Here is a 71,658-nt window from a genome sequence, read left to right on the forward strand (position 1 = left end):
TCCAAACCCATGGGCAGCTCCAAGATGCAGAGGGCCTCGTCAACTTCAAGAGCCAGCCTTGAGAGGAAACTGGCAGGACGTGAAATGTGAGTTTAGATGCCATATCGTCACTGATTTCGAACAGATGCGCGTATTGTGAATGATATAATCTCTTTAAGACCGCGGCTATTGCGTAAATAAAGAACTTGCCCGCTCGGTTTGTGTAGCATCGAGCTAGGCCAACCAGGACCTCATTCCCTACCAAGCCCGAGGATGCGGGGGTGCAAGTTATCTTTGATAGATGTATTTGACTCGGGGTTGCCCGTGACTAGCAGGAGCAATCTTTATTGTGCTTGCAAGTACCAGCCTTCAAGCCGCCTGTCATTCGGTAACGGTGTTGCAGAACCGGCCGGTAGCATTCCCGTACTGTAGAGCCAGCGATATCGCAGCCACTTCTTCCTCCAGTATAGTGCAGTTCTGTATGGAAGGGGTGACGATTTCCTGGTAGTTGGGTTTTTCTACGGTAGCTACAGCTGTGTTCTCTCGTAAAGAGGGATATAGGACTTCGTCTACGTAGACTGCCCGACAGCTCTTCCCTGTGATTCATGGTATGTAATGCATTATGGCTGTTGTTCGGTCTTCATGGGAGTAGGCGGGCATGTTCTTGGGTATTGTAGCTGCGTCTATGTGAGCTCTATTTGTGAGGGGAATGATGGTTGTAGATGACTCTATATAAGTCGGCCGGGTATCCGACTCTTCGTACGATTTGTCTGTCTGTTTCTTTTGTGACCAGGCATTCTCTTTTGGATAGGAGAACGGCTTCTTTAATTTCTTCAAAAGTATTGTGGACACCCAACGCTTCGAGTTTATTGGTGGCGGTGTACGGTGGGAGGCCTAGCACATTCTTGATTGCTGAACGGAATATGGCGTCGATTACCTTGCGTTCCCCTATGAGGTGCGGTAAGTTGGGGAGGTTGCACGAAACTCTGCTGATGGTCAGCGCTTGTACGGGTCGCATAGTGTCCTCTTTCCGCATTCCCTTCCATGTTTTTGCTACGCGGCCGATCATTCTCGATACTTCGGTGGTTGATTTAATCAGAACTTTAATGGCGTTTACTCCTCTGCGGTCGGACTGAAGCCAGATTCTGATGATTCTGATTACTGGGACTTCTCTGATTTCTGCCCCTGGAACTAAAATTTGGATTGGTTCTTGGGTGCGGTCATTGTATTCTTTCATGCGGATCCCTTCGAACTTCTGTGGAGAGCACTAGCGCAGTATTGCGTGGCGATATGCTCTACGCAGCCGGCGGCTTGTTCGAGGGATTGTTCTTGTCGACGCAGGGATGTCGTCGGCACATAGGGTGAATGCAATGTTTTGTATAGACTATAATGCCCTGGCGACCGCTTTCATGATGATGTTGAATAGGAGGGGTGACATCATCGAGCCTTGAGGAGTGCCTGTGTCTGGCATGGCACGTGGATCCGGTGTTTTCTCAAATGCTCGCTGTGATGGCAGATGTAAACAATTTTTTCTGTTCTGTGCCCTCCCTTCCTGGATGCGGCAAAGATGTCTGCAGCATCATGTGAAGAAGTAGTTCACAGCGACTCCTAATCACACAGTGTTGATGATGCGATAGCGTTAGATGATGCCTACCAGCAGTGGCGCAATTTCCAGTGTGGGGACGTCACTTCTGTCCAACCAATGCCAATATCTGGCCAGGTGACACCACTTTCACCCAGCCAACGAACTTCAATACTGAAGACGCATTTTTTTGGATTGGGCTTCTAATGTCATCGAATTAAAATTACCACAGGAAGGCACGCTTTGAAAACTAACGAATTCCACCCTAACGTCCGAGATATAGAAATGACAGATCAGGCTCCCCAAACTTGCAACTACCTCGACCGAACAGAGGGTGGTGCGCTTGACGCGTGCATAACACGAAGGACCGAAGTTTCTAATTAGAGCTCATAAATGCAAGGACGTGTTTTGTGCAAAGCAGCTTCGTGTATCCATCTCACATTTAGAATTGGCGTCTGTGGTTTTCGCCACACCTTATTGATGTCCTCATGCATTTCGTCCAAGGTGTTGCCAGCGGAGAAGATGAACCCATGGTTGTCGAGCTCAACCAGGTGAGGAAAACATTCCGTCTTCACTCTCTTTTACCTTGAAGTGCGTTGCATGGTCAAACCTGATGGTCTTCGCTGGTGTTTAAAGCTTAATAAATTTTCTTTTATATTAGTTTTATTGGGCTTTAACGTCTCAAGGAGACTGAGGAATTGAGAGACACCATATTGAAGCACTCCAGAAATTTCTACCACCTGGGATTCTTTACTTGCGCTGACATCGCACAGTACACGGGCATCTACAATTTCACCTTCCACTAAATTCGACCACCGCGGCCTGGATCGAACCCACGTGTTTCGGGCCGTCCGCCGATACGCTATATCTACTGAGCCACCGTGGCGCTCGCTTACAAAATTGTGTGGGTCAAACCCATTCCATCAGGTCTGAAGACGTCCAGTTTGAACTTCCTGATCAATGTCCAAGAGTCATGCTTCAATATGTTGCACCACAACTTCGGCGGATGGGCGTTTTGAGCTCCAACATCTTCTTTAGGGCGATAAGCTCGCCATGACAGGATCCCGGGGTCTTTCGTTAGCCTTCTGCTACCGTAGCGAATGTGTCGCAGCGACTTATCCAATGCCAAGTGTTTGCTGCTGCGCCTTCACATTCTGCTCGCGAATATTCAATGCCTTTAGCCTCTTTTGGGTCGTCTGTGTGACAGGTGAGGCAGCGACCATCTTCAGAGAAACCGGCGTTCCGGCCTGCGTATTTGTGTTGACGTAAACTCGTGAAAAAATTAAACGTGCCGGTCGACACTGCGGACGACAGAAGAGACGACGCAAACTACCAGATGTTCGTGGGTAAACTAACTGATGTAAAAAATGGCTTTGTTAGCTACAGAGATCACTTCTAAACGGTCATGCCGGCAATTTTGGCGGTCGGCATGAAACGAGCACGATAAATTATTAACTGGCGCTGTTATAGAAAATTTGCTCGTTATTTTTATGTTTTCCGTGTAATGGTTAACTGTAATTAGCATGGCTTAGTGCGGCCTCGGTGCATCTCTCTTCGGTAGAGACTCGCGGATATCCGAAGTATTCAGACAGCTGATGAGATTACCTTGTTTTTGAGTCCATGAGCGAGTCAAGTCGTACATCTTCAAAATGATTCTAGACAATTGGATATCGCTCTTAAGTTTTCGTGTAGTTTTCGAACATTTGGCACCAAGTTCGGACAGAGACGCCGCAGATTAATTTTTTTCCGATGACAGTTTATATATATATATATATATATATATATATATATATATATATATATATATATATATATATATATATATATATATATATATATATATATATCCAGCAAATCTAGACAAAAGCGCATTTGGGCAGAATATCGTTTATGATCGCATTTTTGTCTTTTATATAATGTAAGAGTTCATTATAACAATCAGTATATCCGCATGTCACCTGACCGCAGGAGGCTCAGAGCGAACGCCCGCCTGCGCCCGAATATATCCTTCTGGAACAATGGGAGGCTCATGGAAGCGGCGGTCCGTATTTGCCCGAACAGCCGGCATTATGGGAAGAGCAGGGAGGCGAAGAACGTAAGTTTACGATTCGCGATTCACACAAGACTGTAACACAGGCTTGCATGGATGAGCGCGCATAGTTATTGATGCCGCAGTAATGAAAACAAAAAATATGCAAAGGCCTCTATAGCAGATTGCCTCGCTAATATGTAATACGTAATAAGGAAGTCATGTTCATTCTTTCTACTTACGCTTCAGCTGTGGAAACTGATGAAGGATGCCGTCTGTGACGTAATCACGTCGGAAGGAATTCCCTCCCCATGTAGCGGCGACCGCGCATCACCTGACCGACGTTCCTAACCGTTGCCCCGATGAAAGACACACTTTAGTAGTGTGGTCGGGGTCGGGGGGGCGGGATACCCGCTTCTCTCTGCAAAGCGACGAAATGTTCCTTTCAGCATTGAGAACGATCTTCGTACGTGGCTAGAACGTTGTGATATCGACGGCAGGGGTTTACGGGGTGCACGTGTTTTAAAAAAATAATCACATTTTTGTAGAAACAATTGCCACTCATTCCGCTCGCATCAGCGGATGGAGCTTCTACCATCGGCCACAAAAAGTATCTGGTTACGGGTTATGGTTATGCGGCAAAAAATTATTTGGATCTAGCGACGTACGCTAATCGCGTGAAACGTCTGAATCTGCCTGGAAACGATCACGCGTCATTAGATAATACTGGGCAGCAGCGTCGTGCGGCGGCGCAACAGTAATCTTGTAGCGAGAGCTATACTACGCTACCAAGTCGAGCATTTCGCCATAATCAGGGGAGGCCGTCAGTGCGCATTAGCGAAACTGGAGAGGAGCAGGAAGAGCGTGGCGCATTAAGTCAGAGTTCGCCGCCGCCGCTGCGCGAGAAGCCGCGCCCGCCCCACTAGGACCGCTGGCGCCGCGCGTGAATGCGCATGCGCGGCAAGCGTAGCAGGGCAGCTGGTGTGAGGCGCATCACGTCAGAGCTCGGCCGCCACCAAGGTCGCACGTGGGGCCGTGTGGATGCGGCTTTGTGCATAAAAGCTGAGGTGATACGACTCGGTGTGGTGATTTCTAATCAGAACAAGATTCCCTTAGTCGATACATAAAATAGAAGTTTGCTTTTAAATAAGCTTGCGATCCTCGCATTCCGACTACACAGTGAGGAACTACCATCGACCTTGTGTACCTGAGAGAAACCAACCATTCTAAATATTGTGTTAGGCAGCATTGAGACAACTGCGTGTTACTTTACCGATCAAAGGCAGTGTTTATATTTGGCAAAACAATAAATAAATAAACACTGTGTTTTACCGAATACTTATTTATTCCTTAACATTACAATCACAACAACAAGCTAGACAACATGCGTACCCAGGGGGTAACTGCAGCTCTGGCTATGTATATCGTGGCATAGCTGTGATAAGTCACTGCTATATTTTTTTCTGGGCACATGCATGCCGAAAACTCTTGTGGCCGACGGTATACGTACACCTTTCTCAAAAGCATAATTTTCCTCACACACGCATCCTGCAGATTTTCACTGTATATAGTGAATTTTGGGATTTTCAAGCTGCATGTTTATTTTCCGCTGCTTCATTGATACAATATTGTGATTTTAACAGTATTTTTTAGAGAGATCTGGCACTTTTAACGCCACGATGAGTAATCAACAAAGCGGCGACCCTTGCGATCTTTAAGCATAAACAATATGCCTGAAATCTTTTTTTTCAGCTTACGACAGACGAGGAATATTTGCGCGTGCTGCCACAGCATTGGACGACGTGATGAGGAAGGTAAGTGAAGCAAATATGGACGTTTACGATACTCTTCTTGGAGCGCTTTGACAGGTGGTCTCCACTTCTAAAAGGCGCAATCGCGGCCCAGAATGAACTGACCAAGAAGTAGGGCACTGGCAACGCATGGCGGATGACAGCATTGGATAATTGAAGGAGTATATGCACCCTTATATCAATCCGAGGGCATTAGTGTTTAGGTAAGGAGCGGGATCCGCCATAGATGTCATTAAATTCGTTGTGTAGCCGAGATAGGTCACGTGACCTTGCGACGTTATCGCAACGGGCCCAACACGTTGATAGCACAGCTATCGGCACCTAGCAGTCCGAATATGCTGGTTGGTGCACCGACAATTTAAAAAAAACTGACGCAATTACGCACAGATGTTGCAGCAGAAACTGTGGCAAATGCGCAATTTAATCATATCGCATTCCACTTTAAAGGTGGCTTCAGCGCCCGCATACTTTTTTCTTACCCCTATTCTAAATGGCAAAAGTGTCTCTGCAATTACTGAATGTAGGTCTCCTCGCAGAATTCGATAATACTATATTGCGGATTCGTCGCTGCTATGCTTGACTGCAAGAAATTCACCACTGACAAGCGCAGCAAAATGTTTCCTATCGGAACCTTTAGCGCGGTGAGAATCGAATGATGGCTGCGAGATGGATGACATCTCAAAACCACGAAGAGAGACGGCACAAATGCATGTGCCTTGTTCTTTGAAGGATTTGCACTATGAAATCAAATGTGAATTACCCACTAACCTGAATCATAACCCTTCTCTGTAACACGTAGAACCTCTGCGCATCACGCTACACGTACGAAACGGTTTCTGAAGCAGGGCAAATCATTTTATATCCCAGATCTCGGTTCACCTTGAGGCAGAGGCTGCAACTTTGCCAGAAAAACTGTGCGAAGGCGGCGGGACGAAAAGCAGCACAAAGACGGACGCACCTCTCACTCCTTGTACCATCGTCTTCACGCAGTTTTTTAGAAATCACTATGAAACCAGCAGCCCAACATGATGTCTAACAGCAAATTTTAAACCACGCTGCCCCGTAAACCTACAGCTACCAGTTATCGCCTTCTCTGGTTTCTTGAAAGAAAACATTACTTCTCGCCACTCTCTGCATGCGCGTCTAACGTAGGCAAAAGACGCCTTTCGGGAGAATCACAGAGGAAGCCCTCCTTCGAGTTCCCCCGATGCGCTTCGGGACCACTGGGAGGCTCTTGTGAGCAGTGGTCAGGACCTGCCCGAAGAGCCATCCTCTCGGGAAGAGCAGCACGACGAAAACCGTAAGTGTGCGATTCGCGATTGACATGAGACTTGAACAGAGGCCTGCATGGAGGAGTAGATATAGTTATTCATTCCTCAGTAATTAGAAGAAAGATTGTGCAAATGCCGCTAGCTGCTTACTTCGCTCCTCTCTGATACGTAATGAGGAACCAGTATTCGTTCTTTTCACGCACGCCTTTGCTGATGAAGGGGTAAAGGATATCCCTTGTGACGTACTCACATTGGAGGGATTTCCGTCGCGCTGCAGCGGCGACCGCACATCACGTAACAGACGTTCCTCAACACACTTTAATGGTGTGGACGGGGACGGGGCGATGCTCGTATTTCTCTGCAAAGGGACAGAAGCCAGATTTCAGTATGAAGAATGTTCCTCGTGCGTAGCTTGAACATTTTGATATCGGTGGCAGACGTTTAAGGGATGCAGGCATCTCTTCGAAAAAAACTATTTTTTGCATGCCTTGTATCTTCTTCAGCTCGTATCAGCGGATGTACCAAGTACTATTGGCAACAAAAGGTTGCATGTTACGGGTTGCGGCTATACGGGAAAATTTATTTGTGTCTAGCGATGTACGCTAATCACATAAAATGTATGAATGTGTGTGGAAACGATCACGCGTTCTTAGGTGATACTGGACGGCTCAGTCGTGAGGTGGCGCAACATTAACTTTTTTTACCCGAGCACACACATGCTGAAAACGCTTGAAGCCGACAGTATTCCCACACTTTTCCCTACTATTTCACTCATGTCTTTTGGTCACGCGCCTTCACCAAAGTATTCTTTTCCTCGCAACCGCATCCTGTTAAATTTTGCTGTCTGAAGTGAATTTCGGGGTTTTAGAGCTGCATATTTATTCGGCGCCGCTTCAGTAATGCAATAGTGTGATTTTAACACAAATTTTTGGAGATATCTGGCCTTTCTAGTGCCACGATAAGCCATTCACCAACACAGCTGCTACGCTTGTGACCTTTATCCATCTAAAAATACGCCTGAAATCCTGTCTTCCAGCTATCGACGGAAGCGGAACGTTTGCGCGTGTTTACTCAGCATTGGGAGAAGCGGAGAGGGAGGTAAGTGAAGCATGCACCGATGTTTCCCATACCTTTCTCGGGGCACTTTAGCAGGTGTTCTCTAATTATAAAAGGCGCAGTCGGGGCCCAGGATGAACTAACCAAGCAGAAAAGCACTGGCACTGTATGGCCGATGATGGCATTCCTTAACTAAAAGAGTATATGCTGCCAAATATCAATGCGATTGTATTAGTATTCACGTAAGGAGCAGAATCCGCCATAGATGTCATAAAATTTGGTGTTTAGCCAAGAGAGACTTTGTGACGTCGTCGCAACTTGCCCACCACGTTGTCAGCACAGCTATCTGCACCTAGCAGTCCGAACATGGCAGTTGGTGCACCGTGAATTTCAACCAAACTGACCTAAACACGCGCCAAAATTGCAGCAAAAACTGTGGAAAATCTGAGATCTAATATTATCGCTATCAACTTTAAAGGTGGCTTAAGCGTCCCCTTAGTTTCATTGTTCCCCCTATTTTTGCTCGCAAAACTGTATTTGCAATTACTCAATATAGGTCTCCTCCCAGAATTGAATAATGCGATATTGCGGATTCGTCACTCATATGCCTGACTGCAAGGAATTCACCACTGACGAGCGCAGCGAAATGTTTCCTTTTGGGACCATTAGCGCGGTGAGAATTGAAAGACGGCTGGGAGATGCCTGACATCGCGAAACAACACAGGGAGAGGACACAAATGCTTGTATCTTGTTCCTTCATGGTTTTGCTCTATAGAACCTCATCTGAATAACCCACTAGCCCGAACCATAACCATTCTATGTTACCCGTACAAGCTCTGGGCAACACCCTACATGTACGAAGCGGTTTCTGAAGCAGGGCAAACAATTTAGCTTCTTGGAACTTGATTCACCTTGATGCAGAGGCTTCAACTTTGTTTGCCAAATAAAGTGTGCGAAGACGGTGGGAGGAAAATAGGCACAAATACGGACAAAGCCCTCTCTTTTTGTCCGATCTTCTTCGTACAGTTTTTTTGCCAATAACTATGAACTGACAAGCCCAACATCTTCTAACAGCAACTTTTAAACCTCGCTGCCCCGTAAGCGTACAGCTACCAGCGATCGCCTTCCCTGGTCACTTGAAAGCAAACATTACTTCTTGCCGCTTTCTGCATGCCCGCCTAACGTAGGCAATCGACGCCTTTCGGGAGACTCACAGAGAAAGCCCTCCTTCGAGTTCCCCCGATGCGCTTCCGGACCACTGGGAGGCTCTTGAGAGCGGCGGTCAGAACCTGCCCGAAGAGCCATCCTCTCGGGAAGAGCAGCACGACGAAAACCGTGAGTGTTCGATTGCCGACTTACATGAGACTTGAACTGGGGCCTGCATGGAGGAGTGGATATAGTTATTGATACCGCAGTAATTAGAAGGAATATGCAAAGGCCTCTAGCTGCTTACTTCGCTCATCTATGATACGTAATGAGGAACAGGAATTCGTTCTTTTCGCGCCCGCCTTTGCTAAGGAAGGGGTAAGGGATGTCCCTTGTGACATACTCACATTGAAGGGAATTCCTTTCCTCTGCAGCGGCGACCGCATATCAAGTCACCGACGTTCCTGACACACTTTATAGGTGTGGGCGGGGTTGGGGACGGGATGCTCGTTTTTATCTGCAAAACGACTAAAGGTTGCTTTCAGTATAAAGAATATTTTTGCTACGTGGCTAGAAGTTTTTGATATCGGCGGCAGACGCTTATGGGGTGCATGTATCTGTTCTAAAAAAACACTATTTTTGTAGCATGCCTTGTCGGTCATTCGGCTTGTATTAGCACGTCGAGCTTGCACTATCTGCCACAAAAGTTTGCAGGTTACGCGTTGCGGCTATGCGGGGAAACTTTATTTGGATCTAGTGACGTACGCTAAACGCGTGAATTGGCTGAAAGCGTGTGGAAACGCGTTATTAACTCATCACGCATTATTAACTGATACTGGACGGTTGTGTCACGAGGTGGTGCAACAGTATTTTTTTTCTGAGAACCCGCATGCAGGAAACTTTTGAGGCCGGCAGTATATACGTTTCCCCGCAACTTTAGTCATGTGTTTAGTCACGCGCCTTCACCAAAGTTTTTCTCCTCGGACCCGCTTCCAGTAAAATTAAGCTGTCAGTAGTGAAATTTCTGGATTTTCGAGCTCCATATTTATTTGCGGCTGCTTCAGTAATGCAATAGTGTGATTTTAACAGCGTTTCTTTAGAGCGATCCGCCCTTTTTACTGCCATGATAAGTCATTCACCAACACAACTGCTACACTTGCGATTTTTAACTATCTAAAATATGCCTGAAATCCTGTCTTCCAGCTTGCGACGGAAGCGGAACGGTTGCGAGTGCTGACACAGCACTGGCCGACGTGGAGAGGGAGGTAGGTGAAGCATACATGGACGTATAAAACACCTTTCTTGGCGTGCTTCGGCAGGTGCTCTCTATTATTAAAAGTTGCAATCGCGGCCCAGAAGAAACTAATCAAGCAGTAAACACTGGCACTGCACCGTGGATGATGGCATTCGTTAATTGAAGGAGTATATGCGGCCGTAACCTGAAATTCACTACCCCTGACGTGCGTAAACAAGCATACATTACTTTTATCAGACCGCAGATAGAGTACGCTTCATCCATTTGGTCACCTCCACAAAAATATCTAATGGAGAAGTAGGAATCTGTCCAGAATAGGGCTTGTCGTTTCATTTCGCAAAATTACAGCTATCAGTTCTGTGTATCCCAACTAAAGGTCGAAATATCCCTCCACCCGTTGCAAATTCGCCGTGACATCGCCCTTTTATCTATCTTTCACAAATACGTCCATGCCACCGATTCACCGCCAACACATCTACGACGTCCCTCCCACTTATCACATAGATTACATAATAACTACAGCTATGCCCGCATTTATGGCAACACACATGCTTTCAACTTCTCATCCCTCCCGCGTGCCATTCGTCTCTGAAACGGTCTTCCGGACTGCATTGCCCTGCAGGGTAATCATGACACCTTTCGCAAACATCTACACAAGCACTTCATTGATAACGCTTAGTGCGCCATTTACATAGTCATGATTCATGTAACTTCATTTTCAGCTGCTTGAGACTATTGCCTCTTTGGTTCTGTTGATGCGCAGCTTTCCTCATGTATTCCTGATATACTTTCTTTTGCCTTTGTATAACTTTTTGTGCATTTCCCATATTTTTGTTACATGGTGCATAGTTGTTTTTACTTGATTACTTTTTGTGAACTGCGATAACGTATCTCACCTGTTTTTTGGGGTTTTGCTGTACTTCACTACGTTTTTCTAAGCTGTTTTGTCCAAACATCTCTATTTGACCCCCTTACGCAATGCCTCTCTGGAGGCCTGTAAGGTATTTGTAAATAAAAAATATCAATGCGAGGGCATAGTACTTACGTAAGGAGTAGAATCTGTCACAGTCGTCATAAAATCGTTGATTGGCTGACATATGGCCACGTGACTTGACGTTGTGACGTTATCGCATTGTGCCCACCATGTTGTGAGCACGGCTGCAGCAGCCAGCACTCCGAATATGGCGCTTGATGAACTCATAATTTCAAAGAAACTGACGCAAACACTCGAATAAGTTGCAGTATAAGCTGTGGCTTTAAAGCTTTACAGGTGGCCTAAGCGTCCCCAGAGTTTCATTCGTTCTCTATCCTAACTGGCAATAATGTATTTGCATTTACCAAATATAGCTCGCGCAGAATTCGGAAAAACTCTAATCCGATGCCTCAATTTCTCACGGTAGTAAAACGTTTTCTTAAGGCATACAGTTAAACCTTGTTGTAAGAAGGTTAAAGGGGCCCAGCGGTTACTTCGTTATAGCCATAGTTACTTTATAGCAGCCCGTGTTGACCGAACTTCCAAAGGGAATGTTCATTACTTCGTTATATCCGTTATTTTGATATAAACAGTTTTGCTTTAAAGAAGTTCGAATGTATTTGATTGCCATTTCACAATATGCATAATGTAAATCAGATTAAAAAGTAAATCTTATGATGTAAGTCGGTGAAGTAAATGAGCCCAAAGAAATTAAAAAAAGTCGAGTATATTTCAAACACCTGGCGATACCTGCTTGAACGCGATACTCTTTCCACAATTGCATTATCTCACATGGGTGCCAAATCGTCCACCAAATCATAGTGCCCGCCATTTTATGTGTTACATATCACTTATTGACCACGCCATGTACACGGTTTCGTGCCTCTTTGGTGGGTACAAGCTACAGCCGGTTCTATACGCAGTGCACTTCACAAACGCCATATTCGCAATTCTGGCGTGCTGCTTGAGTCAACCCAATTTCTCGAGCACGTTTCTTAAAGGTTGGCTGCAGGTCACTTAATCTCAAACACGCGCCGGGATGAAGACCGTGATTACGGCGCGAAACACTGCAATCCTAGCATTAACAGCGCATGCTGCAAAATTTGATGTGTATGTGAGCCCACTGTTTACTGTACAGCGCCTGGTGAGCACGGCGGAATAATATACGTAGGTGATATCGGAAGACGCCAGTCTCATCAGTAAGAACATGCTAGAGTTGCGGGTCTCGGGCGAGTCCACAGTCAAGGGTGTCCCGGTGGGAGTGTTCACATTGAAGGCGCTGCCCAAGGGACTGCACTTCGGCCCGTATCACGGAGTCAAGGTGGACTGCATCGAAAATGGCGGCTGCACCTGGCCGGTAAGCTTGCCCGGCCAATGCGCAGAACACTGAGACTGAGGTTGTGAAGGCTCTTATAGACAACGTTCGAAACACCTGGGCTGTAATTGCACTACACATCTTGCATTGTCATTCTGTGAAATATTTGCAAGTGCATTCTACGTGAGTTATTTTCATGGGTACAGATTATGCTGAAATACGTGCCATTCTTTTGTGAGAGGGAAAAATTGCAGCGGATGATAACAGTTGCAAACCGCATATCGAGGATTCAAAGAACATGCGCTCTTTCCAACATCACTGTATAATACTGACAGGCCACATTATGAAAACGTTACATGAAACACAGAAAAAATATTACAAGAATGTTCAACAATGATTGTCAGTGCCTCACTATATTTCCAAACATTTTTGGCACGGAAAACATGAGACAAAACCATGGGACATTTGAGTCAGCAGATATATCATCAGGGGCCTTTTATTTTTCTTCAAAACTCGCACCGAGCAAGAGTTGCACTCAGAGGCCAAGCAGGTAGCTTCAGCGTAAGCTGAATGCTAAGATAAAAGGTGAAAAACGAAATATTTATTCGTTAGCGGAATATTATTTACTCTTTAAATGAACTACATTATCTTGGACAAGCTGAATGCAGTAGCATTTATGCAGTTTTAAGGAACCTGGTGTTGGTTTTTCTACATCGCTGACAAAGCCACTATGCGCACGGCAGTGTTCGGTTGCCTGGGCTGTCCTTTTTTACCCCAAAGTAAGTTGTCAGTAGACAAAAATACTTGTTCTATGGTAATCTTCGGCCTGAAAAGGCTTTGCGCCATTATATTTTACTATCATCATCATCAAAATAAGGCATAAATTTTTCAGTTTCATATTTTCAAAAATGATACTGCCCTGGTTTTATTCCTATACGCATTGCTGCATGCGATCGCGTCCGAGAGTGTACACGGCCACCGCTCCAGAGTTATCCAGAGTTATATGCTGCTCCGTTGACTTGTACTGGGAGCCCACGCGAAGCCAATGCACATCCGCAAATCACCCTGACGGCGCCAGATGGCGCAAGGTACCCGGCAGGCTGCGGCCGTGCCTGCAGCATCAAGACCAGTCAATGCGTGCTCGCTGGCGGTGGGCGGGCTTCTGGTACTTCAGTAACGGCAACAGTGTACACGGCACGCTTACCGTGTCTCGATGGCCATAGAAACCGTCCGTTTAACAGCGCTCAGTGGCCTTAACTGGGTTCAGTTGTCAGTTCGAGGGCCTTCGAAATACCCATTTGACAGAGGTATAAGATTAGAACACGAAATACTGGCGTTTTTCTTGACACTTAAAATTTACGCCATGTTTTTTTTGCGTCCGTTGTTTCACGTGAGCACGGTTGCGAAAGGATCTGTCTTCAGCGTTTAGAGAGTTGAACGGTATTATTGCGCAGGTGCGCCGATGTGGAGAGTTATTCGTGGTAGACGGGCGCCCGCATCGCCGCAACCACTGGATGAACGACGTGAACTACACGCCCAGCAAGAGTAGACAAAACCTCGTGGCCTTGCTCTTCAACGGAGACATATACTACCGCACGATAAGGAACATCGGCACCGACGAAGAACTTCTCGTTGGATATTCAACGTCGTTCGCCAAGAGTTTGCTCGGGAGCCCAAGAGGACCAGGGGCGTTGCAAGGAGGTGAGGAGAAACTTATCCTGCCCTCCTTACCTGGTCGATAATAAATGGTTGATAGCGCATGCGAGCGGCGAACATGCCTGATTCATCATCATCATCACCAGCCTGACTACACCAAGTGCAGGGCAAAGGCCTCTCTCATGTCTCTCCAATTAACCCTGTCATTTGCCAGCTGTGTCCAGCCTATACCTGCAAACTTCATGATCTCCTCTGCCCACCAAAATTTCTTCCGCCCCCTGCTGCGCTTGCATTCTTTTGAAATCTACTCCGTTACCCTTAAGGACCGGCAGTTATCTCGCCTTCACATTGCATGCCCTGCCCAAGCCCATTTCTGCCTCTTGATTTCGACTAGGATATCACTAACGCGCGTTAGTTCCCTCACCCACTCTGCCTGCGTCTGGTCTCGCAACGTTACACGTATCATTTTCCTTTCCGTGGCTCGCTGGGTTGTCCTTTATTAACCTGGAACTTTTTCATTAGCCTCCGTGTTTGTACCCCATAGGTGAGTACCGGTAAGATACAGCTGTACACTTTTCTCTTGAGGATTATTGGTAAACTGCCATTAATGAGCTGAGAGAACTTGCCATATGCACTCCACCCCATTCTTAAACTTCTAGTTATTTCCCTCTCATGATCCGGATCAGCTTTGACTACTTGTTCTAAGTGGACGTATACTTTTACCACTTCAAGCACCTCGCTGCCAATTGTGAACTGCTGTTCTGCTGCTAGGCCGTTATGCTGTGTTTACATGTTATATTTTTAGACCCATCATTCTGCTTTGCCTGTCTAACTCATTGATCTTGATTTGCAGTTCACCTCCTGAGTGACTCAGCAAGGCAATATCATCTGCGAATCCCAGATTATTTAGATATTCTCTATGAACTGTTATCCCAACTGTTCCCAATTCATGCCTCAAAATACCTCCTGCAGACAGGGGGGAATAGCATTGGCGAGATCGTGTCACACTGCCTGACGCGCTTCCATTTGGTATATTTTTGCTGACTTTATGGAGGACTACTGTAGCTATGGTGTTCCATATTTCAATGTGTCTCTCTACACTGGTGCGTCCAAACATTCACCCTGGACTAAAGATGGATTCATTCCAACGGTTCCAGAGGGATGCCATTTTGCTCTATATAGCTTTCAGTATTTTGATATAAGGCTCTTCTAAACCCTGAGTCCGCAATGCCTGTATGATTGCTGAGATTTCCACTGACTCAAACGATTTCTCATATTCAATGAAAGCTACATATAGGTCCTTTTTGTATTCTGCACATTTTTCTTTCACCTGATTGATAGTCTGAATCTGAAATATTGTGGTGTATCCTTTAGGAAACCCTGCCTGATGTTTTGGTTTATTGAAGTCTAAGGTAGACCTGACTATTAGCGATTAGCTTAGTAAATATCTTGCAGGAGACAGTAAGCTGATCGGCCTGTAATTTTCAAGTCCTTTGCCTTCCCTTCTTTTCTGATTTAAGATAAAGTTTGCTTCTGGTACGGTCGAGGCCATAAGACATTCTGTATTTAGGGTGGCTAGTTTTTCTAGCATGATCTCCTTTCCGCTCTTTAACAGATCTGATCTTACCTGATCCTTCCCAGCTGCTTTTTCTCTTCCCATTGCTCTTAAGGCTTTCTTTACTTCCTGTTTCCTTGCTGGCAGGACGACACATTAGTGTGGGCTACTGTCTCTCTCATTGGTGTTCGGATTACATTGGCTACTGTAAAAATTTATATAGAGCTCTTAGGCTACTTTAACTATCTTCTCCATGTTGCTAATGTCATTTTCCTCCTGTTCACTTTCATTCTTCATTCATTCATTTTTTCTTTTTCTCACTATACAGTAAAAAGGAGCCAACAGAAAAGCCGTTCAAGCACGGCTTGTGTTGTCTTTGGCCCCACTTATCATGCAGTGGCCGCAGCGAGAAAAGCAGAAGAAGCAATGTCCTAGGATGCAGCTATCTTAGTCAGTATAAACCCGAATAAACAGTAATAAATATAAAACCTTACTAGGTGGTACAAACATAAAACTTATTAAAATAAACACATCACACTGCACTTATAGAGCGCATATCACATGTTATACAGAATAATAAATATTCAGCGGAAGAACATGGTGATGAGATCAGAAATGTGCAGTTTTGAAATGTCGTTACCTTGCTTTATATATTCATTTAACTTACATGGTAACAGATTATGCAGTATTTGTAGACCATAATTAGTTCGGCAGCTAGATATTTTCCAAAATGAGGCAGACCTGGTGCTGTATACTGAATCGGCTAACCGCTGTCTGGCAAAGTCGGTAATGGTATTGCTTCCGTCATTTTGACTAATATAATATTCTCGTGATAACCAAAACCTGTATAGCTCAATAACTCTGAGTATATTGAACAGTTTAGAGAGCAGAGAGTTTGATTGCAGATATGGTACGTTAGCAGTAATGTGCTTCCTCTTCACCAATTTTAGGCTGCCTCCTTTCTTAAGAGCATGCGCAATTGTCTCCATATTAAAATTCGTTATGTGGGCTACTTTGAGCTTGTTTATTAACATTTATAGCTCTGCTAGTTCTATTCTGTTTGCACGGTTATGCCCCCTCATAGTTTGGTGCTTCTTAATGAGATCTCTTGTCTCCTGAGATAGTTTGCCGGTACCTTGTCGCACCGTCCTACCGCCTGCTTCTACTGCGCACTCCGTAATGACAGCGGTCAGATTATCGTTCCTTGTGTATTAATTAAGATCGCCTTCCTCCGTTAAACTGAATATTGGTTCAGCAGCGATACACTGAATTACTCTAATTTTCCTCTTAACGCTAACTCGGTAATGGACTTGCCCTGCACTAGCTTCCTCTGTTCCTTCTTCAATTCTAAGCTAATTCGATTATGCCTGATTACGAACACTTTGAATGTCAGCAGGGACGGCGGAGCTTTCTGTGCAAGGAGATCTGGTCGAAAGGTTAAGGAACAGTGAAACATTGCCTAATAAGCAGGGATATAAAATTGTGGATAAAAGAGAATGGATGACTGCTTTTTATGTATTTATTCTTAGTGCCTGTTAAGGACCTTAGCAATGTGAGATAACTCCTCATTTGATGTGTGTATACCGATGCAAAGCTGTTCGATAGCGCTTCGAGAAAAGGCACTGTCTCTTTATATTTAATGGCTTTATTACGTATTGACTGATCGCTGTGGGTTAGTACCATCGCGCTGCTTTTGAATCACGAATAGGCAAAATATTTAATGTGATATCTACTAATCTATTACTATCTTAAGGAAACTACCATGCACCTAATTGACACAAAGGAACTGATGTGAAAAGTACTACTGCCGGCCTTTTGCTCTCTGCCACGGTGCACATTAAGAACACTGAGTGCTTTAGGCAGTCCTTAAATCTACATGTGCTCATTCGCTTCTACCACTGCTCGGTTCTTTTTCAGAGGACGTCAATACCGTTCCTTTGCACAGCCTCCTTCACGCCTGTGAGAAGTGTGGCGAGCTCTTCACTACGCAGTACAACAAAGAAATGCATAACCGACGGAAACACTGCCATAGCACGCAGGGAATCCACCACTGCACGCACTGCACCTACACGAGCAGTCGCAAGTAGGTCTTAAACCGTTTTATAGCGCCGTTTTGTGCTTGACGTCATCGTGCCTAGTTAACTGGTGAAATAGCCTTTCTGCTGACGAGCCACCTTTTCAAGCCGTAAATATGTTAAAACAGCACAAATCGTGAAATCGCCGTGCAACTACACAATGAATGCTTGAATGACACGATTTTCGGATAAAGCACGACGCAGTCATCAGCACCACTAGTAGCAGTAGCACACTCGAAATTGTCCCTTCGCTCTTGTTTTGCGGGCTTCGCGTTCATATCATAAGGAAACACTGCCCGCTTTTTTCCAGCAAGCTAACGATTACAGTCGAAACGAGCCTGGCGGTCGCACTGATAGTGTTTGTTGTATTCGATGTTCGTTGTAAGGGGACATCTAATATTACACCCAAATTATAAAATCAGAAAAACAATACATATATTTGAAAAAGTGAGTTAGGGAAGTAATGGGCGTCTAATACTTTAAAAGCCCTATTATGGTGCTTTTCCAAGCTGTCCACGGTGGTCATGTGCTCCCCGCCGAGAACCTTGTCGCCAAAAAACTGCTTTAGGGATGCGACAAAACTAATTAAGGTAAGCGTTCAAAGCAGGTGGCAATAGGTACGCCTCCTCATCTTTAGCTCAAAGCCACGTTTCAATAAGGCAAACGATGTCGTCATCAGATGCTTCGATAGTCGTCGTGGTGTTCATAATGTTCCTGGCAGTATGGGAGTTCTCGTACTTTGCGTACAATGTTTCATCAGTTCGTGGCTCAGTGCTGTCGGCGTTAACGAAGTCAACCCTGCCTGCCAGCTGCCCAATAACGACACGTTGCCACAAACACCACGTGCGTCACAGTCGTCTGCCACGCCTGGGTCCATGCGGCCGTGAAGATAACGCAAGTGCGCGCAGAACGTATCAACTACACAGCCTGCCTGCGTGTTGTCTACACATGGTGGCCGCGTAGATTGTGGAGAGCAGATTGGGCTGGTGACACTGGCCGCGTGATCAGCTGGGAAAGCCAGGCATGCCACGTGACTGCTATTCATACTTCTCTAATTGCTAATATTCGTTGATCGGCGACCCCGCTATAATCTCACTTGCACTTTAGAGGTTTGCCCAGACGGTGCACCCTTACGCAGCGGTCAGCGTTGCATGTCTAAACACGTCGGCTCGCACTTCGCCGGCGAGTTGGCGTAGTTGTAATGCTGCCTGTAATTGTTACTTTTCTGGGTCCCGAAGTCCTCTTCAAAGCATTTAACCGGGGCTGGATGGCATTATTCGCCATCTGCGATCGCGAAAAGTGCGAGTTTTTATATACAGGGGTCGAGTTCACGGCGAATCCTTGTTCGACCTAACCGAGTTGCACGGCCGAGTCGTTCGTTATATCTGAGACGCAGTGCCACTCCTCTTATACACGTTTTTACGGTAGCGGCACCTTCTTTCGCAATAAGCAAGTGTTCGTATAACTGCGGCCGTTATTTGCTGCCTCTCCTGTGTAGATACCGGTAGCCTGAAGCCGTTGTTGCGGTGTCAGAATTGAACGAATCTCCCGTGTACAAAACGGCCCGGCTGGTGCTTGTGGTAGCGGCCTCTCACCAGGACTGGCGCAAGTGGATGAGCCGCCCTCCATTTCTGGTCGCCTCGTGGCCAGCCGCTCATAAGCGCATACCTTTATGGACGCTAAAGAATTGAGCGTGACTTTGCGCGTGTGTGTTTCAATACTTGCAGAGCTGAACTGAGCAGTGGTTCCTCAGACGCTCCTCAATAAGCCTGATTAGCAAGCATTAGTGCTGAGTCACTCCCACTACAACTGAAGTACGGGGCAACCGAGGTTGAGTTAGTGAGGACATAGGAAGCAAACGTCCACAGGAGCGGAAAGAGAGCAAGCGTGAGACGTTCGCTCATGCGGAAGAGCTGCGTCAGAAACAGCCAAAGATGCGCCTAACACCAGCGGCCGGAATATAGATGGAAGGTGCACCGCGTTTTCGTTACCGAAGTACCGGAAGACAGCCCACCGCCGGTGAGCGCGCGCTGATTTGTCCTGATGCTGCATGCGCACGCACAGCTGCCGGGTACCTGGTGCCATTTGGTACTGTCAGGGTGATGTGCGAATGTGCACTGGCTGCGTGGGCTCCAAGTACTATGGTACGGTACCGGGAACGCCAACATGGTACATGCTAAGCTAAAGATGTCTACTTAAGGAGGCATCGGAGATTTTCGTAGTCGTGTGGTAATTCTGCTTCTCCTTACCCTTCATGTACGCAGGGCAGATATCATCAGGCACGAGCGCACCCACCTTGACAGGCGAGAGTCCGTGTGCCATTTGTGTCAAAAGAGGTTCTCCCGGCCGGACAATCTCAAGGTTCACATGAGGATCCACACTGGCGAGAAGCCCTACGAGTGCAGCCAGTGTGGCAAGAGGTTCAGGGAGCGCGTCCATGCAAGGAATCACGAGGAGGTCATACACTTCCGCCGGTACCCGTTCTACTGCCCACGGTGCGGGGCTGGGGCCTTGAGCGTCTCCAAGCTCAGGCGCCACACATGCAAGCCGCTGGGAGCGACGGAGGGTACTGAAGGATTCAAGCGGGGCCCAGGACGGCCACGCTTAAGGGCAGATGGAACTGCGCCAACGGTACGACCCCTGAACACAACGGAGGGTACGCCGCTGCAAGGAGGAGTGAAGCGGGGCCGAGGTCGACCACGTAAAGCCGTAGCGCAAGATGCGTCAACGCCGAGACCGTAGAAGCTTACGGGAGTTGCACTTCCGCAGCAAGCAGTGAAACCCGGTCAAGGTCGACGACGTAAAGAGGTAACGCAAGATGCGTCAGCGATGTAGCGAAAAGTAGCGAGATGCAGCGTTCAATACCGATTAAATAACTTTTTGTCACATACACTTTGTCTCTATTCCTCAAAAGAAAAGCTAAAGGAAGTCAAACATTAATCGAAAGGACGAACCTATAGACAACGCCCCGGAATGTGATTACACCCGATGTCAGCTTGTCTTGACAATGAAGGGAAGGTTATATGTGGAGCCTTCCAGGGACTCTGGAACTTGTTTTTGAGGGGGGGGGGGGGGGCAAGACGTTGAGCTTATTTTGTGACTTATTTGATGCTCAGTTGCACACATTTTTAATAATTTTCATTTTTCAATGTTCAAAGGTTGATGCAAACTAAGGATGTGGAAACGACACTCCAGCAGTAAGGAAGACAAGGAAAAGGCTTCCAAAAGAAACTGTTTAAGGGGCAGACTCGCGCCCACTAAGAATTGAATGGCTCGGCGGCGGCGCTACGCACAATCCTGCTCGGCGGTCATGGAACTGAATGCTCGCATTTCTTGGCCGCGCTGAATTTAAAGCATGCAGGGAACCTTCAAGATAACGAACCAAAGCCAACTACAACAATCTGGAAAAATGTGGAGGAATTCGCACCTAGCCCTGATGAATGAAGATAAGTCTGGTAGCATCTGGCGTCACAAAGCAAAATGATAAAGCCGCGTGCCGGTGGTTCTGAGTGCGAACGCACAAACAGTGCAAATATTCTCGGCAATATAAAATGAAGTTGCATGGGACGTTTTATAGACGAGAATTATGCACGAGGAGTGATCAGTTGCTTTTAAAAGTTTGTGCAGAATTTGTTTAAATTCTGCTAATTATGTTAATGTACACGCTGCAGACAGTCGACTGCTGTTGAGACATGACTGCTTTAAGTTATTCATATTCGAAACGTTCACAACTGGCTACGAAACAAAATAGCTCAGCCTCACTGTGCTTCGGATTAAAAGAGTCCTAGAGCTGAAGTGTTTCACTTGTCAGAAATCTGATCCAAGTGCAAGAAATTGGAGTCAGGGGACGGCGGGCGCTGCCCCCTCTAGAAAAATGTGTGTGTGTGTGTGTGGGTGGGGGGATGACTGCCCCTTACCATCTTTTTTGGGGTCTCTGGTGGTTCTGTATATTTGTCACGCCATCAAATAATTTGGCCATAGGACGGTTTGCCAGGCCGCCTGGCCCAATTCAGCTCTTTTATGCTCGATAGCTACAGCCCATCTATTGGGTAGCTGGCGTCATCTAAAGAAGCATCTTGACAAGACCGGCCTAGCGAACTCATTTTAATAAAAATGTTTTTCTTGATTTTATAGGGCTCTAGGTTGTCGGATGTGTTACAGATATGCCTTCTAGAAAGCGCGCGTAAGATGTAAGGACGCGTTTCGACTTCGTAACTTCCGCTCCATCGGCAGAGAAAGCTGAGTCGATTGTAGGGGTACCGCCGCGGTCCTAGCCGTGGAGTCGAAACTAGACTCCAAAGCGGCCTACGCTTTCGAAGAATCTTAGCCATATCTGTGAAATTAAGCCTAATCGAAGAAATTAGCGCAGCTTCCAACATTTGACGTCTTTTTTTTGTCATAGATCTGCAATTAACACTCGCCTGACCATAAGCTTTCCGTCCTGGTTAGCTCAGTTTTTGGACCGACTGCTCCGGTGAAGTGGTGGTCCCGGGTTCAAACCCCCGACCGGAACGAACTTAACTGAGAAGTTGTTGAGAAAGTTTTACGATAGCCTTCTTTTATAGCCGTATGTTTGTGCTTGGCTAGATGCAAATGAGTAATTACTCCATTATTACCAACTTAAGATGCATGGAAATCTAGATTTTATACCATGCGTTACCATATCCCACTGTAAGTAATGAACAAAGGTTTTGCCGAGGCGATGTCGCCACGCGCATTATACACGACGAGGATGGGGGCAGGCAGGTTAGAGTTTATTGTACAGAGAATTGGGCTGAACTGTTTTCAGTAGGATGGACGCATGAATGCAAAATTATGCTCAATTCGTGCGGTCTTCGTTTTTAGCCAGTTTAGACGAATTCTCTGTACAATGATGTGTATTCTGTCTACCTGACAGTAAACTGTGACACCAGAAAAAATGCGACCCACTTTTCCATCCAGGCAGTATGTGGCGGTACGCATTAGGAATGGGCGGGAATGCCACTCGCTTAATTTCAGGGCAAAAAGAAACAGTAAAACAGCGTCTTCCTGCCCTACTCAGGCATACCAGTATAAATCAGACCCAATAAAACGAAAGGATCAAAGACAGAGAGCAGAATATATCTATTTACAAATAGGCGAAAAATATAAAAATAGTGTCGGCTTCTTTTACTACAAAGGCCAGAATCTACCAGGTAATCTATTCGCATAAGGCGAAAAAGAAAAAAACAAACCAGGGAAGGCTTCTTTTACTCCAACAGACCAGAATCTACACTGCATTATGAGCGCATCAGCATCATCGTCTTTACAGTGTGTAGGCAATTCGCATTTAAGCCAAGCAAAAGTGTGCATCCGCAACGCCGGCACACTGATCAAATAATATAGTTCACTGTAACGCCGATGCAAGTAAGCGACTCGCACATGCGCGTTGTGGCAGGATCGATAGTTCCCGAAAAAGTGAAAGATGCATTAGTAGATTTGAACAAGGTCAGCCGATAGTCATGGGCAGAAATTTCTTCGCAGAAGGAAAAGACGCGTTGAGGGTAGCCTGCAGCTCCCTGCGTGGGCCGAAGCTGGTGCAGATCCAATGTCAAAGCAGTGAAACCACCTACAGCGTTATGTATGTGGGACCGAATGTTTGGCGCCGGACACTGTGGACGTGCCGTGTCGTGGCCCCAGAAGTGAAGACGCTCACCCTGGGACCTCATCGGTTTTTGTAGATTTAAACACTAATTGCCATCATCAGGACCTTTGCCCTCAGGCTGATAATCATCATCATCGTCGTCGTCATCATCATCATCAGCCTGACTAAACCATCTTCAGAGCAAAGGCTTCTCCCATGTATTTCCAATTAACCCTGTCTTTTTCCAGCTGCATCCCCCTTTGCCTGAAAAATTCTTACTCATCCGTACACCTAACTTTCTGCCGCCCTATGCTACGCGTACTTTCGCTTGGAATCCACTCCGTTACCCGTAAGGAACAGCGCTTATCTTGCCTTCGCATTCCATGTACTGCCCAAGCCTCTTTCTTGATCTCAATTGAGGCAACGATGTCATTACCCCGCGTTTGTTCCCTCACCCAATCTGCCCGCTTCCGGCCTCTTAAGGTTGCAATAAATATTTTTCTTTCCATGGCTCGCTGCGTTGTCCTTAACTTAAGCTTACCCTTTTTCGTGAGCCTCTAGGTTTCTGCCCATTTGGCGAGTACCGGTAAGATAGCGCTGTTGTACACTTTTGTGATTGTGAAGCAGATCGCGAAAGTGGTGACGAGGACATAGCAACTTTTCGGACCAGCTTCAAACGTGGGCAATAGAAGCTGGGTCTTCGCACGCCGCGGTCACGTCGCTTTTGGAAGTGCTCCGCAGCCACAGGTGTTTTTCTTCCCAACGTAGGGCCGAGCGGGAGCCTATGCACAGCCGATACCGAATTTGAATTGTTTCGTAAGTGGCCCGATATTATGTGCGAATGCCAGCCCAAGTAAGAACCAATCACTTTGAGACCTCTGTCTAACCATCCACCAACATTGCCCCGGTAACCAATGACAAGCTGTATTAATGCGGCTTTGTCTTAGATCCCCCTCCTCTTTATTCTTGTAAACTTGAGAGCTTCGCGCGGAATATCAACCAGTCTTTTCACACTCGCGTTCAGAGGCCTGCAGCTGGCTCACGGCCTGCTCGATATTGAATGTCAATCAGATGCAGCAAGCCATGAGCCAGCTGAAAGCCACTGGAGACCGGTGTAGCAACTGCTTAATATTCACCCCGAATCTTTGCCACTTGTTTTAGTGCATAGGCGCTGCAAAAAGCAGGAACCATGAAGGGCGAACGTCTACGTAACCATAAAAACTTTTATTGCATGAGGAATACATCATTGTTGTGCACTGCTCTTATTTATGCAGGAGATGAACTTCGAATGGAAATAATCTTTCCCTCAATCACTTCGTTTACTCTGCACGACTTTAAAGGGGGTTTTCACACCGTACAATACGAATTAGACTTGCTTTGTACATGAACTCCGAAAGCCAGACAAAAAAAGGTGAAGTAGCAGGAACACGTGAACGCGCCGACCTAGTTAATATCTTGTCTGCGGCAGAATAGTGGGAGCAATTATGTTATATATACAGAGAAACCCAGTAGAACCACCAAATGTCATCTGCAGAGAAACTTCACACATTCCACACGGTTGTAGCAAGGTATGAATGCTCTTCGGACAGTTTAAAACAGCGGTGCAGCTGACATAGGGGTGCCCACATCTTCAATCTCCATCGCTTCTGAAAACTTTCCAGTCAGAAGATCAGTGCAGCTCCTGAGTAGAGGCCAAGATGACCATTAATCCTTTATTTTGCTCTGTCACTGACCTAAATTTCTAAGTAGTTTTACTGCCCGCTCTTTTCCAACACCTGCTATGCCACAGGATAACTAAACATGCAGCATAAATCTCAACAAATTTTAGAAACCTGTAATATTACTGCTTGCCAGACAGATTCTGTGAAGGTAACCCTCAATAGTCTACACATTCTTTGGCAAGCCTATGTGGAGCGTAAAATTGTGATCTATGGCTCTTTAGCCCCTTCCTTTTTTCAAAAACTGCGAAGAGGCGCCAACGCACGGAATTGATCCTTTGTTTCCTTCATGTGTTTGTTCCTGAAGTTCTGTCCTATTTGCTTCACTGAGATTCCTGAGCACCTTTTCCGCTGTGAGAAAAAGTAGCAGTATGGACATGCGCAGCCTCTGGAGGAATCTGGTCATTGAACCCGCCTCCTGTGAGTTAAAAATGAAATTAAGACGGGCGTCAAATGAAGTTTATTGTCCCGAAGCTGCATGAGAGCTTTGTGTCTTGGTGCAGTGGATGGCTTCCGATTAGTCGGGATAAACTGATTTTGCATGTCGGCTGTGTGCGATGTAGCAATGGACAGCTCCAGGTTAGCTTAGACTACCTCTGGTTATTTAACGGGCAAAATGACTTGCACAGTGCACGAGTGCTTATGTATTTTACCGCTAAGATGGCGCTTGCACTCACCTCCAAGACGTCCACGTATCGCCTTCTCCACCTGGAAGGACTACTGGAAGGACACGCTGGAAAACTACTCCAAGCTCAAAAAACAAGCCAAATAATGCGGTTATGAACGACCACAGTTGGTGGACGAGGCCTCCAGGATCTGCACATAGCGCCTTCACCAATAACAGAAGACAAAGGAAACATCCCCAAGGACTGGAGAGATAAACTGCTAGCTAAATAAATACCAAAAATATGCATCCCTAGAACAATCAAGGCAGGAGAGATGCCGGAGCTAGAGCTATAGAGAAGTATTTTGGCAGCAAAAATGGCACGTATTGTATAGACACTCCGCGACCTACGCAAGTGGGCCTCTGCACCGTGGCGGTCGTACACGAGTGGAAGCAGGTGGATGGACTGTCGGTGAAAACTATTAAAGCTGCGTTAGCCGAGGAAGCGGCGATAGCGCGGCAGCCACTCACTCCGATAATTTCTTATTCTCAACACGCCTGCCGGAATTATAGAATGGGAAGAATAGCGCCTCTTGCCAGCAAAATTTTAGCAAACGCGCAACACAGCTCAGTGCAGCGAACAAAACAATTGCTATGGGTGTCCGGACATCAGAAACAGAAGAGAACGAGGCTGCTTACACAGCCGCCCGAGCGTCTCTCCCCCAGAGTTCTACTGAATTCCCAGACCCTTTCGGGACTCCTGTACCGAATCCGCTTACCACATATATGCGTACATTACAGCGTATCTGCACCTCAATAGGCAGAAGTTCCCAGATCCCACCAAAGGCCGAGATAGAAGCGAGAAACGACACCTCAGGAGTCTGCAAACGGGGTCGTTTCTAAGCGCTGCGATTCTAAAACACATATACCCAACTTTTTCTGGGTACTGTAAATTTTCTGAGATGCGGGCAGACGCATATCATATGGTTGGGCCTGCCAGAAAATTCCGCAAATCAGCCAAAGAGAGAGGACTGGGAGGCGACCTTGTCCAGCTGCTTGGACTTGGAGTCCCAGAGGGTTCAGGTACAAAGAACGCATGCAGCGGCAACCGCCAATGGTGTCCCGGAATGAGGACTACCACCCAGGCAAGGGAGCGCTGAAACCGTCCACTCTCCTCTAAAATCCGCCCCAGTGCATGCAGTACAAATTTACCACCACCACCGCAGCCAAAAAAAAATGGGGCTGTATCAGCCAGGATTTGATCTCGCGACCTTGGCTTTGGCGGTTAAAAGCATCGAGCTCCTGCAGCAGGTAAATGGGGAAACGTGCGAGAGGCAAATGGGGAAAACAGCCTTTTCCTCCCCGAAACGGCTTACTAGCATACGCATTGTAGCGAAAGTCATATACCACGATATAGACTTCTGCTACTGCGGCACCTCTACCTCCTTTTCTTCTTTCACTCCTTCCTTTATCTCTCCCTTCCCTTCCAGGAGCTTGTCGAGTTGGTAATTCCCTTAAAGTCATACAACAAAGGGTGCATGGGTGCTGGAAGTCATTGCTCGATAAAGTACTGAATAGCCTGTGAAGACGGTAAGTGATGATTTAAACATTAGGCAGGTAGTTTATAAAAATTATATGCAAATTTGTAGCGACGAGTGTGTCTGGCAATACTTCTAGAAAACTGAACCTTAAGAAGTGTAGCACTCGTTGCCTGTATAAATTGCAAGCAGTTCAACATCCGGGCTAACATATGATAGTTTAACGTACGAAGTTTTTAACAAATGTGTCGGTGGGGAAATAAACCGTGCGCTCTGAAATATAATAATAGATGTGCAGTCGGTTCATGATTCATTATAGAAAGAATAAATTTAATTAGCACAACATAATTATTGTGTCAGAGAAGGAAAATAGAGAAACAGGTATAAAATTAAAATGTAGACGTTAAGAGTGAACACTTTAAGTGTGGCATGTACTAGCAAGGCTTAACCTCAACTTGCACGCCCTCAAGCAGTCATACAGCACCACAGGTGTGCACCAACACACCCAGCTTGGTGGCGCATGGCGCGGCTGCGTTCAAAGCAACGCCCACGGCCCTCTCCTCCTCATTGGGGGGCCGGAGCAGCGGGTTGCTCCCCAGTGCGCTGTTCCGAGCCGGTGGGTCTGTCGGTGTGCACGACGAAGGTGCCCGTGGGCCCGACTGTGACCCCGTCGGTGGACTTGACCGCTTCGTGGCGATGTTGGCGTACGATCAAACCCCGCGCCACGAGCCGGTTCTTGTACTCGCGCGCGAACTGCGGGTCAGCCGGACGCCACCTTGACGCATGCGCCTTCACCACCTCCAGTTTCTGCGGGACCGACATTTCATTTCCTTCAGTCTTTATTTTTCTCTTGGACAGAGAAGGAGACAGGACTAAAAGCTCGTAAGCTTGACAGAGGTCCTGCCCCCTTTATCCACTTGGCAGTACCGTACGCAGGCAGAGATTTTCAATATTCCAAATAAACGCTGAAACAAAACAAAACACTTTGTAAAAAAAGCACCGCTATGCATTGCAGCACAGACATAGGTATTAGAACAAATAACTGGTCATGGGGAAACGAAAAAAATAACAGGTATAGGTTTAAACATCATCCGTTTATCTCGCAACCCGGAAATACCCAGTCAGAAACGATGAATTAGAACATCCACAATAATGAAGGAACTGAAAACATTGATTACAACTGCGTTCAATTCTGCTTTTATTTCGACTGGATGTTTTTTATTGAAGAGAGTCACAGTGGCGCGCAGTACAAAACATCGCTCTATAAAATGCCAACGGAGAGTTCTTCACTTCACATTGTGGTGCCAAGCGCATCGCGTGCAATAAAATCTGCACAAATGTCAATATTTTAAAACGAGAGCTCTACACCCCGTGGTACAGCTAGCTTCCGATTTTGATGTCCATGAGACAATGACCTTCAATGCCTCACAAGGTCAAACTGAACTTAACTGTGTGGTGGTACGGCCCAAGCTATGGTAGTAAGGCCACGTGACCAATATGTCTATGACAATTGGGTTTCTAATCAAGACCTTTGATCTTGACCTTGACATTTGATCTGAGATAGTGGAGACCATGCATAACAGCGCTTTCGCTAGTATAACTAGGTTCAAGCCACGTTGAACACCAGCCGTTTTTTTTTATTAGGCGCGTGATGACGAGAGATTTCCAAAAAATTGCTGTAAACCGCATTTCTGGTTGCAGTTCTGACAATCAAGTGAAGACGCGGGCTGCTAAAAATGCAGAACGCTTAAGTAAAAGATCCCACTTTAATTAAGAGGTACCTTGTAGGGTTCGGCGCGCTGTCGCATCTTTTTGTACATGTGTTGCGAATATTCCCCGAGAGGGCAGTGACATAGGCTGCGCGTCCGGTTTTGTTTTATTTTGTTTTGCTTTGGTGCACGCCGTTAGAAGGGGACTCATGCCTTTTTGGTTAGTCTCCCCATCCGTCCTTGCAGTTTCCTTCGCCGCTCCGGACGGCGGGGCTATATCTGCCGGCCTCGACCTTGGACCCCTGTCCCCTTGGCGAAGGATTGCCAGACCACCTAGGGAGGGGAGGAACTCGGGGGTAAGGGAAAACGCTGACATCAGTTCTAAGCTTTCCTATTCGTCAAAACTGATGAGCCGCAGTTAGCAGTTTATTTTTACGTGTGGAAAGGGGCGCGGGCATCTTCGGGGTGCACCCGCGAAGGGAGCCGCGCCCGTGTGCTTTGGTCTCTAGCGACTCCTAGCTGGCAGGCGCTCGGTCTGGCCGAGTGCGGAGGGAGTGACCGTTGAGAGCTGGTGCGAGGCGCGCCAGTTTGACTGTTGGGACGCGGTGTCCCTCGCCTCTGTGCAGGCGGTCGGCTAGACCGGCCGCGGATAGCTGTGGCCGTATACTGACTTTTGTTTGTAACGATCTGTAAAAAGCCTGTATAAAAGTTCGTTTCTCACTAAATCGCTTCGCCTGCAAGTCATATCATCGCGAAGCCTTCAAGCGGTGCATCCAGTTTCTGGAAATCACCGGAACAACACCACCGGCAAACTTTTACTTACCTCTACAGCATAAGAGCGAAATTTTCAACGAGCTTATTTTTACATAAAAAATTGCTGCTCATGCATCACATGTCTCAAATACACGTGTACAGTTTCAAAGTTTTTATGTGCCCAGAGAACCGCCAGATCAGCTCATTTTCAATTTGCGCAACGTATTTTTTTAATAAAAAATGAAGTATCAGATTCCTTTAGGGCAGCGTCTTCTAACGAGGTTCTGGAATTTTTAAACTTGTACTCAAAATTTTTATTTCCTGGCCATTACTGAGTTGAAACAGGGTGCGTTAAAAATAAGACAGGGTCTCTTGAAAAACTGTTCCCCTACGTTGGTCGTCCTGCTCACCAAGTTTGCAGCTCTTAGAACTGTGCCAGCTTTGTAGTGACAACAGAGGCAGCGCCAAACTACAAAACTGTGAATAACTTAGGAAAGCGCAGTCGTACTACGGTTATCTGTCGTTAAGATTGTTGTGCATGCAAACATGCTACAACTGTTTCTGGACATAAAAATTGACCGGCATAGCGAACTACACCGAGGTAGTAATGGTGATCTGTCACTTCAACGCATCTGTAGGAGTAAATTTTATTTTGCATTTCCAATTACATGGATGTTAGTTTTGCCGTGCTGCATTCTTTTCTTTAACGCTGAACCGCATAGGAGTGGTGTTAAATACTCAATATTTCTGTGCCTTTTTATTTATTTATTTTTGTCATTGGACTACATTAATGTTTTGTCACGTTTAGTATGTAATAACATGTCCTCTTTATATATATGCACAGTTCCGTTGCCTGTAGGCTCTGCCGATCAAGCCCTATGAGGTTTAGGCGTGCCAGCAGTTTGTGCATTTTGTTTATATTTGGCGCAAGAACGTTACTATTAACATTATTATCATTATCATTTTGTACAAAAAGCTGTAAGTTTCGCCGGTTAACGCGTCCTATCACAGCGTCCCTTCGTTCCGCCGGCACTGGCTGCGACATGCACCGAGTAGTTGAACACAGCTACGGAAAGAAATTCTGCTCCATGGGATAACAGGTGCTCTTAACACAGAAAATATCACGGGAATATTTCTGCAGGCTGCCTTATTTACCACAACACAGTAACTATAATGCAGCCTCTTTTAATCGAATTCTGACCAGGATATTGAGAGATAAGGTTCTAAATTGAAAGAAAGTTTTCTCCGGGATACTATTGTCTCGGTACGATGCATAAAGCTGCATGGACGCATTAACTAGCCAGCTGGCTATCAAAAACTTCCATTGCATTTTGTAATTCCACTCCACATAATAATGAGGTGAATCTTAACAAGTCAGTAGTACAGTGATATCACTGTCCCGATTTCCTGAAATACGAATCTCGTTTTCATGGCCGAGCAAGCAATCAAGGGTCTCCGAGCAGAGGAGATCTAAACCGGCTGTGCGCAACACGACCTTGCTGCCGCAATCATAAGAATACGTGTATTGATTGGAATGTGTGTCAAACGCTCTTTGCCGCTTTAAACTAAAAAAATAATTCTTTTGTATGTTATACTATTCCTTGAATAAATTTCAATATTGTGTAACCAAGACGTGAGCTGTGAAGCACTGGAAGCATTGGCAATTTAGAAACCGGCTGCCGATAATAGGGAGAGTGGAGATTGACAAAAACGTTTTGCGCATCGGAAATTGGCAACAGGTAGTCACTCCTGCATTGTCTTTGTATTAATCAGATATACTTCCGGAATTACCACGAACTAAGAACGCTCTCTTTTGCCGGAGTAATAAGTTCCAGCGACTTTGGGCAACGCTTTCCTAGGATTTTATTCTCAGCGACAAGATAAGTATAGCAGTGGCGCTGGTCGGCTGTTCTGAGCCACTAGCGTCTGTCGCCTTTCAGAAAAGAATGTTTTTCTTCACTAGCTCGGATAAAAATGCGCTGTAAGAAATTGTTCCGTACTCCCTGTCGCACGAATTGAGCAGTGCTAACTGAAGAAAGCAGACGGGAAAGAAGACAAACAATATCTCAGACCTCTAAGAGATGTTTGTGTAGTTACAACACCTGAATAAATGGAACACCGGTTGGTAAGCATTCGTGGCATTGCTCGAGTTTGTGTTCCAACTTGTGATTCAGCTGCGTTCCCCCTAGTAACACTAAATGCCTAGACGAGTCATGCATGCCGGTTTGCAGCTGTGAGGTATTTTCTGAAATTCTCTAACCGCCAAGTCCTGTAGTCAGACTAACCTTAGCCAAAAAATGGTCTGGGAAGAACGTTTACTACAATCGAATCAGTGCGAAAGCATGGATTTTTGATATGTATAAAAGCCGACGATGAACGGGCAGTGCCGCGGGACGGAGAGCTTGTGCTAGGTGAACAGACAGCGCGAAAAAGATGATTTTAATGCGAAAGCCTTTCTAGGCTATGTCGGCAGGGTCGTATCACCAAAACGTGTCCGCGCCGACTGCAACGTTCGCAGAAGAGATATTATAAAACGAATGGTTGGGCTCGATATAGGTCAATGCGAGGATGCTGCGCAAAAAAAGTTGATTTGAATAGGATGATTAGCTATTTATTAGAGCCAATAATGCAAAAACGACGCAATAGCGCAGCGTCGATATAGTGAGTGGATGGTAAAACAGCCGTGGACGACAAAATAGCGCAAACATAGGCAAGGAAGTGAACATGAAGTTTGAAATGAGATGAAATATTTTCGTTGTGTGATAATTAATCGAAGGAAAAGTTTGATTTGCATATTATAATTAGTTAATTACTTATAAAATATCAAGGACGGTTGAATAGGCTGGACGAATATATAGTAAGTGTATAGAAAGCAACCATGGCGCCAAATTTGAAGGGCCAAAATGAATGATTTATATGAAAAGAGGGTACAATCAGGGTAAACCTGGTTAAGTTAAGGTGAGTAATTAAGGAAATAGAAAAATATGAAGAATAAAATGGACGGGAAAGCATCCATGGCGCCAAATTTGAAAGGTGACGGGTGTCGAGGAGGCGTCAACGGTTTCGCATTCCTCTAATGCAGGTAGCCGCAGTGATCTCTATTTTTTTATCGGGGATGGCATCCATCGGATTAGTGCTTACCCATTAATACGTCTGCGCGAATAGCACAGACAATACAAACCTGCTGAAAGGTTGAAATGTTCTCTAGGGCAGATAGGTAAAAATTTCCAATTTTTACTTTGTACTTCGACGCATGTGCATTAGAACTATGCTATCAAAAATTTACATTCCTAGACACATCACAAATAAACCTGCCACTGGCCACAACTGCACTGAGCTAGATAGAAGGGAGCGAGGAAAAATGGAAAGATTAAAAAGCAGGTAATAAAGAAAATAAGTACAAAATTAAGAGAAAACCGCAAAAAAAATTCAGGTCACTTTGCTGACCTAAAGTGCGGTGAGGCGAAAGCCTTTAATACGGTGTTGCTCCTTGTGTCACTGATGTGTGGTTAAGATGCTAATTAAGTACACAATTGTTCGCGACTCTTAAAATCTAGAGATACTGGAGGGCGTTCGGGAGTCAAGCGACTGATTGGACGTCTTTCTCAAAACACTCTCCAGCGTCCTAGACAAGGAGAGCTAAATGTGCGTTGGCATGAAGTAGCGTAGTCGTTAGCACGCTCGGCTGTTGAACGGAAGGATGGTGTTTGCAATCCCATCGGGCACAAAGGTTTTTTTTTTTCTCATCGAGTTGCTGAATAGCGTAACGGACGGACAGGATCGCGAGCATGAGCCATTAAAGGCTTTCGCCTTAAAATAAACAAATTCAAACGTGGGGGGGGGGGGGGGGGAACCAATGAAATACAAGAACCAACAAGTGTTTAAAAATAGTGCAAATATCAACACTCCGGTATGCGCTAATGTACTAGAGTAGAACGAAAGCGTCAACTGCAATTAAAGGCAACTGCATGTTGAGTTCTTGTTTCTTTGGTGCCCGCTTAGAGAAGCCAAATATCATCGTGCACATTCAACGAAACAGAGAAGCGATGTTTGAGCCCACGCGTTAAGAACAATCTAACATCCACGATGTACTCACGAAAGCGTTGGCTGCGAGAACGGTGTACGCATAGGAGGGCACGAATGTAAGTCCCACAAACACCACGGCTTCTGCGATGATCCTGGCCGGCGTTGAATACTCGTAGTCGCGGAACGTGGGACTCGGCCGGAACAGCAGGCCCACCAGCAGACAGATCTGCGCAGATCCCGCCGTGGCCTCATGATGCCACAAAAACTTGCTCAGGCGCTTGCTAACGCGCTTGACCTACTGCATTTTAATGTTGTAACATTCGAGTCCACATTCCGCAAAAATTACTTTGTGACACGAAATTCGCTAAACGGTTGAAAGAGGCTACGTGATCTTGTTAGATGATCACAATCGGCCAACCCGGGCAGGTGGCAACCAGCCCACCGAGTTGAGAGGTTCCTTGACCTCCTTACATCATGTCTTAAATGTGCGTTCGGCCTTGTAATATTCTCCAGGTGTGAGGGACCTAGGAAAAAAAATTTTTTCTTAATAATAAACTTGAAGGCATACAGAATTGCGCAGCATGTTTCGTTTTGAACTGTCGCGATCACGGCAACAGTGCAATCAGGTTAAAAAGGCAGCTTGACTAGGATTCCCTACAATTCCGTCGCGCCGTCTTCGGGATAACATTTTAGATGATATTTTAAATGAAAATATTGGCATTGAGCGGGACGGTTGCCTCAAAACCTCCAACATACATTTCAAAAAGAAGCGACCATAGTGGCAAAATAAGAGAAATAGCTTGTCGAACTGCTTTGTTTAAGTAATCTTTTTTTGCACGCACAATAAGCGAATAGAACAGCCGCCCAAACAGAATAGTCATTTTTGAGGAGTGACTTTCCAAATGCTTTTAAAACACACCTGCGAACCGTAAACGACCGGCAGTTAAAAAATTTGCGCCATGTTTCGTTCGTCGAATGTTTTTGCATGCGGTGTTTGATATGACTCCTAAAATGCTTGTGTTGAAACTTTTACATGTATGTTTCCATATCTCTATGCATATGATTTGTTTCTTGCTTCAGTGCTCCTTTGCCACATTGACTGTGTTTGTAAGTGCAGCAGTGCTTTTAAAGAACACTCGACGTTTGCGCCCCGCTACAACAATGTTGAAGGTTTGAAGGTATTGAAGGTATTGAAGTTTGAATGTATTGAAATAAATAAATAAACCTGCCCATTTCGTCGTGAACAATCTGCCCATTTGACTCGGAGGTTGGTTATCGATTGGAAGAGAGAGGTCGCGTGACCTGGTCCCCTCATCACAGCCTCCCCACTGAAGAATCAAGAAAGGGAAGAAAAAAAGGAATGAAGAGAAGGCAGAACGCACCAAAGCAGCATTGATGCTGATCTATAGTGCTCTTGCATTCCACTCTTAAGGCGTGCTAAGTGTCCCACATGCTTTTAATGGTTACTTTAATAGGATATGGCTATGAAACATCCATTCAATAATGTGGTTTTCTACCACAGAGTGCTCCATTGTGCTCTATCATTTTTTGCTGTGTGCAAATGCTCGTTGAAGTACACGTTCTTTCCAGTTAGGCAACTTCCCCCCCCCCTCCCCCCGTGAGGACAGCAATAGCCGTTACAGTAAATGAACAAATTGAATAAATTAATTTGAAAATGCTGCAAATCCGACTTTTAGATTTATTTACCAGCGCGGAAGCGCGTAATACAGGCACTGGCCCTACATGCAAGCTCCCACAACCTTGATGGGCTTCTAATGCCCACGTCCAGCGCTGTACTATACGTCTTCTGTGTAGGTAATACCACTTATAGTCCTGACTGAATCTGCAGCTTGGTCACCAAAGAATCGCATCCCTCGACAAAACTGTAATAAAAAAAAACTGGCTCTTACTCTCAAACGAGAGGAAGGCATTCATAACGTTTCAGATACATCGCACCTGTCGCAAAGACCAGGGATATAAGTGGCGAGGCATGCAAATTGTATTTTTCCACCACCGAATGCTTTATCGGCCAAAAAAAAAGAGTATCTTAATAGGTGTAATGTTTAAAACTGGAAGAAGGCACAGTGGTTCAGAGAACAAACGCGGGTTAATGACATCCTAGTTGAAACCAAGAGGAATAAATGGGCTTGGGCAGCGAATATAATGCGATGACACGATAACCGGTGGGCATTAATAGTAACGGAGTGGATTCCATGAGAAGGCAAGCGTAGCAGGAGGTGGCATAAGGTTAGGTCGGTAGATCAGATTAAGTAGCCTGAGGAAAGAGGGTGACCCTCAGCGGGCAACGGAAAGAGTTGATTGTAGAGATATACGAGAGGCCTTTGCACTGCATTGAGCTTGGTTGGGCTGATGATGGTAATGAAAAGCGTTGGTTCCAGATTGCTTGATATTGCAGAGGTTGTACATGGTATATAAAAAAATGTGGAGGAAAATTTGGGATTCCTGCATATATTCGCTTTCTGTATGTAGATGACAGCAACATTGAACAACTAATGCGACGATGGTCGAGAAAGCACGTGATGAAAACAAATGCGGTTGCACCTGTGAAAAGGTGTCTTTTCGGTGAGAACGTCAACTTGAACATTGACAGGTGAATACGGTTTTGGTGTAATGTCGCAGTTTCGCCTTTTCAATCGTCGTTAGAATGGAAGCGCTTATTAGCTACTGCATTTCTTGCGTTAGAAAATGCTGTACAGCATCCATAAACGCAATGCGGTATTTAAACACTATCAAAAATTAATCGAATGACATTGAACGTACCCAGGCTATGAGGGACGCCGTAGTGGAGGGCTCTGGATAACTTTGACCATCTGGCTAACTTGCAGTGACATCGCACAGTACACCGGCTTTAGCATTTCGCCTTCATCGAAATGCGACCGCCGCATTCGGGATCGAGCCATCATCTTTCCTGACAAAAGCCGAGCGGCATAGCCACTGAGATACCGCGATGGCTCTTAATCAAATTTTTTCAATCACGATCCGTTGAAAAACAGATGAGCCAGACGTATCGACATGTACAGTCATGTGGAAGGATACCGACTGATGTGCTTTCGCACACAAAGAAAAGTTGTGCATATTTGGGCCGCTTTTATGCCAAAATATCCACGTTGATTAGGCGTACAGGCGGCAAAAACAATAGCAGAATGATACTCGTACCTTCACTCATTTTTGAAGGTGGGTTTGTTCCCGTGACATCAAAGCAAAAGCAACAAACACACTCGAGAAATTTCTTCCCTTCCTGCACTGCAGGACAAATTGTTGCGTTCATTACTGCGAGCCGTATTATCGCCCAGTGTCATGTCAAAGGTTGGAAACGGGTATAGTGAATTGCGGCCTCGTGGATCATTTCTTATTTCCCATGCTCCAAGCAGAAGTGTCGCAGATAGCCAATGCGAATGTTCAACGTTGTGGAAGAAGTGCCTATAATGGGGCTTAATTAAGTCAATTATGCTTACTGCAAGAACACCAACCGCGATACCCCAAATTTTGGAAGTTTTTCTTTTTGAGAGCATAATTTTCACCCGAATTTGAAGTGAAATTAGGAACGAAACGCAAGCCGAAAATGTAAGGCTCAATATGCGGGGTATTTTACACAAGCTGAACCAAGGATTAAGAAAAAAGGCGCACTGGAGCTGGGTGAAAACAGCGACATGTAGTTTCCCACTGTGTGGTGCTCCTCAGAGTGAATGTTAAATTTCGTGTAAATAGGTATTTCGCGTAGATTATTAACGAACAATTTCCATAGTCACTTAAGCATCGCATGCGGTTTCTTATATTGTAGATGGGGTTACGAAGCAATTAATCTAATATTTTTTGGCAACGTATGTTTTACGTGGTTCTTTTTCCAGCATTTGAAGAAAACCCGCGAAAGATGAAAAAGAATACTCATGATTCCGCTTCTCCAGTGTTTTCCGTTGTCGACTGGACGAGTTTCGCTCTTCCAGTCTCGTATTGCAGCGCGGCGTGTCCTCAGTGAACGAAGCGTGAGCACTAACGCCTCTGAGTGACTGGCCGACGCGGCTCTCAGCATAGTCTCGAAAGTGCTTCAGCACATTCTTTGTGAAAGCGGAAAGCGCGTACCGTGATCTGCGATAAGTGACAGGCACGCCATTGGCAACCAATTCAGACGGAATTTATACTCAGCCATTGCATATAAAAACCAAAAAGGAAGTGAAAGCAGTAAATTGGCGTATGTGAAGGTAGCCTCCGTTTTACTTCCGTCATTTTTATAACTTTGCAGCCCTTCGAAATGAGCAGCGGCCGCTCACTGAGGCATCGTCAGCGAGCACGTTTCGTTCGTTCAAAACACGGTTTAAAGCGCTCGAATATGGTAGCACGTAAACGCAGTCAGCTGTTGACTTTTTGCATATATCGCGGGCTTTCTTGAAATGCCGAGAAAAAGAACCACATATGAGGTACAGTCGGCCGCAAGTGTTTGCCGGACCTGCGATGCGTGGCGGAGCTAAGCAAAATATCACTGCTGCGGCATCTGCCGCCACAGAGCATGGTGTCGAGCCTCACTCAGAGTACTGCATCCGCAGGCGTGCCGTGAGCCTCGACACCACGCTCTATGGCGCAGATGGTGCAGCAGTGCAGTTTTGCTTAGCTCCGCCACGCATCGCAGGTCCCGCAAACTTGCGGCCGAGAGTACGCTGCTACAAAAAACTTGATCCATTCTCTCTGAACCTCCTAAAGTGAATATTAGAAAATTTCTGTTTAATGTATAATATTGTATTTGTCAAATTCATCAACTATTCAAGCGGAATTAAAAAAGTAATCGGAGGAACGCCACACGACCGGACATAAAATGTCGTTAGTTTCACTTAGCTCCGGTACTCCACTTTTTAAAAATCCTTTGTTTAAGTTACGTGAAACAACTTGTATATTATATATGCATATTTAATGAGGAAAATTCTATATCTTACCGTGAGCAGCATTGGGGTGACGGACGACCACAGCACCTGCAGGATCCGGCCGGGCGTCTTTTCCAGCATGAGGCCGCAGTCAATCACCACGCGCTCCAGACCTGGCATTGGAGCAGTTAGGGGTAAATTTGAGTTAATATTCAGTAGTGCAGAGTTACTAGATTAAGCGGTAAGGTAGCAGGCTGAAAAGATCCTCAAGACAGGCACAGCAGTCAAGTCAGAAGCAAGATTAAGGGCTGTGGATCAAATTGTATTAACGGTACCACTTTGAAACAAAGTGCTTTCAAAAATTTGGCTTCCAAACTTTCACAGACTAACAGGCCTGCAGGCGCATAAGCGAAAAACAGCGAATGGTGCTCGCTGTTCCTTTCTTATTGTCAGCGCTTGTATGTAGTGTTCAGTCTCAAGAACGCAGACGGCATCGTGAATTCAATTTCTAGCTGGTTGATTCTCGCACGATAAAAGCCAGCTGGGAAGGCGTTTTATAGTAATTTCATTCCTGCCGAATTTCGTCTAGCTCGGCTTTGATTTTTGTAATAGGCTAGACGACACACCTCCATTGCCGCTTGGCTGTACGCAGTCACCAGAAGCAAAGGTAGGCTTGGTGTAGATTCAGTCAGTCACAAAGAGAAGTAAATATTGAGTAGCGTAAGTATAAAATCACTGCATTTTCCGGTCCAGCTTACGGCACATTACTCCTTCCCCACACAGTGCACTGAACTTTGTAAATCTGTCTTTGCCCCAAGAAGCTCCTTGCCTGAGCGAGCATGAGGAGTAGTTATGTGCAAAAGAAAAAAAAAGAAACGTCCATTGACTGAGTCATTCTGGGTGTAGGCGCCGTCTGCACCCCGTATGCGAGCGTTAAACGCTCCGCAGAGCAGCTAAGCTCTTTCTACTATAGGACGTTCTTAACGACTGATTAACAACTTCAGAAGCAAAATTCGCAGCTTTTCCCCCATTTTTTATATAACCTTGTTTCCGCATTGAAAACGCATTTTCATGTCCATATGATGTCGGGCCTCCGCCTGATGAAAACTGTATTGAGTCGCCTGCTATAATATTGCAACGAATAGAAGAAGAGATGAATGAAGACTCTCGGAAGCGCGCCTGCTCTGGGATTCGGTGCTCTGTGCCTGGTGCTCTGTGCGGGCCGCCCTGTGGTCTTGACCTGTGTGCTGTGCCCGGGCGTTCTCGCGTCGTTCCCGCCTGGACCACGTAATATCTTTGGTGGAGGTGCGGGGTATCACAGGTGCGAGGGCCTCCAGTTCACGTCGGACGATCCGGGTGACTGAATCGGTGGCGGCAGGGGCGTCCGAGGGCGTGCGGGATGGTGATCGGTGGTCCTCACAGGAAGATGCACACCTCTTGCACACCTCTTCGGCAGTAGAGTCCGCTAAGTTTAACTTCATTAATGCGTAGCTTTGCCCGAAACTGGCTATTGCGTCAGCCTATTGGCATTCAAGAGGCACTCGTGCCGATTACAAATAGCTCACCGTTGAGAGTTGCTAAACAATGCAAGGTTGTTAGGCCAGTTAGTTTTAACTGACAGGAGGATATCAAGGGAAGCGAGGGGGCGCTATGCATACGAATGTAATGCAGTAATTAGCAAAAGAAACGGGAGGTAGCCGTTTGTGGTAAAGGGTCTGAGGGAGAGAATAAATGATGGACTTGTTTGCTGTCGGGGTGGCGCAGAACCGGTGCAGTTGCTTGGTCTATGATGGTCGGATGCAGGGAGTGGATCAACGGTCATTCCTATTATTTTTTCGTTTATGTAACCATCCTTCTTGTTTCATTGGGATAAGTTTCCTTTCGCTGCCCTCAGCAGACAAGTACCACACCACTAAAAAAGAAATGCCTATCACTGAAAACGCACTTTGTGCCTGTCAGGACTGAACATAGTTGACGGAGGTACGATGCATATTGGCCGTTCACGACATTCCTGCGGTATGACTCAGCGGCCCCGCCAAAAGGCTAAGCAGACTCTGGAGATCTAGCCTGATAGCGGTGACGAACCTTATTTCCTGAAGCACTGCAGTAGCTGGTTTGCTTTGTAAGAGCGAGGCTAACATTTGTTTCGCGTGACCTTTAAGCTTTACGTGCTGAATATTGTTTTTGTTTTGTATTACTTTAGATGCCTTTAGACTACTATTTCGAGTCTCCTAGAAAGAAGCACATAGTGAGAGTTCTCTCTTGCATTTGTTCGTTTGGGCTTGAAAAGATAACTAAAAACGTTACCGCCCACCTACATTCGTTATGGTTGGTAATAAATGTATGCGCAATAAATACTGCCCTACATGCATAACTCATCGCACAACATAGATGAGCCAATTCTTCCTTCCCGTTGAGCGTGTGATGTAATGGATTAATTCCACCTCACCGTACAACTGAAACACGACCAGCAGCTCTCCAATGATGTTGGCGAAGCCCATGACGTGATACAGGTACTCCATGACAAGGACCTCTATGTAGGGACCAGCCTGAAGTTGAAAAAGATCGTTCATATTTCAAACAAGAGCATCTTGCACATATTAAAATGCTGAAAAGTGAAAGCTCTGGGATAGCGCTGAGCACTGGCAAGGAATCAGCTGCTTACACATTGCGGTGTGGGGAGAACGCCAGCCAGCAAATATAAATTCAGAGGTAAAAAGAAGTCAACTCCTTTCTGAACACACCTGTGCAGAGAAGCGAAGTAACGGAGCTCATGGGTGGCATAATGCTCAGTGTCCCTCGTCGAGGTTCTTTTTGAACGAACGTTTCTTGGCGACAAGCCCAGGCAATGGAGAATAGCCCTGACAAATGTGCAATTCTGTAATCACATGCGCAATTAATTGCGAACAAGAAAATGGCGGTCGTGGTAAATAACAAACTGGCCCATTGAAGCAAAGCACGAAATCATGACATTCACTCCCCATGACAACGAACAAAAGTCACTAGGAAACCAGACAACCAAACATCGCTGCATCTAGATGCATAACTAACTTTATTAACGTGTGAACAGGCCGAAAAAACGATTTGCGCTTTTTTCTCGAAATGTGCGAAGTAACCCCGATAGTCTCATTATTGTAATAGAAAAGGGTTGCAATGCTTTTATACTCGTCTTCTCTGAACATGAACACAACTACCGCAGTGAAAAATTTGTAGTGGAGTATTCGCCTCCAGTTTTGTAAGTTGTGGCCTCGAATATTACCGCCAATGGCAGCCGCTGCAGCTTCCAACGAGTCACTGCAAGATCTCATCCGCACTTCTCTTCCAGCTCTTTTTTGGCCCATCGTCTAATTAATGGTGGGTGTCTCGAACCCAGCGTAGATGCGTGAATGAGTGACGTAAAACATTGTGTTAAATGCAAAGTTCTTTGGTAGTCTTAGGCCATTTTAGGTCGACATTAAAGATATTCTTTGTCCTCCGCCATGAAAATTGTGTAACGAGTAATACTGATGTCATTACTGAGGGCTTCAATGATTTATTCGATCCTTTAGCGTTTCAAATTCTTGTGGCATTTCGACGGTGTATTCATTGAATTGTTGGCTGTTACCTCAAATTCACTTATGTCTCGCAGGTAGAGCGCATTGATATACAGAAAACGGGTTGTGCATCGCATCGTGTAGCTCGCTTTTTGTATTACATCTGCAACATGCGACATCAACAGCGACATTTCGCTGGCCTTTCTGTCACGCCCGCTTTCAAAAAGGTGCCCATATTCCTTCAAGGCTTCCTCAATCGTCTGGACTGTGGCGAGCGTTCTTTTAAATCTCCGGTACGAGAACACATCACGGCATTCGTGCATGTCTTTGTCCTATAGAGTTCACCCAAGAGTTAGCAGAGCGCCGATCCTCGCCATTCCTTGATCTCAGATTAGGTGTAGGCGATGGACACCTGTGCTAGTTGCTTGAGCCGAGAGGGAGCAAGCCTCTTCTGTCCGACAAATACGCTCACTGAAATTTCATAAGGAGAGGCACTGTGGACCTCTCTTTCGGGAATGTATTGAGAAAATCATACGCGCACTCAATAAGCGCATATTAAGGAAGCAGCTTACCGGCTCGATAAATCTGAATATTCGAGAACCTACTCATTTCAATGGCAGGAAGTCGTCTGAAGAAGGTAAAAAAAAATCACACTGCAGTGGTGGTCTAGCGGCTTGATCCTCCCCATCGAATGTGGGAGGTGCGGGGTTCGATCTCTAGTGCCACGGGGTATCCACCGGTGATACAATGGGCACAAGCTTGTTCTGGCCTGGTGCTCAGCTAATTCAGGAAGAAATGCTTGGGAAATAGATCTTTGACGCTACCTTGAGCAAACGAAAAAAGCCTTGTGCCATGGCGCTCTTTGGACGCAGATGCCATTGCGCCATAAAAATTCACTACCATTATCATAAAAAATGACGGTTGCTGAATGTATTTAAGCCAAATAGAAACTAGGTTTGCTGGAATTTCGGTTTTTGGTTTGATCTTCGGTTTTCAGGTTTCTCTACTTTCATAGATACCTGGCAGTCCTCATACCACTCCCGGCGCCGTGGTGCAGCGGTTTACCGACGCGCCACTGTCCCGCGATGGTAGGCGCTGTCATCGGTGGGGCTTGTGCGACTAACGTTCCTCTCCCTTAGCAGCCTCTCGTGACCAATCATTAACTGAACTATCACCTGGCATGGTAGGCAGTTTGCTTACAATCCGGCGGGTAGGCTTTTATGACGTCACAAGGTCACGGGACCTAGTTAGCCTACCTGCTACCTAGGTGGCAGGTGGGCCACCTAAGGTTGCCCACAACCCAGTTGACACACAGAGGGACCGCACACTCGGACAGACAATGGCTTTTCGGCTGAGTTGAAGCCTCAGTGCTAGTGCAGTAACAGAGATTCGATGGAGGTGCGGCCCTAATAGGTGCTACTAAAAAAATGGCGGTGGTTTAGCTCTGGTTAAACCAGGAGTGACACGATAGCTAGAGCTGGCCGGAACTTGGTCACGTGGCTAACCACGTGAAGAACCACGTGATCAGCCACGGCGTAGCGCCGCCGGCAGCTTCTCCGCACCACGTGACCAACTAGGTGACAGTGTGGCGGCACAGTCACGGTATAGCAGCGCAGTCACTCAGAAGGCCCGAAACGCTACCGTAATCTAGCTAGCGCTACAAAATAGAGTTTTAGTTTCACGTACGTACAGAGTTCACGTACGGAAACGTGAGAAGTCCATGTAGCATACGCGCATGTCGCTTCAAACCCTTTCAGTTGCACGTACGCGGCAGTCGCCGCGCGTTCTTCCTAGCGCCATCTACTGACCGATGAAGACACTGCTGTAGCCACTCTAAGACAAGACGAGTCAAAGCCAATTAAGCCAGTCGAACTGCGTCAGAGCGCTGCTTCGTTAGGCTTAACAGCTGGGAAATCACCCTTATGTCTGAAATACAAAAGCTTTTTGTCGCTTGAAACTTTATTCACGGGTAAGAATGGGCAAATCGAGGCGAATACAACAGTTTAGGACACGTTGTCACGTCGAGGGATCAGCGACGAAGCTGTTATCGCTGTGAAGCGGCGGGCAGGGCGCCGCCATTTTGTCAACGCTACGTTCGAAAGCAACGCAAAGACCGCAACGTAAAAATCTGAATCTCAGGTACGTACGTGAGACTCGCGCATACCTTTTGCGTTCTGCGCATGCGCACTGGTCACCCGTCAGAGCTCTACGTACGTGAAACCGCTACGTACGTGAAACTAAAACTCTCTAATGATTCGTCATGCTTTCGCGTACGGCCGGTTTATCACGTCGGAGGAAAAGACCATGCAACGAGCTGGAGTCCAGCCGTCTTTTTCAGCCTTGGGCAAGCTGTCAAGGCTGTGTAATAACGCTAATGCCTCGGCTAGCTGTCAGCCAGAGCGCTCAATTATACATGCGTTGTCGTCCTCGGCATGCAGTGTATTAGCCGTCTGCGAAATCTGTCTAAGCAGTGGTAAGAAATATGTTGGCCTGACCAATAGGTGTCTTAGCAAAGGGCTCACGGAGCAGTGGAATAATGCACACCGAACTGTGAAGGGACATCCTAGTGTGCGCTGTCTTAAATGTCCCATACACGTCAGTGCATACCCATTTGCTATCCCTAGACTATCCTCGCTTATAAATAAGATGAATAAATAATGCGCTTTCCTTGCAAAAAAAAAACGCAGAAAATCACGTGCCATTATAACGAGCCCTAAAATATTTTCAGATTAACAGATGACTGATCCAGCCCACGGTCGGTTACCGGGCAGAAAGCGAATTGCGGTATCTTTTTGAACCATGACTGCATCAGTACGGTGTAGCTAGTTTATATATTCTTTTATGTTTTACATTCTTTATTGCATAAATATTCTCGGGCTCGTATTTACCGCTACCAATTTTATAACTTTCCAAGGTCTTGCTCCTTTTAGTCTTCCAGGAATTCTACTGCGCCTGTCATCACCTGTCCATGTGGTCGTCGTGTACACTGGTCGTTATTCATCTCATAATTTGGATTTTTTTGCACTGCCTCATGCCTTCTTGCACAAAATATCGGCAATATTGGTTTCCTTTGTTCCTGTACTTCCGAATGCGCTGTACTGCCTCTCTTAGGAATAAAACGAAAAGGTGAACTGAGCGATGTAGTTTTTTTCTCTTCCTGCCTGGTTGCACAGGTTTTGGGTTGACACTTGTCCGAAAGGAGTTGGCAGTTGTTACGCTGCTGACAGCTTGTGAGAACTGATCCAGATAATGAGAGGGAATTGACTAGAAGGATAACAATAGGGCACGGTGTAAGAATATATCCGTGCAATAGGGCACGGTGTAAGAATATATTTAGGTGTTGACACTGCGCTCGGCGGCGCGACCAGAACTTGTTCGCCGCTCCCTGCGCTTCTCTCGAACGCTGACAGATGGCGCTACGCACCCGGGGCCCCTAGTCGCCGAGCTTCGGCAGCCGTAATGCAGATGCCAGGGGATCTTTCGGTGCCGCTGCGTGTACGCGTGCTTTGTGAAGTGCGGCAAGACAACGAAGGATTGAAACTGCTGTCGACACCAAATAATTTTGGGCTACTTCGTGTTTTTCTTGCTGAGACTGCATGAATGGGCGGAACAGCAGCGAGGACGCAGCCCTGTGCTGCTTCCGAGCTCGTTATCGAAATGCGTTCATAGCAAATTTTTTTTTCGTTCATCCGCACGACTGCTGTGAGCATAGTTAACTACACTGCCTCTTAAATATAAAAGGTCGGACTCAACGCGCCCACATTTGGCCTGAAGAGCCCACGCGTACATTCAAACATTGCTTGAGCAGTGTATTGCGCCAATGCTGCGAGATGACCGCCGTGTTGAGAACATGGTTAACTTCGGCCACCTGGAGTTCTTCAATTTGCACAGAAACCTCAAGGACGTTTCCGCATTTCGCCTGCATCAGAAATACTTACTCCGCAGCCACAAAACACAGTGAATCACAACCTACTGGGCTACTTTCGTGTAATCAAGAGCCAAGACCGTGACTGAAATTGTGATGATCACTGCATTCGTTTATTTGGACGATACACTGAGCGAATCATCCTCTATCATCTAGGATGAGCACAGCTTGGCCTGTTTCTTTTTTTCTTGACACTGCTTTGTCATGACTGCATTGGTGTGCTTACAATGCTGCCTCATACGCATGCTGACGTAATAGTGGAGGAGCTGTGCGAGTACTTCTTCCTTGTGATCAGCACATGGGAATGTCATCGTGTATGTATCTATCACTGCGTCTATGGTGTCCCAGTACACCGTGTGGCAGTCTGCATAGTCAACAAAAACCGCTCCGTATGCTTTAGAAGGTCAAATATGTTGACGTTAGGGTGGGTAAGACCCCCTCTGGTCTTCACGTTTGTTAGAGCTGCTTCAGCAAAAGAATTATTTTTTACGCTGAAGGCTGACAAGCAAGCAGCGCAGCTGGTAACTCTTCGCATCTTTCTGCACAAAAAACCGGTGACATAATAAAGTATGCAGTCTGTAATTTGCCCTCCGTCTGATTTGTGTTTCCGAACGATATCTTCACATTCCGAGTCTTCTACTGAAACTAGATCGTCTAGCTTTTCTTTAATTTGATTGATGAATCCAGGGCATGATGCCACTTTGTCGTCTGTTCTAATGAGGGCCCTGAAATATGACGCATCCAGCAATGGTTCCTCACCCTCGACGACTTTGCAATTGCCATACTTCGGAGGTTTAAGGATACTGTAGATCGACAACGTCTGGTAAAGCTGCATAAAGGTGGGCATCGAAGGGTGATCATTCTGGCTTCCTGCCAACCGTATTTTGCCAAAGAACCGCTCGATAGGATCTTGGTTCATTTTGTTGGTTAGGACATATTTGAAGTTGTGGCAATCAAGCAGCACCTCACAAAGATCCAAAGTGGACTTCAATGTGACTCGAAGTCCCTCGCAAGTGCTCTTTGTCACGAACATGTCTTTTATAATGTTGCCACTTTCCAGTTCTCTTTCCCAGCTGTCCAGCCAGTCAATTCCATGCTTGAGAATTGCGAGGTCTCGGCTGTTCCTTGTGATCCCTTCTGCTGGAAATCGCCTGTTCAGTGCATCAAACAAATTGTTTAAAAACAACGTGAATTCTTGAGTTTTCTCGCAGCCTATGAGTTTGCGGATACCTTGTTCCCGATAAAACTGAATACCCGCCGCCATGGAGCGGCTAAAGACTTGGGTGGCTAACTTCACACGCATCTTCTCACAGTTACTCGGGTATATGTGAGAGTGCGTTATTTTCGGGCAGACTTTTAGGCCCCCCGCGTTGGCAACGTCTTCCTTGTAGACTTCAGCATAGTACTCCCACTTGATCCACTGTCCTTCGTTTTTCAAGTATCGCTGCTGTTTAAGTCTATTTTTCACACACTTAAACAAGTGTGGAGTGTCAGAAAACGCAAAAACTTTTCTTTCAGGGTCAACTGGGTGCGTGAACGAGTTGCAGCTCTCCTTGAGGCTTCCATTAACACCTAGAATGTTCCACATGCTCCTGTTTGTTGACGCGCCATCACAGACCAACCCATGAATCTTTGCACCGGCTTCTTCGAGCATCACAATAGCTTGGAGAAGCAACTGAGCGAGAATGGAGCCTTTGGTTGCATTTTTTGCTGCGAACACCCCTATAGGTTGAGCGTAGCTATCGCCAAAAGGACAGAACATGAAAACGAGGGCGTGACCAGCGAGCTCATCAGCGTTTCCAGCGTCTGTTGCCAGCCCTACATATGTCATCGTGCGAGAATTGACACGTTTACTTTTTCTAACCTGCATTTCATCGAACATGATAATCCCATGTCGCTTGAAGTCGTCCATTTTTTCTATTTTCCTTTTCAGAGCAGAAAAGAACTTGCTGTCAAATCCCGACTTAAATCCCACCATAGAGACATACCGGCGTATTGTTCGGAGTGACGGCAATGCGAGCACTTCGTTTTCCATCACGAACCTGTAGGCTGCTGGTGACCTGATATGAAGGAGCAAGCAAAGCAGGATCCAGCTGTCCGAGTATCGTCGTCCCTTCTTAGAACCAGTCTTGCCAGCAGCCACACATTCCTTTAACACAAGCTGCTGTGCCTCAGTAAGGTTCGCATCACGAGAAATGCGGTCAAGTGTTTCATCACTTAATTGTTTAAGCTTGGCTTTGCATTTGCTCAGTTCCGCCTCAAGCTTTTTTTTTCCTTTTAGAAGTCGCACTTTGGACCTGTAGCAGGAAATTCTTGCCTTCCGCAAAAGGTCAATGCGGGCTTTTTTGGAAGGGCTGCTTAAAAGACGAATGTGCTTCATTTCTCCTCTCTTCTTCATACGGGAGTAATGTATCCGGAGTGTGTCTTTCAATCTTTCGCAACGGTCGCAACTTGCTTGTTCAGAAAATAACATGCAGTTTCTGTGCCGCCACACGCCACATGCGTCGATATATGCACACTCGGGTTGGATGTTGTGGTACATCTCGCCACCGGGGCCACCAGCGCATACGTGCAGGTTGTGAAACTTGTGAATCACACTCTCCAAGTCGCTTAGGCCGCATGGAACAACATCGCCGCTTATGGCGTTGGCAGTTATAGGGTGACCATAAATGAAGGCACGCAGTGACAGCATTCCGCTGGATGAAACTGTAGCATCTAATGACTTCCTCAGGAAAGGTGCCTGGTCGCGTTTCTTCGCCAAAGCCACTTCCGTGAAGACTACAGCCTCCACACCAAAGCTATCAACAACTTGTGTTGCCCACGAGGTTCCTGGAAGTTGAATGCTGGATACATAACTCGAGAGACATGAAAATGTGAGCGGTTCCTTTTCATCTTGACCGCTGACAGACACTCCCTCGTGACTTTCCTCGACTAATCCGAGGCTGCTGCATGCTGCCAATGGTGCTTCAGTCTGGACGTGACACAATCCATCTGGACCACCCTGATGTGGACTCGTGCGGTTGTCCTGACGAAAAATGAGAGAAATTATATCAGTGGAAATGGATTTAAGGTATTGTTATAAAACATATGCTACTATCAAAAGCAGCCAAACCCAAAAAGCTACAGGCAAAAGTTTCGCGGACTGCTTCAAAAGCTAAGGGCTTAATCATGCTGTATGTTAACAACAGCTAAATTATTTAATGTCCTGGGCTGGGCAGTTATTATTAACCTGTATTGCAAGCAACTGTATCTCGTTATCCAGGGGCACCTATAGGTATCTATGACATGCCGGGAGGACCGATACGGTTAGCAGAAAGTTATGTACAGGGAACACTAAGCACCTAGAATATTAAGTACCCGGAGCAGTGCAGAAGAGAACAAACCTTAACGTCATGAACGCCAAGGAAGACGGAGGTGGCACTTGAGGAGGTGCCTCCAAGTTCCATGGTGGGAGAAGGGCACGTTCCTTGATCACTCCACTCACATGTCTGCAGTTTCTTCTGAGGGCTCGATGATGGATCGGTGCCTTTTTGTTTTTCACAGACCGTCCCAACGGGCAGTGCGACAGCGGCGGGAGCGGGCCGCTTGCTTGACTGATCGCCACACGTGGCCGTAGACTGTCGTTTTCTAGGAGGCTTTCTTGACCTTGTCGGTTTTGTCAGATATTTCGGACACCCGGGAAAAATACTGGGCACAGCATTCGCCGACAGCACCGGGATCTTCTTCGGTACATTTAAAAGTACCTTGCCATTGAACTCGGCATAGTACGATTTTGATATCATATGCTCGGGAAAGTGCTTCGCGCAGACGTGGTCGCTCGGTTGCAATATCCTATCTGCTCTGGGAATTGCCCGGCGCCAAAGTTCTAAGCGAGCAGGCTCCGACGGAGCTTTAAAAAGTGAAACTTGATCCGGACAACTCCGGTAGCCCGAACTGCAGTTGGGTACGAAGCACTTCTTACCCATAATTGCGTCTAGCAGACTTCTGGACCCGGCTGAAGTTGACAGGTGTGTCACAGCAACAAACAACAGATCACAGACACAATGCACATAGGCCGCGACGACCGTCCATGGCGTCGGCCCGCGCCACCACGTGCGTTTCCACAACTGTCAATCCGGCTTGTGCCAAACCGCGACACAAAAAGCTAGTTCTAGCAAAATTTGCTCGTCCACGATGGAAGCTGACGACGTGGAAGCTGAGATCGTGGTGTTCACAGCTTGTGATGCACTCTCTCAGCCCAAAACATCGACCAACGCAGCCTAAAAGGGCACCTAAAGCAGGGCACGCCGGAGAAGGGAATATACGGCTCTGGGCACGCCGCTTGCCGCACCGAAAGCGAAGGGCCTCTGCTCCGCAGCGCCCCCGCGCCGCTGCGGTCGGCGCATGTACTAGAGGGCGAACACAATCTGTGCGCGCTCTCCGCCGCGGCGGGCGGCCAGTGTCAACACCTAAATATATTCCTACACCGTGCAATAGGGTAAAGCCACGGTGTAAGAATATATTCTTACGCCGTGGGTAAAGCGCATATGTCAGGTTCGCTCAGATCATGAATAACAGTTTACCAATATCCCCCAAGAGAAAAGTTTACAACAGCTGTATCTTGCCGGTACTCACCTGGGGGGAGCAACGTGGAGGCTAACCAAAAGGGGTCAGAATAAGTTAAGGACAACGCAGCGAGCCATGAAAAGAAAAAAATTGGCGGTGGTTTAGGTTTCAATAAACCTAAAGTGACGCGGTAGCTACAGCTGGTGGGGTGGGACTTGGTCATGTGACCAACCACATGACAAACCACGTGATCAGCCACGGCGCCGCGCCGCCGGCAACTGCTCCACACCACGTGACCAACCACGTGACTGCGTGGCGGCGCAACCACAGGATGGCAGCGCCGCCACAGGGTAGCAGTGCCGCTACAGGGTGGCAGTGCTGCCACTGTGTGGCAGTGCCGCCACAGGGTGGCAGCGCCGCCACGCTGGAGGCTCCAAATGCTACCGTAAGGTAGCTGTCGCTGCAAAATGATAGGTGTTACGTTAACAGACCAGAAGCGGGCAGAGTGGGTGAGGGAACAAACGAAGGTTAATGACATCCAAGTCGAAATCAAGAGGAAGAAATGGGCTTGAGCAGGTCATGTGGTGCGAAGACGGGACAACTGCTGGTTATTAAGGTTAACGGAATGAATTCCAAGAGAAGGCAAGCATAGCAGGGGGCGACAGAAGGTTAGGTGGGTGCATGCGATTAAGTTTCCAGACATAGGGTGGGTGCAGCTGGCAAAAGACAGGGTTAATTGGAGAGACATGGGAGAGGTTTTGCACTGAAGTGGGTGTAGTCAGGCTGATGATGATGCTGATGAAAAGTTGATATACATTGTCTAAAGAATGAAAGCAGCACAGCGGAAGTGATGCAAGTACAAGGATGACACACACTAATGGGTCCGTCCAACTTGTCTCGTAATCTGCTTATCCGGCTACTGCCTTGGTTCCTGTGCCTAGTCGCCTACATTCACTGGCTTCGAAAGCGAGTGTAGTGGTATGAGTTTGCGTTCTGCAACGGTACTGCGTTTCTGTTCCTACAGGAAAAACCACGTTGACGCATAGAGCTGCCACGCTAGCGTAGATTGCAAATTTTTTACGTCTACCTCTACTTAGCAGAAAAATCGAATTGCAATAAACGTTACAAAGTGGTATTTAATTTCCGGCATCTGTGATTGTTCTGCGTCTAAGAAAAAGCGTTGACTTTACCGCAAGCACGTCATGTGATCGTAGCACGGTAAGCGGGAAGCAAACTTTCGTCTGTTACGGGAGGTTCTGGTGAGAGGATAGAATAGCGCATCCATTTCTTAACTTCCTTAAAACACGCAGCTTCAATTTTTTATCCCTGTGTGTGGCTAAATATTTCCACTGACATTGTCTGCGTTTTGTACACGTTTAAATTCCATATACTTTGAACATATTACGTGTGCCGAACACAAGGTGTTTAAACGTTCCTGCCTAAATGTTTCTTCATTATTGTCATTATAATCTCAAAGCTCCAGATAGTCTGTTTCTTGGAAGAGAGCTCGCATTCGAATATGAATAAATTTTTGGGCAAAATCGGTGAATGCGTAATAGTTAACTTCCAACCGATTTTGTTTATTGTGGTTTTGGCATATCTCCTTGCGGAACTTAGGGTAGTGGAAATTTCAGTGACATTATTGCAGCCCTTAAAAGTCTCATTGATGGATGTAAATTTTTTCCCGTGATGAACCCTAGAGGTGAATAGTGCAATATAGTGAATAATTGCTTTCTAAGAAAGCATAGTGGATCTTATTAGCGTCACTTCTGGAAATGACGCCATAGCATGCACCAGTCTTCATGAAATAGAAAGTGAAAAGGCGCTATGGAAGGATATAACTGGTAATAGAAAAACATGCATTCGGTTGGGGTGCATGTGTAAGAAGACTAAAAAGTTAAAAAAGACTAAACCAGTATTTGTATTACTGATGTGTCTCCCTGAAAAAGCGTCTGAACTGGCCGCGCGACTCACGGGTGTGGCGTAGACGCAGCTCGCGAGCAGGCAGACGGCCGACGTGACTCCGCGGACCGTGCGCTTGTTGACGTGAGAGTGCGGGAACTCCTCGTCGACCACTTCCACCACCAGCTCAGTCGTGAGCAGCTGCAAAGAGCACGTGGAGAGGCACGTTCCGTTGTTCAACGCCAAAACACCTGGTAAGAGCTTCGGAGAACGCCGCACACAATACATCACGATTATTCGAATATTGCTGCTGTGGACGGGCATTTTAGCTATTCATTCCACTGCACTGAGACAATCTGTATTCATTACATAAAAAAGAACTAAAGCAAATATTTGCGAAACATATCATGAAACAGGGTTAGCTGCTGAGCTTAGCAGTGATTCTGAATATACGGCACCTAGAAAGTTCCAAGTTACAGAACGGTGTCAAGTAATCTTGACCGCAGAATTCCTGACCACTGATTGCGGTGAAAAATCGTAAACCATGGGGGAGGTGGACACTGTAAGAAGCAGAATAAGAAGCTGCTCCTAGCTTGTATTTAATTCCGGTCATGGTGATGGTCATCTCAGTACAAGTGTATCCGAGCTACAATTAAGCTCTCCAAAGAAATAAAAGCTGACAATAAACGAATGGGTTTAGATTGCTTTCTTACAGCTCTATACTTAAAGATTTCTGCCAATAATTGCAGCGAAAAATGAGAGAATATAAAAAATGCTCTTCTGCGGCAACATCAGAGATTGCGGCTGCTTGGACAGGGCTCGCTCGGGTGGCAATTGTGGGAAGATCCCATGAAGGGCAGGCATTCAAACACAGGACACAGTGTGGTGTCATTGCACGTTAAACAATACCAGGTGGTCGAACTTATTCCGGAGCTCTCCTGTACGAGGCCTCTTTCTCTGCTCTTTAGTTCTCTCCCTCTTTCACTCCTTCCCTCACCGCGCCGTTCGCGTGTTGAGCGAGAGTGAGGGACTACTGCGTCTTCCGTGTCCTGATAATCGGTTTATGTTACATATGTTTATTACGTACCGAGTAATCAAGCTCATTGCACACCAAGGTTTTTAAGAATACCGAGTGCCTTAGGTAAGTGAAGCGCACTGAATGCTGTTGACAGTCGTGTCGCCTACTCTGCAGCATTTTCTTCGCTGTGTAGAGTTACTCTATTATAAAATACCAGTTAGCTGAGATTACAAATTAATGCTTCGGGAATACTGAGCATTTGATTGATGGTTATGAGAAACCATAGACTGAAATATTTGAAGCAGGGTACCATTGGTCTTATTGCTGGTCTGAAAAAATTTCGCGGGATACCAGAATCATCGCATGTGAGCGGTTTTATTTTAGCGCCCCACGACTAGCTGTCCAAGAACAATATCTACTCGTCTGCGGAGTACTGTACCCTACAAAGCTTTGAGTTCGCATTGGCAGGAATATAAGCGCCAGGAGCTTAAAGGCGAGGTAAAAATATGCGTAAATTATCCCATGACGTAGACATTTTAGTCTGCGGTTTTACAAGACGATTCGCTACTCCAGAACTGACGTTTTCCCGACGCGAATATTTTTAAAACTTTATCTAATTGCTCTCAACTATTTAACCGAAATTGCCAAAATAATAAAAAAATACCGCAAACTAACGCACACGACTGTAAAGAGCACAGGGATGGATTCACGCACCAAGGACACCCCGCATAAATTTCTCAAAGCGTGGTTGCATTTTGCCTGAGCACTTATTATAACGAACCAATTATAGCGGTTTTTCTATTTTAGACCAGGAATAAAAAGAGTTCTTATAAGGCATCTCTAATATGAAGGCGCCCTAGCGGAGCTAGAATCTGACATCTAAATTCTACACTTCCTGATACGAAATTGGGGGGCCTTAAGCTGAGCAGCTCAGCCTTAAGGGAACGACGCGATAGCGTTAATGGGCCAGCATCAGCGGCCTAGGGTACTCTTTTTATGCCATTTCGCATACACGGGCGTGCTTCTTTATTTCATTTTTTGTCGTTTTTATCGTGACTGGTATTGTGTTTATTAGTATTACTGTTTATTTACCATGAGACACAGAAGTCGAACGAACAATCCTCAGTGGTCAAGCGGTGTACCGGTTCGAATCGCGGATGGATCGTTTTTTGTTTTCAGCGCAGTTGCTTTTACTTCTTCAGGGGCGCTATGTAGCTGTGAGGTCACGTCGCTGTAGACCAATGAGGAATTGTGCAGTGAAGTCATTACTGTTGTAATGTGTGATCGTTGCGTGGTGTTTGAACTACCCGAGCGAGGTAGTGCGGTTGTGGCATTGCGACCCTGTCGACCAATCCATATTTCTCGAAACTCCATCAGTGCCAACACCGACATCGAGTTTTCCGTTGAAGGAGGCCCTTAATGCTATCGCGTTATAAGACACAATGAGTCAAAAATTACACAGTATGGTTTCAAGTGTGAAACACGAATGTTTGTTTTAGCTATGGTGAAAGAGCAACGAGTTCTTCTAGTGTTCTGGTTTAAACTAGGCGGCTCCTCTTGGCTGCTCAGGTGAACGTTTTTCAACATGCGTAGCTTTGTGCACTATGCCCCATGCTCATAGTCTCGGCGGGTTTCTTATACACAGCCTGGCACAGCCGACAGCAGAAGCGTCAGCAGCCAAGGTCTGCGCGGCGGATGGCGCCGACGCCGATGGCGCATAACTTGGGAACGAGCTGTTACAAAGCTCACTGTCTGAAAACCTTACATTTGAAGACGAGATTTTTTTTGTAGAAAACAGACGACGAGCACATGGGGATGCCAAGGCAGATGGGGCAGGAACCGCCAACAGCCGCTAACAGTTCAGACAGGAGACTCGTGCGCGGGCGATCAGCTTTCATGAAGAAGGGCGCCTGCCACTGGTTGTTTATCGTCTCCCTTACAGTGTGTCAGATGAACGGCGCCGACGCCGACGGTGAAAAAAATAGGGAAAATCTGAGAAGAGCTAATGTTCTAGAATATTTTTATCAAGACGTCTCATGAACTACTTCTCCATGTCATGCCTTAGCAAGCAAAATCTTTTGCTGATGTTTGAGAGATATTTCTGGACGTTAATAATATGAAGTCAAGTAGAGTGTGCAGATTCCAATATGGTATTGACTCCGGGAAGAAAAAGGCATAAAAACAAAAAAAAACAAAATGAGCGGTAGTTTTAGCGACCTTTCAAGATTGTTGCCTCACTTTAGCGTGGCCAATGGCAGTGGAAATCAACCAATGCTTCCCTAGTGTGTGTATTACTTTCTATGTTGTAGTTTTACTAGGTAACAAAAGATTACTTTTCCTGCCAGTTCTCGCGCCCATCTAAAGGTAGGTGTAACGTTGGTGTTTGATTCACGAGAATGTTTCACCTTCGCGGCCAGCAGTCCGGTGAAGCTCGAGTGAGGCACTTTTTTATGGTTACCTGACTGAGTATTCTGTCTGAACACAATAGGACTTAGGGATTTTCGCAATTGACCCCGCACATTATTCTATAGCAAGCGATATGGCAAATTTAAGCCCATGTTGCAAGCGTTTCGAAGCAAGGGTGAAGGTGCCTTTTTCAGCGCTTGTACAAAATGTGACTGACAGGGAACAAATGCAAACCTAGAAGTGCCATGCATAAACTCTGTAATTGTTGGTTCAGCCAATAAATACAAAGTTGTATCCGGGACCGTTATTGCGCCATGTTCTGTGAAGAAAATTCTCACTGCCTGGTATATTTTTAAGCTCGGCGAGGTACCAATCCTCATGAAGCACGTAAAACGAGTTAGGCAAGCAGAAGTACGAATTCACGCTGCAGCTGATTTGATACACAGTTCGTTTGCCGGACAAAGAATAGTTGAGTGCATTTAGACCATGCTCAAAGTGGAGATGGAGGGCTGGCTCACTTAAGAGAGGTGCGCTCACTGTAAGAAAAAAATTGTGAGCAAAGGGAACGAAAGGCTTGGTAAATGTCACACAAGGAGTGGACACATTAACAGTGAATGAAGTAAGGAAGGAACAAAAAATTCACCGGACATTCACACTTGTGGCCATACAAATTTCGGTGATAGCTGGGATGGGGTGAAATGCGGATGTAAGTCAAAGTGGTTAGACGTGCCCTGTTTGCTAATGAGTATGCCTACTCTACACAAGTTTGGACTGCAAACGATGTGGAGGGAGCGTCGTTCAGAATAATAAGTGGTCTGCCTTGGAACGGGCTCGCGGCGACAGCTGGCAATTCGGCCTCTAGGTCACGGCGGCTCATAACACGGCCTGCATGGCTTGAACCTGCACCGCTGCTATCTTTGTTTGAATGGCACAAGGATTCCTGTAGCGATTGCAGCGGTCAGAGCTGCTTAGTTAGTTTGCAAAAACCGTATATCCAAGAATGTTCTAGGCTATATGTGACTAGATCAAACGTACCTGCGTCCTTAGGAACACTGCTGCTATTTGCCGGACGACTACTCCTTTGAGGCTTCACTTTTGGCGTTTCCAGGAGGCAGCAGCATTCTGCTCAGTCTCAGCGCCACTAGTTATATCATTGCATGTGCCCCGATTTATGTATCTAAGTAGTATTTAACGACCAGAGCTTTACTCTCCGGACACGCACTGTTTGTCTGTTCGCTTAAGTCTAACACCACAGAGCTCTTTGCTCAAGCAATGTATTCATGCTGAGTAGTATAACATGCGATCTCTGCCGTTCTCGCCAATACCATGTGTGCGCCTTTTCTATATCTTCACGTTCTAAGGCCACGAAATGTGTCGGGTCGTTTCTCGCGCCACTCACATTACAACATTTGGAAATAAGCAAGAATTATCTCTGTGTCTTTGATACAAGTTGAGTATGGGTTTTTGAGGCACATGCCTTCAGAGGGGCGCCACATACCAAAGGTCCGAGCCCAATGAATGCCAGAAATAGAAGGAACAACACCAGAAGAGCGCCGGTCGTCTCGGTCGAGAGCAGCGCCTGTGGAATCTCAATAAAGGCCAAGTCCTGAACGACGTCTGCACAGGGTAGAATGCGAGAGACAGAGAAAGCGACCTTGAGAATGCCCAACATTCGTTTCAAGACAGACTCGGCAAATCTGCATAATAATGTAGCGGGGCTGAGAGGCACATCACTTATTGTATTTCATAGCTCTCGTTAAGACGCACGTTAAGCATTAAACTGAGTGCCACCGATAGCGGCAGGTATTCTGTTCTTTGACAACCGCTGTACTTGTTTGCTGATATCGCGTCCGCCGAGCTCATATTTTGAGGGCACAGCTACCGCAATAAAGTGTTTCTTTTAGAATCCTTTCGCCTACTACCTGACCGCCGGACTGCCGTCAATATTATGTGAGGGAACGTAGTGTCGTGCCGTGGCATTCTATGATGTCTTTTTTTTTTTCAGCCACAGCCACAATCTCTCCATGTACTTTGTTATCTGTGCGGCTGGACCTGAGCAGTTTTTGTTCGAATGTGATTTGCGAATGAAACCACCAGATATCCAGTTAGCGCTTTTCAAGTCTTTTTTCCTCGTCCTCTGTTTCCGCACTAAGTATCTTTCTAAAAGATAATACCGACAAGATCATTCTCCTACTACGCTATCAATATCTCTAGTTCCGTTTCTTTATGTCGAGGCAGGGTAATGAGGCGTGTCTTCGCGAAGAATTTTTTTCCGTCGAAATCTTTGTTACCAGCCAATGCGACAATACTTACTGCTGCCCATGATCTGGTCAATCTCGAGGCCCGTCTTGTGGCCGTAGCTGCCGAGCATGAAAAATATGACCACCGCTGTGCCGAAAAAAGTTAGCGCATCGACCACCAGGATGTAAACGAGGTCTCTGCGCCACAGAGAAATAGAAATATAAACTAGAGGATGCAGCAAAGGAATGCGAGTTTCCGGTGACAGCTCAAAATTTTCTTTTCTCCTTTACAATCTTTGTACAAACACATAAAGCAAGTACTGGCCGCAAACTTCATGCCATGACTTGCGTATTAAGCTTCGTGCATTGTTACTCCGCAAAGGCGTAAAGAGATCTGCGGGGCCAATTTCATCACGGATTGGCTGTACCAAAACGGAATGCTTGGCAGACGGCAGCGCTGATGTTGGCGAGGACACAGTAACGACATGGTTGGAGCAAAAACGTAAATAAAACTAGCACATAGAAGAGATAGAGAAAACACTACATGAAGCTCAGTTAAGTCCTCTAGTTATGACCATAGGCAGATGGTGTAGACCATGGCACAGAGTAGGGCCCTTGTCATATGCTGTGGAGTCTTCTGTGGAGTGCGTATTTTTCACCTATTTCTGCAACTATGCAAGAACAATCAGCCAAAATCTTAGTCTCCCTATCATGCAGTCCTTATTTATTTACACTGACATCTCTGAGATAATTTATTCGCGCTTGAAGGTGCTGCGATCGTAACCAGAGTGGTACATCGTAGCCAAAAACTTCACGTTCCACCAAAAGGTCAAATGTAAGGTTGTCTGGACACCCCTAGATGGCTGATAAAAGACGTGCGGGCAAGGAGTGGGCGATTTTGCATGCGGGCACATATGGCGGCTAGTACTCCTAGTGTGCGTATTTCGGAAAAGGAAGGGAAGACTGCAGATGGTGGCACCACAGTCACTGCCTTTTCTCCACCCCTGGCAAATGCATAAAGGTAAAACAACGCGCAATGACTGTATGAGCATAGCCCCACTGAGGCACTCACATGAAGAAGTTGTTCTGGAAGGAATTGTGGGCGCTGATGAAGCTGATGCCGTAGCCCCCGATACCAGTGCCGAATGCGGCGAAGGCGATCACGTCTTGCCACATCTGTGGGAAAATAAGAAACGAACACTGGACAAATATACGCACGTTTTATTGCTTGCATGTTGCAACTTCGAGAACGTGGCTCACAATACATGCTCACAACTAAATGAGGTCAACCTGTGTCGATAAATTACCGCTTTTTAACGACGATGAAGCTACTTTATCTGAAAACAGAACTTTTATATGCAGGAAAAGGCCAAAACTTTAGGTACAAATGTGGCCATCTCCAGCCAATTTCGAATTAAACTGCAACGCGTAGTCTGTTTTCTTTGCCCGGATCTCAGAGGTTGGGCTGCATCGTCGCAGACTCCAAAATGGCGACGACGACACGACACGCGTTTGAATCGAGTGTTAAAAAAATTAGCAGTGGCTTAACTGCGCTGACCGTAGAATTCAGCGAAAAGCAAGCACGGTTGCTAAGACTCTAAGGCTCTTACTTGACATCTACTCTGCAGGCTCGCGACAGCCGTTTTATGTATATACCCACACGACCACGTGCCTATGACGCGGTATTGCATGGTCTTGCAGCACCTCCATCTGATGTAATCACCTGGCTTCATATCACCCTATCTGATGTTCTTAAGGTGTAAGGTCAGCCCAAAGGCCATCTACTGTCAAAGGTCAACTGAAGGGCAGGAGTCAGGGGTTCGACATTAGAACTACCACATATGGTCATACACGGCTATCGTTGTTTGGGCTGAAGTCGTTCAAGGTCGGTGTGCTGCCTACCCGAAGACTGATTTACGTACCGTAGTAAAGCTTTTCGCTTCAAAAATATCTGCAAGCAGTTTTCTGCGTCTTTTGCAATCGGACATACAACTTTGTCCGTAAAGTTGCGAGCCTGAGTACATTAAAAAATGCGTTTGACATTGAAATCAACCGTGCAGCATCCTTCTAATAAATAGTCTCCGTTGCAGTCTACACAGAGCTTCCAACGCTTCTTGAGGTCTTGAAAACAGTTGGAAAACGCTTCTGTCAGGGTGGTCAGCTAGCTCCTTTGTCGTGGCGTCTTGAATAGCCTCCATGTTCCCGAACAAGCGATCTTTTAGGGCTATCTTCACACAAGGAAACCGAAAAAAATCGCACGGGGAGTGGTCAAGTGGCTATGGCGGGTGGGGAACTACAGCATTGCGGTGCTTGCCAACAAATTGTGTCACGCTGAGAGCAGTGTGCGTCCTTGCGTTATCGTGGAGAAGGCTACATTGTTCAGATGCCCATAAGACAAGGCGATGGCGTCGCAGTGCATCACGCATGTGTTGGAGCACGCGGATATAAATCTCATGATTCACCGTCTGCTCTTGTGGGACAAACTCGTGGTGCATGAATCCTCTCTAGTCTAAAAAAAGCTATCAGCATCGCCTTTGTTTTGGCTTTCTATAGCGTCACCTTTCTCGACACCGGAGAGCTCTTGGACCGCCATTCGGCGCTCTGCCTCTTTGTTTGAAGATCGTATTGAAAACACCATGTTTCGTTTTCGGAAATGATGCTGTCGACAAATGCAGCATCCTTTTCTGCCTCGGAGAGCAAATCAGCGCTCACTGATGCCGGCGTGTCCTTCTGGCTCTCTGTGAGAGTGTGCGGGTGAATGTTTGGCATTCAGCTTTCGTTTCCCCAAGTTCTCACGCAAAATTTGGAGGCATGCTGACTTACTAATGCCTAGGACATCTGATAGCATGCGGAATGTAATTATGCAGCCTTGCTGTACGATTTTCCGGATCCGAGCCACGTTGGTTTCATTCCGTGAGATTGAAGGGCGCCCCTGCATTGTGTCGTCTTCCACCGACGCTCTCCCTGAAACGAACCTCTTCTGACATTCGAAAATTCGCGCCCGCGATTATGTATCAATGCCGTAAGTGTCGCGAAGGAGATCATACGCCTGTGTGGCTGTCCTGCCAAGCTTCACACAGAATTTTATGTTTACACGCTGTTAGAGATGGACGTCTATCTCTCGGCATTCACTCACAGGGGAATGTACAGACAACTTGTGACAAGGCATATTTTTACATGTAGTGCCATCTAGCAGCGGCCACAGCAATTAACATAAATAGCCCAGGTTAGTCAGAAAAGATGGCGCTACACATACGCACCAACATTTGTTTTGAGGAATCATTTGTAGAGAAGAAAATATAGCAGTCTCGAAACTTTACGGACAAAAGTTCTATATCGACTTACCCTGAAAGAGCTATATAAGAGATTTTTACTCAGAAGCAAAATTGTATGCAGTTCTCAACGTCCCTGGACAAGTTGAAAGCAAACCGCTACTGCTCATGAACAGTTAATATTTTCGACAGGTGCAAGTGACAAATGACGACAGGTGCAAGCAACCATCTGCCACTTCCTACGCTCAGTTGGTGCCTTGCGGAAGCTGTCCGCGCGTGGATCACACAAATGCGCTTGTTTTCAACATGAAATAAGATTTCAGGCGGTTTTTGTGCAACACATAAATTATACTCCCAATCGCCGGAGGGCGCCGCGTTTTGTGAAAACTGCGATTTGAGGTTACAGAGAAGAGTCCTTAAGGAGAGTAGACAAGCCTACCAGCTGTGAAACGTGAATCGCTGTTCGATTTCAAAAGAGGAACCACTATCGTGAACAAGATGCCGACGTTACCAATTTATTAATTGTCATCTGGAAGTGATTTTTCCACCACAATACAGTTTCTGAATGTTTCGAAAGGTTATAACTTTGCACGACGATGGACCAGAAACATGGCGTTACGCAAAAGTCACTTTGCTATAATTAATAATTGAGCTATTCGCATTCAGCATAGAATGAGGTGACAACTTGGCCTGAAATGATTGCGCGCTTCACTATTTATTCTTTGTATCTAGGAAAAGTGTTTTCTTGAATCACGTACTAAATTCTCTGGAGTTGAAAATGGCAAAATGCTTTTCGAAACGTTATCATGAATGGTAGGAGCCCACTTTCAAGTGGTCTCTTCGGATTCTTGTCGCCTTTCATCTCCCACTTTGTACTTGCTGATGATGACATCTTGGTAACAAAGCTAAATTCTTCGTTCAAAACTCCGCTAGTCTACACAAAACCGGCAATTGAGAACAGTCCTCTCCGACACCCTCTCATGTTCTTTACGCGTGGCCCTTGCGTAAAATCAGTCCCTTAGTATGTAACGTACGAAATCCCCTAAAATTCTCCCTAATTAGAAGTCGAGGCTCATGAACGTATCCATAGGGTGCTTTGTGGAACATGTTTAGCACATTAATTGAAGGGAATATGCTTGGAAGCTATTATATTATCGTTGCATGACGATTAAGAACCTCCACGGCGGCGCATTCGCTTTGGCCTTCTGCTACTGACCCAAGGTCGCAGGATCGAATCCTAGCCCGGACGGCTTGCTTTTGATGGAGACCAGAAAATAACCGTGTGCTGCGCGACGTCGGTGCACACAAAGCACCGCACGTGGTTTAAATTAATCTTACCACTTTACTGTGGCGTCTCCAGCCTGTGTGTCACTTCGGGAAGTTAAATCATATATATCAAGTATACTTATCACGATGGATGAAGAAAATGGGTTATTTTTTTTGGAATTCTTGCCGAATATTCGAATTAGAATCCGCATAACCTATTTGGGCTCGCTGCTGGGCCATGGTTGCCACGCAATAAGCGCTGAAAACACAAAGACAACAAAAAGTATACTAAGGGCACTTACAGCTTCTTGCGTGCTTTGAATGCGAAAGCATTATTCCGTTTCTTTTTATTTTTCTCTTCCTTTGCAATATTACACCTACTCATTAGCATGCCGTCGTAAGGGAACGCACACCCTAGATTCACCTTTGTTCTCCAAGGAGCCATGCGGTTTTGTGGACTGCGGGTGCTTGCCTCGCAATCCGAAAGTTCTGGGTTTAATTTGTAGCACGTTCGGAATTGTTATTTTTAGTTTAATACCACGCTGACGTCATATGGGATTTTTGGGACCACTGCTGTTGATCAACTCCAACGCCGGGTTTTGTTGCTGATGAGTCAAACGATGCTTTCGCATCAAAACGATAGGAGTTCAGTGTGCTCACTTCCAGCTGTCCAATATTCATTCGAGGGGTCAGTATTCTCAGCTTGTGATATCTGTACGGCCTTCATTTCGCGAGCGCTCTTTTCGCGAGAAACGTTTTAATCTTGAGCGTTATTTGTGAAACCCGCTGAAACAATCATGAATAAGCGACCAGTCAGAAACTGCTTCCGACTCCGCTTTCCCAGTAAACAAAAAAAAGAGTCCGAAGCGCGTGTCGCTCACCGGCAGGGATGCGAAGGATTCCAGCTTCCAAATAGGCAGCTGGCCGATGCCTCGGAAGGCGCCTTCGCGGAAGATGGTTCCAAGGAAGAGCCCAACCAGCAGGGAACACTTGGCAGCGGCCAGAAAGTACAGAGACTGGACCAATACGATGTCATATTCAGTACGGAATCATCGTGTTGAAAATGACATACGCAGAAGGGTACACACACAAGCAGAAATAAGCTAGTGTAGGACCACAGCGGTGGCCAAGTGCTTGAGTATCCGCCTCCCATGCGGGAGGTGTGGGGTTCGATCCCCAGTGCCGCCGGTTACCTGTCGGTGATACAATGAGTACAAGCTTTCCCCTGGTCTGGCGCTCGGCTTATTTCGGATAAAATGCTTGGGAAATGGGTCTTTGACCTCACCTTGAGAAGTCGAAAATACCGTGTGCCATGGCGCTCTGTGGCCATAGATTCCCTTGCGCCATAAAATTTCACATTTATCGTCAGAAATAAGCTAGTGGAAACTGAGGGGACGGAGCTCAGCGATTATAAGTGGACTTACATTGAATTGAATTGTATTTTATTTCTAAACAGTTATACAGAGAATACCGTTTAGCGTAAGTCGCATCCCCTGCTTGCTAACGTATACCGCAGGCCGTGAGACAGCAAGAATTTTGAATGACGTTCCTGTCCACACCGAATTCCCGTGTCGGTCTGTGAGAGTGCCATCGATGTGAATCAAAGAGTGGGTGCAGTGCAGACAACGGCCTCAATGGAGGCGTGATCCGTGTCAGCGTAGTAGTGGACGAGTAAATAGGTTAAAGGTTGCAACACAGGCGTCACACTCGCTTCTTGGCCCCAAAAAGAGGGAGAAGGATCTGGATGAATAAATTTTAGTCCCTCTCTGTACCCATGGAATCCATCATGCTACCAGCGTAGTGAATGCCCTCCGAGCTTGATCCGCCAAACGGCTAACCCTTATAAAATTGTCTAAAGCCAGTCTATAGATTTCCATAGACTGTATTGCCTTCCTATAGATAATTCCTTTTGTCTATTCATTGTCTATAGCCTGTGTATAGACAAAAGCCTACTCAAAGTGTATGGCCATAAATCTATAGATTGTCTATAGACTGTCTATAGGATTTGTATTGCCTATAGACTGTTATTTAAGATTTGTTTGTAGAGGGTATACATACTTTATAGATAGAAATCTATGGAAGAAAAAAATTCGCTTCGCTTAGACAATTGGAATACGGACAGTCTATAGACTGCCTAAAGAATTTTTTGCAAGTGAAGACCCTAGCCTGATCCCGAGAGCCTAGGCCCAACTCACGTGTCGCATCTTGGGCAATCCGTCTCTGACCAGCGCGAAGAGGCCTGTGAACAGGACGACCGACATCATTAGCGTGTTCAGCCGCAGGCCCCAGAGGTCACTCACGCTGCTTCCGAGTCCCAGCATTACGTTGCTGCGCATCGGTAACCGTGGTGAAGGCGACAGGAGTGCTCTAACACGGGCGCGGAACGCGATATCTGTACAACGCGCAACCTCTGGCAAAAACTGCCATTTGACGTAGCAGGCGTGCCGTTTTTTAAAAAAAATATCAACACAACAACAGAACAAAAGAAGTCACTGAGGCGCGTCTACGTAAGGGCAGCATCAGAGGCCTATCATATCTAAGAAAGAACACACATGTGTAAGTGACCCATAAATTATGCTGCATTAAAGGAAGTTTCCATATCTAGACATGCCTTATTAATTTCTTCTATTTTACTGCTGTTTTGGGCATGCGTATTTTCAGAGCGTACAGTCGTGACAAATGTGAGAAGGATCAAATCTTGAGCATTCATTTTTTTTTATCTCCCCATAGTTATTCTCGATCAGCACTGTCTTTTCTCTTTTCTAACTACTTTTCTTTTTGGCATATAACATCCAAAGGTCCTTCGTAAATATATTGGCGACATAACTAGAAAATCGGCGATTTTGTGCAAAATTTTGTTCCCTCTCATATTGCTCACGACTGTAAGCAATCGGCGCTCTGTGAAGAAACGCTCAGTTGATTCTCATCGCCCCTGGTGGTTCTTCTTTCTGCGTCCTTTTTCTTTTGCGCTGTTTTCTTTTTTTATACTCACCTGGCAAACTGCGACATCTACGGATACTACAAGGTGGCTGTACTACGATATACCAAAACGCACCGAATATAGGTGGCGCCCGCATAAAAGCCCATTTCGAACGGTAAATTACAGGAAAACCAAGTGACTAGCACCTACATAGAAACTTGAGCTCTGCTGCGTACGTCCTTTCTTATTGAGTGCAACGTACGCAAGAAATTCAGGGGTCCAAATATACTGTGGCGTTACTAAGGTCCTGTGTCGCGGTGCCATGCGGAAGAGCTTACGGCGAATTTCTGATCTTTATTTGCTCTCATTGAGTCGCGTTATTTTTGGTACCATTCTTAACTTAGTTTTATTTAATGTTATTTGTTGTTACATATAAGGAAAGCTGGGGCAGATAGCTCGAGGACTAAGGGAAGCTGCGGCTTTAAACAGCACATCTGGAACCACCACCTCATAATAAAGTAGACCAATAATTAACTGCTTCCATATGGCTAACACATAAAAAATTGCAGTATAAAAATAAGTAAACAACATGCGTACCGGTTGTTTGCATAAAATTTAGGTACGCATCTGCAGTTACTCGCTATACGACCTAGATTAAGGGCTTTTTTTCGAAGGAGCACACAGCAACAATTCCATTAGATTTTTGGAACTAAGACTAAAGTTTTGCAATGACCATGTTTGTTGGGGGTATGAACCACGGGGGAAAAAAGGTTTATTACCCGCTGTGTCTGCCCACTCCAAGCTTGTGAAGCGCAGCGTTGTAAAGCACTGTTTTGTAAATGCCCTGACTAAGTCCTGCGACCATATGATCAAAGAAAGTCTAGCCCTGCAAAATAGACGCCTGTCTGACGCAGGGTACCCGGAGGCCCTTGTGGTTTCTGTGGCCGAGGGCTTGCTCCAGAAAATGAAAAACGTCCGGCAATCTGAAGAGAATGCCGTGACAGGCCCGGATGCACGCAAAAAAGTGGCAGTCATTCCGTATATCCACCAGACTTCCCACAACTTGAAGAAGATTGGAAAGCGCGTAGGCGTTAATGTTGTGTTTTCGGCCCCACTCAAACTATCAGTTCTGTGCAAGAAGACTAACCCGTGCTACAGCAAAAAGGAAAAATCGTGCATGATTAGACACCAGAATCAGTATGTCACTTGCGACGATGGTGTCGTATATCGCGTTCCGCTGTCCTGCGGACGCGAATACATTGGACAAACCGGCAGGTGCATAAATACCAGATTGAAAGAACACAACAAGAATGTAAATGATGGTGACCAGGGCCATCTTAGCACGCACTGTCGTAATTGTGGCAATGAGTCTGCACGTCGCCGCAGAAAACCTTGCGCGCCTGCGTTCCAAAAAAGCACAATCGTTGCTCGACACAATGATCAGTGTGTTAGGGAGATAATCGAGGCGGCAAGTATTGCTCGTGCAGAGGACAGGTGTGTAAGCATGCCATCAGTTGTTCTAACCAAGAAAGAGCTGAAGTTTCTGGATCGATGGTGATTGTCCTAATCTCCTATGCCTTTCATGCTGATTGCTTTGCCTGCCCTTTCCTGCTGAAGGTTCAAATGTGTATAAATGCGTGGCCTATCAGGAAAATAAATAGTTGGAAGTCAGCGCTCTTTTCACTCTGTCTGTCGTCGTCCCTTCTTGTGGTTCGCGCTGCAACACATGTTAGATATGAACCAACTAGCCCGCCAAGCAACCATTCTGGAATACATTTCTAGTACATCGGGCTCTCTTCTGTGTTCTCTTCATCCATGTGTTCTCTCGTTCTTGGCTGCCGACGCAACGTGCCAGGCTCGCACACTGTCTTTCTGCATACGAGGGAAGTTTTTGCCGCCTCCCATTCGCATGAACTTCGGGATCATCAATCCTTCTGTGGGTCACGGAACTCGGATTCTAAAGATTCTACGGTCCGAATGGCGAAGACAGGCCCGGCTCTACAGGGAGTACCTGTTTGTGCAAGTGAACAGGGCTGCCTCCTACTGTTCAGCTGCACGTATGTGGCAGGAATGCCGTAGGAACATCGATCAGATGACGGAGGTCCGCTGGCATGGCTTGCTACCTTGGCTTCGTACTCTTCAGCCCGTCAAGAATAAGGTGAGCCCCTGCAAACCTGTTCACATCGAAGGGGACGCGGATATTCCGGCTGATATTCTACGCACCCTACAGCTCGGGCCAAAGTGTGCCGTCCAACCTAGGATGAATGCGCCAGAAAAGTTGGCGATGGTCAGACAAGTTGCATGACTTGCACCGGAAGATCAGAAGAGCAGCTGTATATCCCAGGGAGTGGATGTTCTCGAGCGTTCAGTGAGGTCGAGACGCACTGTGCTGTTAAAAACTGTGTCTGACTTTTTGTGCAACAACCAACTTTGTGTTCTTTCGGCTGATAAAGAGGGTGGTTTTGCTGTTTTTCCGCATGACCTCTTCCGAAAGAAAGCCTCCGAAGCTATCGAGAGCAATTTTAATAGAATGAACGAATTAAAACTAAAGAAAGCTAAGGCCGTGGCAAAAAAACTGTGCAAGCGGTTAGGAATGCAAACACTCGTCAAGCAAATTCAGGACAAGAAGAAACCTTGTTTAGACATGTTCTTTTCCGCAAAAACACATAAGGATGGCTGCCCACTTCGTGTGATTATTTCAGAAAAGGAAACGTGGCAGAAATGTTTAGCTCTTTTTCTGCAGGATAAGTTGGCCATGCTAATAATTGAAGACCCATTCCTTGTTAGGAACTCCAAACAGGTTGTTGAATACTTGCGGCAGCATAAGACTGCAAATGTATCTGCCTTTTCCATAGACGTAAAAGACCTTTTTTACTCTTTGCCGCATGATGCTCTGCTATCATGAGTTGAACAGGCCATTGATAGGATGGGTGCCGTTTCGTTCCAGAACAGTTGTGGTTTACATGTTAGTGGCTTTCTAGAATTGCTTGATGTGTACCTGCGATCTACGTTTGCCACCTGGGACAAAGGTTTTTACCTGCAAAAACGCGGAATATGCATTGGATCATGTATTGCCCCGGTCCTTAGCGACTTGTTTTTAGCCATGCATGACAGAATGATTGAAAGATGTCTCGAAGGTACAAGTGTTGTCCAAGATTTAGATTTGTAGATGACTTTTTAATCATAACTGACAACACCAATGCGGATTTTCATGTAACAGCCGAAGACGTGCTTGACACATTCAAGCGAAACTTAGCACCTTTAGTTTTGACGCATGAACTGCCCAGCAACAATTCCATTAGATTTTTGGAACTAAGACTAAAGTTTTGCAATGACCATGTTTGTTGGGGGTATGAACCACGGGGAAAAAAGGTTGATTACCCGCTGTGTCTGCCCACTCCAAGCTTGTGAAGCGCAGCGTTGTAAAGCACTGTTTTGTAAATGCCCTGACTAAGTCCTGCGACCATATGATCAAAGAAAGTCTAGCCCTGCAAAATAGACGCCTGTCTGACGCAGGGAACCCGGAGGCCCTTGTGGTTTCTGTGGCCGAGGGCTTGCTCAAGAAAATGAAAAACGTCCGGCAATCTGAAAAGAATGCCGTGACAGGCCCGGATGCACGCAAAAAAGTGGCAGTCATTCCGTATATCCACCAGACTTCCCACAACTTGAAGAAGATTGGAAAGCGCGTAGGCGTTAATGTCGTGTTTTCGGCCCCACTCAAACTATCAGTTCTGTGCAAGAAGACTAACCCGTGCTACAGCAAAAAGGAAAAATCGTGCATGATTAGACACCAGAATCAGTATGTCACTTGCGACGATGGTGTCGTATATCGCGTTCCGCTGTCCTGCGGACGCGAATACATTGGACAAACCGGCAGGTGCATAAATACCAGATTGAAAGAACACAACAAGAATGTAAATGATGGTGACCAGGGCCATCTTAGCACGCACTGTCGTAATTGTGGCAATGAGTCTGCACGTCGCCGCAGAAAACCTTGCGCGCCTGCGTTCCAAAAAAGCACAATCGTTGCTCGACACAATGATCAGTGTGTTAGGGAGATAATCGAGGCGGCAAGTATTGCTCGTGCAGAGGACAGGTGTGTAAGCATGCCATCAGTTGTTCTAACCAAGAAAGAGCTGAAGTTTCTGGATCGATGGTGATTGTCCTAATCTCCTATGCCTTTCATGCTGATTGCTTTGCCTGCCCTTTCCTGCTGAAGGTTCAAATGTGTATAAATGCGTGGCCTATCAGGAAAATAAATAGTTGGAAGTCAGCGCTCTTTTCACTCTGTCTGTCGTCGTCCCTTCTTGTGGTTCGCGCTGCAACACATGTTACACAGCCTATATTTCTAAATGCTTATTCTTTAATTCATCTAATTGTGGGACACGGTGCTTTTACTTGCTGTACTTTTTGTCCCACTGTGTACTTCGGTCAAAGCCCAACATAAACGCAGGTAGAGTCATGTAAATATTTGAATGAATAAAAATAAAAAATTGTACCAAACGTCCTTAATATAATCAGAGAACAGTGGACGGGACACTTTTGTACGCCGCTCCACCACAGTGCATCACACAATAAAAATAATAATTGTTTTTTTTATTGTGTGATGAACTGTGGTCGAGCGGCGTACAAAAGTGTCCATGTTAAACATTTTCCTGGTGGCTGCCAAAGGAAATCTTCGTGACCACCTGTCTTGCAGGTCTATGTGGCTCTACTGTCACCCAAGCGTTGCATGCAGAACTACCATTTTGTCCAGGATGCCTCTCGGTTGGCAAGGCAGTGCGCCGCTCAAGCACTCTACACTAAGGTAAAGCGGGTTATAGACGATAAGGAAAATATCACAAATTAAACAAGTAAAGCTTCTATTAAAAGCGCCATACCGTGAAGTGAAGACGAAGAGAAGGAACAAATGAAACGGGATTACAAAACATTCCAAATGCGGTTACTGTCACAAAATAAGTCTCCAGAGAATCTGAGCAGCGAATACTTCCGTGAAGTCGTTAAAATATAAGCGACGAATAGCAACAACGCATGTGAATATTCGGTGTGGAGGTTCGCCAGGCTGAGGCCGATTAGTTCAGAAACAAGCGCAAGTGCACGCGAAAGAAAAGTTGGCAGCTATAGTTTTTGCAGCTTTTTAGGTGGCGCTGCCTTTATTTTGCGCTATTTGACGCTGATGCCATTTCGTGAAAGTGACGGTCAGTTCGAACCAATGCAAAGCCTCGGTCAAAACCCTTAGGGCCACAGGATTTACATTTGGGCGCAAGTATATCTTCAAGCCACCCCCCCCTTCCTCCCGTGGCGAAATCAAGGCCAAAATATTTTAAAACTTGATGAAAAAGGCATCTTAAGCTTGGAGCACAAAGTTAGAACTTTAGGGGCACCATAAACGCCCCCCAGAATTGCTGAAGAGCAAAATCATGTGGTCGGAAGATCTTCACGGAGGCTTTACTAGCTAGTTCCGCTACATTAAAGGCTTAACACAAAGCTTCGTGAGAGGTATCAAACAGGGCACAACTGTCCTTCCCTCTGCTGCTGCTATCCAAACGCCCAACATTCCCTTTCAAGCACAGGTATTCAGAACAATATTGGAAATGAATGGTTTCAATCTGGACCGATAAAGAACCGGCCTTTGCCAATATATTGGGAATAATTGGTCGATAACTTGTGCTGCTTGGGTGCTCGTCTAGTGGGCGACGCTGCGCACGCACTTGTAGAAGCCGGCGACGGCTGACTCGGTGCCCGGCACGCAGTTGGCCGACGCGTTGTTGAACTCGTCGATGGGTACGATGGTGACACGGCCGCGGTAGATGAGCGGGTAGCCGTCCTCGACACCGTGGCCGGAGTAGCGCCGAGCCAGCACCGTGGCCACCGTGTCGCATGGCGTCTGCAGGGGGTTGTGCCCAACACAACTGAGAGTTTCAGTGGCAGCGCACGGAGCAGGTCATTCTTTAATCCCTACTTCATTGCGTCATCGTAGTCATGTTAAAGCAGTATAGACACTTAATTTTGGTGGCACTTTTTGTTCTCTATAGTGATGCGGAAGGCACTGCTATGCGTAAACGACGTTGCAGTGTTCGCCTACGACCGCTAAATAATTTATA

The 71,658-nt window shown here is 46.2% G+C and overlaps 3 protein-coding genes and 1 long non-coding RNA gene across 4 annotated transcripts in view; 2 read left to right on the forward strand and 2 right to left on the reverse strand.

The window, feature by feature from the left end:
- Positions 1 to 6,570: 6,570 nt before the first annotated feature.
- On the forward strand, positions 6,571 to 9,032 carry LOC144107045 (uncharacterized). Its single transcript, XR_013309196.1, has 3 exons — positions 6,571 to 6,701; positions 7,709 to 7,770; positions 8,916 to 9,032. It is a non-coding gene; the product is annotated as an uncharacterized LOC144107045 (long non-coding RNA).
- A 1,052-nt stretch (positions 9,033 to 10,084) lies between these two features.
- Positions 10,085 to 20,445, forward strand: LOC144108396 (uncharacterized). The gene is made up of 5 exons (XM_077641643.1): positions 10,085 to 10,139; positions 12,274 to 12,459; positions 13,872 to 14,118; positions 17,546 to 17,711; positions 19,968 to 20,445. The coding sequence occupies exons 2-5, from the start codon at positions 12,310 to 12,312 to the stop codon at positions 20,443 to 20,445; spliced, it is 1,041 nt and encodes a 346-aa protein (XP_077497769.1). The 5' UTR covers positions 10,085 to 10,139; positions 12,274 to 12,309.
- A 7,284-nt stretch (positions 20,446 to 27,729) lies between these two features.
- On the reverse strand, positions 27,730 to 41,059 carry LOC144108398 (uncharacterized). The gene is made up of 4 exons (XM_077641644.1): positions 40,977 to 41,059; positions 38,600 to 38,700; positions 33,724 to 33,879; positions 27,730 to 28,014 (listed from the first exon to the last, which is right to left on the reverse strand). The coding sequence occupies exons 1-4, from the start codon at positions 41,047 to 41,049 to the stop codon at positions 27,730 to 27,732; spliced, it is 615 nt and encodes a 204-aa protein (XP_077497770.1). The 5' UTR covers positions 41,050 to 41,059.
- A 30,181-nt stretch (positions 41,060 to 71,240) lies between these two features.
- LOC144108399 (sodium-dependent dopamine transporter-like) overlaps positions 71,241 to 71,658 on the reverse strand; it is an 8,703-nt gene continuing 8,285 nt past the window's right edge. Inside the window, exon 4 of the mRNA XM_077641645.1 lies at positions 71,241 to 71,441. Coding sequence (XP_077497771.1) covers positions 71,241 to 71,441 — 201 coding nt within the window. The remainder of the gene's footprint in view (positions 71,442 to 71,658) is intronic.

The sequence above is a fragment of the Amblyomma americanum genome, chromosome 10 (assembly GCF_052857255.1).
Source record: "Amblyomma americanum isolate KBUSLIRL-KWMA chromosome 10, ASM5285725v1, whole genome shotgun sequence".
NCBI lineage: Eukaryota > Metazoa > Arthropoda > Arachnida > Ixodida > Ixodidae > Amblyomma > Amblyomma americanum.

Excerpts from the sequence above, each read along its gene's own strand:
- LOC144108396 (XM_077641643.1), top strand. The coding sequence starts at position 12,310 with ATGCTAGAGTTGCGGGTCTCGGGCGAGTCCACAGTCAAGGGTGTCCCG. Across the intron at positions 14,119-17,545 it reads ACCAGGGGCGTTGCAAGGAG|AGGACGTCAATACCGTTCCT; the intron begins GTGAGGAGAAAC and ends GTTCTTTTTCAG. Across the intron at positions 17,712-19,967 it reads ACCTACACGAGCAGTCGCAA|GGCAGATATCATCAGGCACG; the intron begins GTAGGTCTTAAA and ends TCATGTACGCAG.
- LOC144108398 (XM_077641644.1), bottom strand. The coding sequence starts at position 41,049 with ATGGAGTACCTGTATCACGTCATGGGCTTCGCCAACATCATTGGAGAG. Across the intron at positions 33,880-38,599 it reads TCACCCCAATGCTGCTCACG|ATCTGTCTGCTGGTGGGCCT; the intron begins GTAAGATATAGA and ends GGATCTGCGCAG. Across the intron at positions 28,015-33,723 it reads TTCTCGCAGCCAACGCTTTC|AGAAAAATAAAGACTGAAGG; the intron begins GTGAGTACATCG and ends TCTCTGTCCAAG.